General features: G+C 40.3%; 1 long non-coding RNA gene, 1 other non-coding gene and 1 pseudogene across 2 annotated transcripts; 1 reads left to right on the top strand and 2 right to left on the bottom strand.

Annotated features, from left to right (window-relative positions):
* Window positions 1-12,885: 12,885 nt before the first annotated feature.
* LOC134759399 (uncharacterized) lies at window positions 12,886-46,288 on the bottom strand. Its single transcript, XR_010137962.1, has 4 exons — window positions 45,352-46,288; window positions 31,885-31,985; window positions 16,371-16,968; window positions 12,886-14,370 (listed from the first exon to the last, which is right to left on the bottom strand). It is a non-coding gene; the product is annotated as an uncharacterized LOC134759399 (long non-coding RNA).
* LOC129054913 (glycine--tRNA ligase-like) lies at window positions 39,668-44,453 on the bottom strand (annotated as a pseudogene).
* Window positions 40,522-40,632, top strand: LOC112129743 (U6 spliceosomal RNA). Its single transcript, XR_002912101.3, has one exon. It is a non-coding gene; the product is annotated as a U6 spliceosomal RNA (small nuclear RNA).
* Window positions 46,289-72,089: the final 25,801 nt, after the last annotated feature.

Genomic DNA, 72,089 nt, shown 5'->3' with positions numbered 1-72,089 from the left:
GGACAGACCCTCCCTCAGAGGCTCCAGAAGTAAACAACCCTGCTGACACCTTGATTCCAGACTTTCAGTCTCCACAACTGTGAGAGAATAAATTCCATTATTTTAAGTCATTCATTTTGTGGCATTTTGGTATAGCACTCTCAGGAAACTAACATACTACCTATCTAATGTGTGGATAAAACCAGATGTGGCTTGGAGCAAACCATGAGGTATACCAAGCTCTTTTAGATCCTCTTCTATTTTATTTTGGTGCTTGCCCCTTATAGACTTGAACTTGGTTCCTGGCTTTTCTTCTCAGGTATGGCTCCATGAAGAAAACGCATGGGATGAAAGAAAATTACTGTATGTAAAATTTACTTCTATAAAAAATAAAGACCTTCAGTTTAAAATAGCACTTGGCTGGAAGCCCCTGATGTAGCCTTTTATATCTTCCCAGTAAAATTTCTCAGAAGACACAGAAAAAAATATAAAAACCTACAAAACAATGAAAAACAATGTAGCTGGGGATAATATTTTTAAGATGCTATGATGTTGGTTCTCCCTCTCATTCCCAAAACTTATTTGAACCAATTTCTCTTCTCCTTCATCATCCAAGATTTCTAAGGGTATTGACTCTCAGGAGAGATACAGCCTGGAAGAGTCAAATTCATCATTCTTGAGCTCCTTTGTAGAATTCTGTACAGTTATACCAAAGTCCATAGACTTTGAGCCAGGCATTGTGGGGAAAGCAAAGGCCACTTTTAGAATTACAAAATATTGGCTTTGTGTATCAAGAGACCAAAAGCGTAAAGTTTATATAACAGGCCAAAATGTAGGAAAGAGAAAGTGAGGAATGTGAACAGTCTTCCTTTTTTTTTTTTTTTTTTGAGACAGTCTCACTCTGTCACTCAGGCTGGAGTGCAATGGCACAATCTTGGCTCACTGCAACCTCTGCCTCCCGGGTTCAAGCAATTCTCCTGCCTCAGTCCCCTAAGTAGCTGGGATTACAGGCACCTGCCACCATGCCCGGCTCATTTTTTGTATTTTTAGCAGAGATGGGGTTTCACCATGTTGGCCAGGCTGGTCTCAAACTCCTGATCTCAGGTGATCCCTTGCCTCGGCCTCCTAAAGTGCTAGGATTATAGGCATGAGCCACTGCAACTGGCCAGCCTTCCTAGTCTTAAGGAAGATTTGAAAAAGGAATTCCAAGGGGAGGTGACAAGAGATTAGATGTTAGTGTATCCCTGAGAAGACGCTTCTCCCCAACACTCCCTATACCATCTCTTAGAAGAAAGACTATATAATCACCTAGATGGGTACTCCAAGGCAGAAAGCGTTCAGCTTTGATTACATAGTATATCCTTGGAAGACTGCCAGGTTCCTGGAGAAGTCTCATGCCCTATATAACACTGAGTGGCAATATGCTGGAATAGTAGAGAACAATGCCAGAGAAAGGTAGCTAACTAGACAAACCAGAGCTACCTTACTATTGAAGGTATACTAAGATGGTGCAAAGAAATTAATGGAGAGTTTCTAAGACTCTGAAATAGGATTGAGATGCAAAAGGTAAGAGATGGGCCTGGCATGGTGGCTTACACCTGTAATCCCAGCATTTTGGGAGGCCAAGGAGGGTGGATCATCTGAGGTCAGGAGTTCGAGACCAGCCTGGCCAACATGGTGAAACCCCATCTCTACTGAAAATACAAAAATTAGCCAGGCATGGTGGTGCATGCATGTAGTCCCAGCTGAGGGAGTCCCAGCTCGGGAGGCTGAGGCAGGAGAATCACTTGAACCTGGGAGGTGGAGGTTGCAGTGAGCCGAGATCGTGCCACTGCACTTTAGCCTGGGCGACAGAATGAGACTCTGTTACAACAACAACAACAACAACAACAACAACAACAACAAGAAGTTGAGAGATGCCTGATTGAAAAGACTCCATGGTTCTTATTACCAAGGTCACAGAAGTGAACAACTCGGGTATATGGAGGTATCATTTAGTGATGTGGATGACTGAGGGAAAGTAAATTTGGGAGGTGAATCAAGAGTTATCCTTAGGATTAAATTGGAGATGATGAGAAGACAGCTGGATATTTGAGTTCAGATCTTAGTGGAAAAGTCAGTGTTGCAAAGATAGATTTTAGAGTTATCAATATATAGGTAATATTTACAGTCATGGAACTGAATGTGATGACATTAAAAGAAGGTGTACATTAGGAAGAGAAGAGGGATAAGGACAGAGCCTAGAGTATCCCAACATCTAGATGTTAAACAGAGAAGAAGAAATCAACAAATAATAAAGAGGAGTGAACAGAGAGATAAGAGGAAAACCAGAAGAACTTAGCGTCATGGAAATCCAGGGAGAAGTGTCTTAGTCCATTTTGTGCTGCTATAACAGAATACTTGAGACTGGGTAACTTGGCTTACAGTTCTGGAAAATTGGAGGTCTAAGATTGAGGGGCCACCATCTGGTGAGGGCCTTGTTGCTGTGTCATCCCATGGTAGAAGGTAGAAGGACAAGAGAGAGCATGAGAGCAGAGCAGGACAGAGTGAAGAGGGCTGAATTTGTCATTTCATCAAGAGTCTACTGTCTTGATAACTAACCCACTCCCACAATAAAAGGATTAATCCATTCATGAAGACAGAACCCTCATGGCCAAAATGCCTTTTAAAGTTTCCACTTCTCAGCACTGTTGAATTTGGGATTAAGTTGCCAATACACGAACCTTGGGGAACACTATTCAAACTATAGCACTGGGTTCAACAAAGGCAGTGACCTACTAGGTTGAAAGCTGCTGAGTGATCGATCAAGTAACATGAGAATAGACAGTTGACTGTTAGTTTTGAGATTTTGCTAAAATCGGAAGGGGTTTTCATAGGGTGGGATGAGAAAGAAAACCCCTAAAAATAGGTGGAGAAAAGAAGGTAAAAAAAGTAGACTATGAGTAAAAATAATTTTGAGGAGTTTGGTTGTGAAATATTGAAGAGAAGTGGGAAATAGCTGGAAAGCAGAGTGTCAGTGAAACAAAGTTGTTTCGTTTTTGTTTTAGATGAGTGATATGAAAGCATCATGTGAGCCCATGGGTTGTGAGTTGTGAAAGGGCAATTGATAATATGAGAGAGAAAAGGAAAAGTTGTATGAGAGAGAAAAGGATAATATGAGAGACAAAAGGAAAAGTTCCTTGAACAGAGATGAAATCCAGAGGAAACATGGAACTAGAGGTAGGGACAACGCTTCCGTTTATCAAAAGAGAGGAAAAATAAGTAGGTTTAGAACAGCTTTGGTGGTGAGAATATGAGATTTGTTTCATCTGATATTTGAGGGTTTTTTTTTTCTCACCTAGGAATGAGTTAAGATCATTAGCAGAATTTGAGTGGAGGAAATGTACTGTGTATTTTAAAAGAGGAGAATTTTTGAAATAGTTTTTTTGACAAAAAGGTAGACAAATATCCTAGAGAAGTAGGGTAGGAGTGCTGGGCAGTGTTGAATTCCCCTTTGACATGGGTTGTCATGAATTTAAAGTGAGATATTAGTTCAAAGTAGGCAGATAGTTTGGTTAAGCAGATTGGACGTTAGTCAGTGAACAAAACAGAAGGTGGGGGCAAGAGGGTGTCAGGAAGGAAATAGTTCTGATAGTACACCAAAACCTGTACACTGGGTAAGGAGGGATATGAGGGCATGTGGTGTGTGGGTGGAATGTGGCAGGAAATTGTGATAAATGGTGGAGTGAGTGCAATGGTGGTCCCTGTGTGGTCAAAAGATAGTTGGAGCTGAGAAGAAGAGTTGGCACACTGGGAGGACTGGCAGTGGTGCTTCAGAGGGGTATGAGCAGAATTGAGACTGTGAAATTATTTGCAATGACAAGATGTAGGGAAGACCATTAGAGTGTATAGCAAAAGGGCATATCTTTGGAGTTGAGATAATAAAAAATCTGCAGGGGCAGAGAACTGCTGAAATTGTCTAGAAGGACAAAAGTGTAAGAGGGAAGAGAATGAGCTGAGCTAAGTGCTCAAGTCCTTGGTGAGACAATGGTGGTCAGGAGGTTGCCAGACAATTGTGAAAAGAAGAGGCATTTGGCGAGTAAGTCTGACAAAATGTCCTTCACTGATGTATGGATACCATGCCAGCTCAGGATTTTGATGGAGAAAGGTGGAAAAAATGTTTAGAAGCAGGTGTTCAGGGTTGTAAATCACCTACTTAAATTGTAGGTCCTGAAGTATGTGGGTATATAAGTTTTTTGTGGTTGCTCTAACAAATTTTGTGGCTTAAAATAACAGCAATTTATTCTTTCATGATTCTAGAGGCCAGGAGTCTGAAATCAGTTCTGCTGGGCCAATAACAAGGTGTTGGTGAGGCTGTACTCCCCTCAGGGGATCGAGAGGGAGAAGTTCTGTTCCTTGCTGTTTTCATCTTCTGATGGCTACTGGTATTGTGGTCGTATCACTCCAATCGTCAAAGCCAGCATCTTCAAATCTCTCTGCTCTGTCTTCACATTGTCTTCTCCTCTGTGTGTGTAAAATCTCCTTTTGTTTCCCTCTTATAAGGGTACACGTGATGGCATTTTGAGCCCACCCAGAAAATCTAGTAGAATCTCTTCATCTCAAGTATGTAGTAGGCACAAATTTCTTTTTTATCCTTCACAATTTCATGGATAGAAAATTCATTCTAACCACAAATCTTAGCAACCTCTAGCATAAATTTTTTTTCTTATTAAATAGAGAACTTTCACACTTCCATTTAAAGGAAGCAATTTATGGCTTCTGTTTGGCATATCCGAATTGCTGGCATCACTACTCTTGCACTTTGGGGCTAAGTAAAATAAGGGTTACTTGAACACAAGCACAGTGATAAAGCAACAGTTAGTCTGAAAACTGAGATGGTCACTGAGTGACTAATGGGCAGGTAGTATGTACAGCGTGGAAACAATGGACAAAGGGACAATTCAGGTCCCAGGTAGGACAGAGTGGGATGGCATGAGATTGCATCAGGATGCTCAGAACAGCACACAATTGAAAACTTATGAATAGTTTATTTCTGGAATTTTTCACTTAGTATTTTCAGATTATGGTTGGCAGAGGTTCGCTGAAGCTGTGGAAAGTGAAACTGTGGATAAGAGGGAAGCCACTGCAATAGTACTAATAATAACTTTTACTTAACAAAAATTATCTTGACCGGCAGGTGCTGTGGCTCACGCCTGTAATGCCAGCATTTTGGGAGGCCAAGGTGGGTGGATCACCTGAGGCCCGAGAACAACCTGGAGAATATGGTGAAACCCTGTCTCTACTAAAAATACAAAAATTAGCCAGGCATGGTGGTGCACGCCTGTGGTCTCAGCCACTGGGAGGCTGAGGCAGGAGAATCTCTTGAATCCAGGAGGTGGAGGCTGCAGTGAGCTGAGATTGTGCCACTGCACTCCAGCCTGACTGGAGTCTTGTGACAGAGCAAGACTCCATCTCAAAAAAAAAAAAAAAATCTTGACCTAACATCTCAGAATGCATGAAACAAAAGCAAGGAAGGAAAAGATGAGTAGAGCTAGGCTAATTTCTTTATCTTAAATAAGAAAAACAAAAATGACACCAATTCCTCTTAACTTCAGCAATTAGAGAGAAGAGTTTTGTAGCTTGCTTTTGAAAGTATTGACAAGAACCCTTACAAAAAATAATTGCACTATGCTAGCTACCCTGTTTTAGGGATAACAAATGTGATCACTTCCCTGGTCTGCTTTCCTTTCTGCTGCTCTTGTTCCCTTTTCTGGTTAGAAATGTTTCACACCCATGATGACATTCTGTATTTCCTTATCTGAATATCATACCATCTGGAGGCATTCTGCATTCCTTTTGGCTTTGGACTTTTTATAACCTGTGATTAGGGTATAGATGAATAAAGATGGCTACTTTATCTTTCTCTAGTTTGCTATGTAAGATTTATATAATGTTAGTGTTCATTTATTTGATGTGTAGATTGGACTTGGGAGGACATGCGTGGATTTTAGATGTATCCTTGCCTCCAAGATGTAGAGAATGCTCAGATGCAACTAAAACTTTGACAGTGTTAATTGTCAGGATGCTGAAAGCAATCCGGAGAGGGAGGTACAAGCACCATATGGAATAGCAGAAAATCCTGGGGGCTCTACATTTAAAATATATTGGGAATGCAAACTTCTCTTACCATCTTCACCGCTTTGACTTATTATTTTTTTTTTTGCCAACCCACTGTTACCTCCCAACTTGATTAATGCAACTAGCATACCTGCTTAGATTTCTCCACCGCCCCTCACCTAGTCTATTTTCAACACAATAACCTGAGTGAGCATTTTAACACATGTCAAACCATGTTGTTCCTTTGCTCAAAACCTTCTGATAACTCTGCATTTCACTCCATCAAAAGCCAGCATTCTTACAAGGGCAGTAAGGCGCTGCACAAGCTGGCTAACCTACCTCTGTCCTCTCATTTTCAAATACTTTCTCCCTCACCTGTTCTACTCTAGCCACTTCGGTGTTTTTTGGACACTCCAAGCCACTACCATTTCAGGATCATTGTACTTGCATAGTACCTGTTCTATCTACATGAGATGTTCTCTCTCCGATTATCTGCATAGCTGGTTCCCTGCTTCCTTCAGATCATTGCTCAACTATGACTTTTACGGCTTTCCATGACCATTCCTTATAAAAGAAAAACTTCTCCTGTATTAGTTTGTTCTCACATCGCTAATAAAAACACACCTGAGACTGGGTAACTTATAAACGAAAGAGGTTTAATGGACTCACAGTTCCACGTGGCTGGGGAGGCCTCACAATCATGGCAGAAGGCGAATGGGGAACAAATTCACATCTTACATATGGGCAGGCAAGAGAGTTTGTGTGGGGGAACTCCCATTTATAAAACCATCAGATCTCATGAGACTTAATCAGTACCATGAAAACAGTGTGGGGCAAACTGCGCCCGTGATTCAATTCCACCTGGCCCTGCACTTGACATGTGGGGATTATTACAATTTGAGGTGAGATTTGGGTGGGGACACAGCCAAATCTTATCACCTCCCTCCCTGGGCCACTCCTTTTCTCCTTTATTCTGCTTATTTTCTATGGCACTAGTCCCCATCTGACATGTTCTTAGTGTTGTCATGCATTTTGTTTGTGATATGACTCTCCCCACTAGAAAGTAAGTTCCATGAAGGCAGGAAGTTTGTTTTATTCATTGTATCCCTGTACACGGGCCCAGAGCATGGCAGGCACATTCTAAGCATTGAATATATCTTTGGGGAATGAATGGATGAATAAGCCATTCACAAACATATCTCTTCCAATATTAGGAAATAACGGTGATAAAAAAAGATCTTGGCAGGGGATTAGAGAAATATTATAATGAGGAAAGAGGTCCTAGTCTAATGCTGTGGGCTGAATTGTGTTCTCCAGAATTCATATATTGAATCCCTAACCTCAGAATGTGACTGTATTTGGAGATAGGGCCTTTAAAGAGGTGATTAAGTTACCATGAGGCCATTAAGGTGTCCTTTGAAGAAGAGGAAATTAGACCACACGGGGAGACAGCAGGGATGTGCATGCAGAGCAAAAACACCATGTGAGGGGCCGGGTGTGGTGGCTCACGCCTGTAACCCCAGTACTTTGGGAGGCTGAGGTGGGCAGATCACAATGTCAGGAGATTGAGACCTTCCTGGCCAACATGGTGAAACACTGTCTCTACTAAGAATACAAAAATTAGTTGGGCATGGTGGCATGCACCTGTAGTCCCAGCTGCTTGGGAGGCTGAGGCAGGAGAATTGCTTGAATCCGGGAGGCAGAGGTTGCAAGGAGCCGAGATTGTGCCATTGCACTCCAGCTTGGGCGACAGAGTGAGACTCCGTCTCAAAACAAAACAAAAAAAACGTGTGAGGACAAAGCAAGGAAGCAGCTATAGACAAGCCAAGGAGAGAAGCCTCAGAAGAAACCAGACCTGCAGACATCTTGATCTTGGACTTTCCAGAGCCTCCAGAACTGTGAGAAAATAGGTTTCTGCTGTTTAGGCCACCTAATATCTGATATTTTGTTATGGCAGTCTTGGCCGACTAATACATCCAGCCTCAGGGAAAAGTAATATTTTGAGTTGGGCTTTCAAAGTGCCTGGCTCTATTTATATGAAGCCGAATGGGAAACATAAGCTCATTAAAAGTTTCTTTTTTCAGAAAAATTGTTTCAAGTTTTGAGGATAACATATTAATATCTAACCTCCTAAGAAAGTTTTTCTTTTTCTTTTTTTTTTTAAACTTTTATTTTAGGTTCAGGGGTACATGTGCAGGTTTGTTACACAGGTAAACTCATGTTATGGGGGTTTGCTGTACAGATTATTCTGTCACCCAGGTACTAACCCTAGTACCTAATAGTTATTTTTTTCTGATCTTCTCCCTCCTCCCACTCTCCACCCTCAAGTAGGGCCCAGGGTCTGTTGTTCCCCTTTGCGTCCATAAATTCTCATCATTCAGCTTCCATTTATAAGTGAGAACATGCATTATTTGGTTTTCTGTTTCTGCTTTAGTTTGCTAAGGATAATGACCTCCAGCTCCATCCACGTTTCTGCAAAAGATATGATCTCATTCTTTTTTATGGCTATGCAGCATTTTGTTGTGTTTATGCACCACATTTTCTTTATGTAATCTGTCATTGGTGGACATTAGGGTGATTCCACGTCTTGGCTATTTTGAATAATGCTGCAGTGATCATACACAGCATGTGTCTTTATGGTAGAATGATTTCTATTCCTTTGGTTATATACCCAGTAATGAGATTGCTGGGTTGAATGGTATTTGTTTTTTAGCTCTTTGAGGAATCACCACCCTGCTTTCCACAATAGCTGAACTAATTTACACTCCAACCAACAGTGTATAAGCGTTTTCTTTTCTCTGCAACCTGGCCAGCATCTGTTATTTTTTGACTTTTTGGTAGTAACCATTCCAACTGGTATGAGATGGTATCTCATTGTGGTTTTGATTTGCATTTCTCTAGCTCACTAAAAGTTTCTAAGGGTCCAGTGGTTTCAGGAAGTCCATTATACTAAGAGAAAATGGTATTCTATTACTAGTAACAATTGTATAAAGCTAGCGAAAAAGGTGCCCTATTACTGGTAGCAATTGTTTAAAGCTAGGATTGACTTCAATCCTGGAATAGTGAAGGATCACCTAAGAGGCAGGCTACCATTACATGGTCATCATCATAATTCACATGGACTGAGAGCTTACTATGTGCTAAGTTCTCTTCTAACTGCTTTACATGCACTGAGCCATCCAATCCTCCCAGCAACTCTATGGAAGTTTATCCCTCCATTTTACAGATGAGAAAACTGAGGCACAGACAGGTGGAGAAAGTTGCCCAAGGTCATATGTTTTTATGTGGCAGAGCCAAGGCTTGAATCTAGGCAGTGGCAATGGAGCCTGCACTTGTAACTTCTATACTGTACCTCCTTTTATATATGTTCCCCTGTCTACAGAAGGCTTTTTTTCTGTAACATTGAGATGTGCTAGTTCTTGGCTTAGCCTTCTGTTAGCACCAACCTACTTTTCAGCTTTATTTTTCATTATTCACATATATTTGGAAAAACTGTGTCATCCCTTGTCTCTCCACTTTTCCTTAACTCTCCTTCCCATTACCTTGCCTTATTGATTAATTGATTGATTGATTGCTGTTCTAGTTTCTTATGCCTTCTTTGCTCATCCTTACCTAAAATCCATCTTTAATATCAAGTCCAAATCCTACCTCCCCCATAACATTTTCCATTACCCTTCTCCTCTAAAAATTTCATTGTATGAACAACTAATTTAGAATTAATAATGTACTTCCCTATTAAAATTCTTTTGATGACTGAATATTCTATACAAATCTTCCTAAGATTTAACTTTTCACCAGTTTTGTGTTGCGTCTTCAAAATAGATTTAATTCACTGAGGATAGGGACAAAATATCTACTATATATGATACTTTGTACATAATAAAAGTGTAATAGAAATTTATTGATTTTTTTTTTAAGACAGGATTTCACTCTGTCATCCAGGCTGGAGTGCAGTGGCACAATCTCGGCTCACTGCAACCTCTGCCTCCTGGGTTCAAGTGATTCTCTAGACTCAGCCTCCCGAGTAGATGGGATTACAGGCAGGCGCCACCATGCCTGGCTAATTTTTGTATTTTTAGTAGAGATGGGGTTTCTCCATGTTGGCCAGACTGGTCTCAAACTTCTGAGCTCAAGCGATCTGCCTGCGTCGACTTCCCAAAATGCTGGGATTACAGGCGTGAGCCACCACACCAATTACAGAGTTGCAATTGATTTGTTTTGATTTGGGAAAACAAAAAAAAACTGGAGATAGAGGAAGGAAATAAATGTGGCCAACAAGGCCGTTCTAATTTATAGCTAGCACCATTCTGAATGAGTTATATATGTTAGCTCCTTTAATCTTTACAACGTTTCTCTAAGAGAAATACTATTATTGTTATTATTAATTATGATTATTATTTGAGATGGAGTCTCACTCTGTCCTCCAGGATGGAGTGCAGTGGTGCGATCTTGGCTCACTGCAACCTCTGCCTCCCGGCTTCAAGCGATCCTCTCACCTCAGCCTCCCAAGTACCTGGGATTACAGGTGTGTGCCACCACATCTGGCTATTTTTTTTTTTTGTATTTTCAGTAGAGATGGTGTTTCACCATGTTGGTCAGACTGGTCTTGAACTCCTGAGCTCAGGTGATCCACCCGTCGGCCTCCCAAAGTGCTGGGATTACAAGTATGAACCACCGCGCCCGGCCGAGAAATACTATTATTATCCCCATGTTATAGATGAGGGAAATGAAGCCTAGAGGTACTATGCAGTTTGTCCACTATAACACAGTGCAGGCAGCTGCAGTCTGCCTCCTCGCCAGCAGAGGGCATTGAGAGACCACGACCATGAGTAAGTCTAAGATTTATGGTCCAATTTTCCTTCCCATTAGGATCAGGAAATGGACAATAATGGCTTTTGGATGATCATGGAGTTTTCTCATTTTCCACTTCTTTATATCACCAATGGCATTCTTTGGGCAACAACAGAAAAAATAAGCTAATTTTTTCCCACATGACCACACACGGTTTGCCTCTGGCTCATTTCTCTCCCCTCCCGACACTCTCAGTCTCTTTCCCCACTTCCAGGAACTGTTTTCCCCTATAATAATGCATTTGCTGGAATTATCTGTGGGGAATGTCCAAATCCCAAGATACCACCAAGCCTCAGGGCTCAACGGTGGCTCTACTCCCCTCAGCTGTTGGCCCTCAGCACTCTTAAGATCGTTTCATTATTGCAAGCCTGAAAAATGAAATCACTTCGGAAGAAGACACCCTCCCAATTCCGCAATGCACTCAAAAAGTGTCTTTGGATGATCTTTTGTTTGGCAGATTTGTAGTTTAAAATGGTGGTGGGGGTGTTTTGTAGGAACGGAATGTGATTCTGCTCTATGTCCTCATGTTATTGACCATCTTCAAAAAGGATTTTTACGGCTAGAATGTGAGGAAAAAGAGAAAGGAAAAGTTATTTGGACCAATTGTCTCTGGCTGCTAAGGAACATTCAGATATGAAAGCTGTCACAGCCAGAAACAATATTTCTCTCCTGGTGGGGGTTCTCTGGTTTCCTCAGAGTCCTTAACTTCTGAGAATATGGTTTAAGTAGCAAGAATTTTAAATGTAGCCAAGATCTAGTGAGCCATAGCTTCTAGAAGTCAGGGTACATCAGAGAAAGGAGGGACTAAGAACATTTGGCGCAATCCACTGATTTTATCATCAGGTCGCTAGGCCTGTGGGATCCAGTTTTTCTCAGTCTGTGGCTCTTTCCCTCACATCTACTCTTATTGTCAACTAAAGTGACCTGTCAGGGAAACTGTGTTTTCTTTATAGGTTTGCATGAGGGTGACACTACAGACAATTTGAAGCATCTTTTTCCTTCTTTTTATAGGTTTGCATACAGGGTGACACTATAGGCAATTTGAAGTATCTTTTTCCTTCTTGGAGAGAAACACTACATGTGCACGCTTACCAAGAGAGGGCACCCTCTGAGCAGGAATTTTCTCTTGTAGTCCATTTGACAGTCAGAAAAAATAGGCTGCCACTCTACATATCAGGGGAGAAGAGAACTATCAACTTAGGTTTGAACACCTTGTGTCTGTCCTCAGAAAGCATTAAACTTAGCAAGGGTGGCAGAAACCAGGGTCTGCCTACTTAGCCCCAGAAGACTAACACCTACCCCTTTTTCTGCACCTGCGTGCAGCTTCACGTGCGTGTTCATGCTGGCCTTTTCCTGAAATGCCTTTCCCTTTCTTCCTCTTCTGGAAAACTCCTAGTCACTGGTCAGAGTCTTAGGTTGCACCCTTCACTTTTCAGCCTTCTCTCCTCTATATTCCAGAACTTTTCACATGCCAGGATTAGAGCACATATTACCCATTATTTTAGTGTGTCTTACTGTTTGCACTATGAAGCCCTTAAAAATCTAGGTTGTGTTATCTCATTGTTCTCCAACTGCCTAGCCTCATGTGAGGCACAATAGTAAATGCCTGACAAACGCTTGTTGCCTATGTGAACACATAAATCAATACCATTGCTCACGATTATTTACTAACCACGATAACATCACAGGTGGGTGGGATTATTCAAGGAAGTTCTTTTTTTTTCAATTTTATATAATATATATTTTTAAAGATAGGGACTTGCTCTGTCACCCAGGCCTGAGTGCAGTGGTGCGATTATAGCTCACTGCAGCTTCAAGCTCCTGGTCTCCAGTGATCCTCCAGCCTCAGCCTCCCAAGTCACTTGGATTATAGGTGCGTACCACCAAGCACAAGCACAGCTATTCAAGGAAGTCTTTTTTTTTCTTTTCTTTTCTTTTCTTTTTTTTTGTTTTATTTTTGAGATGGAGTCTCGCTTTTGTCGTCTAGGCTGGAGTGCAGTGGCACGATCTCGGCTCACTGCAGTCTCTGCCTCCCAGGTTCAAGCAATACTGCCTCAGCCTCCTGAGTAGCTGGGGTTACAGATGCCTCCCACCACACCTGGCTAATTTTTGTATTTTTAGTAGAGACAGGAGTCTCACCATGTTGGCCACACTGGTCTCGAACCCCTAACCTCAGATGACCTGACCGTCTAGGCCTCCCAAAGTGCTGGAATTACAGGCGTGAGCCACTGCACCAGCCTCAAGGAAGTCTTAAACCTATAACGTAATTGTTTTTACTCTTTCTGCTAAGACAGTTGCAAGAAAATGCAATTTGCATATACAGAAAAGTAGCTAAAGAGCTTTGGATGAAGAACCAGGAAATCTGAGTAGAATTGAAGCTCTGCCACAAACTGCCTGTGTGACGTTGGATAAGTGACCTCATATTTTCAGGGGATTCCTTCAGATGTTTGTTCCGGGTCTGTCTAGCACCAACTATTTAAACTTGTGTAAAGAAGAACCCATAGATGTTGACATTTATTCTGAAGAAAAAATGGAGGTGACAGAACTATCCTTCTCAGGTTTCCTCTTACTGCAGTATACAAGAGATATTCATACAGAGACAATACAAAGCAGAATATGGTTTAAAAAAATGCTAGTTTGTTTTACAAATAAGCGGCTGAATTTTGCCCAACAACTCATAATTAATTTACCATTAAAAATATTTCATACTATATATCGAGGCTGGGAGCAGTGGCTCATGCCTGTAATCCCAACACTTTGGGAGGCTGAGATGTGCAGATCACTTGAGTCTAGGAGTTCAAGAACAGCTTGGGTGACATGGTGACATGCCTTCTATACAAAAAATACAAAACTATCCAGATGTGAGCCGGGTGCGGTGGCTCACGCCTGTAATCCTAGCACTTTGGGAGGCTGAGGTGGGCAGATCACAAGGTCAGGAGATCGAGACCATCCTGGCTAACACAGTGAAACCCCATCTCTACTAAAAATACACACACACACACACACACACACACACACACACACAGTATCCAGATGTGGTGGCACATGCTTGTAGTCCCATCTACCTGGCAGGCTGAGGAGGGAGAATCACTTGAGCCCAGAGGTCAAGGCTGTGGTGAGCTGCAATGGCACCACTGCACTCCAGCCTGGGTGATGGACCCAGACCCTGTCTGAAAAACAAACAAACAAACAAAACAAACACATTTTATGTAATACTGAAACCTAACTTTTCCTTCTCAATAAGTTAGCCGATGCAAATACAGCTCAGCTGTAGCAGATGAATCTTCATTGCTCATTTAGGTAAGTGCATCCTCAGCCATCTTGCTGATAAACTGAGACTGTTTCCATCGTCATTCGTAGAAGATGCAAATAAATCCCTTTGGGGATGATGTGTTTAACTAATATTCCATCATCAAACTGAAAGCTGAGTTCTCCTCCAAAGTCCTAGTGAGGAAAGAGAAATAAAAGAGAAAGTTTGATCTGAAAACAACAAAACTTTATAAATCCCCAGAAGGATCTCTAAACTCCATGGGGATTTGGCAAAAGGTCATTTGGAATGGATTGTATGTAGCCAGGATAGGAACCCAATCTGGCTTCCAGAGATTGACTGAGGTGGTAAAGGTCAAGGGTAGGAGAGAGGAGGATTACAAATCAATCCAGTCCAGGGATGTGAAAACAGTTGGTGCTACTCTAGGAACTCAGAATGATGTGGACTTTACCCTCCTCTCTGCCATTTACACACTATGCCCTACGGTCCTCCTCCTTTGGCAATTGAAATATTAGTGGCGGCAGAAGGTTTCCCTTTTAGTAACTGGGATGGGAATCTAAGAGATTGTAGAGCTAATTAATACTGACTGCCCCAGAGGCAGTTAAAAATGCAGGAAAGGCTGGGCGCGGTGGCTCACGCTTGTAATCCCAGCACTTTGGGAGGCCAAGGCGGACAGATCACAAGGTCAGGAGTTTGAGACCAACCTGGCCAGCACAGTGAAACCCCGTCACTACTAAAAATACAAAAATTAGCTAGGCCTGGTGGCAGGCACCTGTAATCCCAGCTACTCAGGAGGCTGAAGCAGGAGAATCATTTGAACCCAGGAGGCGGAGGGTGTAGTGAGCCGAGATCGTGCCACTGCACTCCAGCCTGGGTGACAGAGCTAGACTCCGCCTCAAAAAAAAAAAAAAAAAAATGCAGGAAAGCAGAAGGAATTGCTTGGATGTAGAAATTCTCATTTGGGAATTGTCTGGGGGGAAGGAGGAAGAAATAAGTGACAGGTTTTTTTTTTGACCCTCTTCCCTTAGGTAAGTTCAACTATTAGATTCAGACAGCCAGGCAAATAAATAAATAAATAAAATTTCCTATTTGAGCCTACCTAATAATAATGATTTAATTTCCCTTCTCCTCCCCACAGTCATGACAAAAGTTGTAGATTTTGTGGACTTTCAGATTCCATTTCTATCTCCTTCCAACCCATCCTTCTGAAGCAAGATATCTTCTTAATCACTCCTATCATTATCAACTTTTGGTGGCTCTCCATGGTTATTAAAGGCCAAACATCTCAAGCATGCAAACATCTCCACAACCCCAACGCTGCCTGCCTTTCCCTTTTCTTCCGCTGACCTCCCCACATGCCCAAGCTTCCCTCAGTAATGTGGCTGTTACTTGTAAGTTCGTGCCCTTGCCCTCCTGTTGGCTTGGTGAACCCTCATGGATTCTTCAAAACTGGCTCCAGTTGTCACCTTCTTTTGAAGTTTTTGTATCTTCCCATGCCTGAGGCTTTTGATAACCTCCTTATATTGTCTTAGCCTGGTGTATATACCGGCTTCCAGTTTTGTTTTCATTTCTCTTTCCCTAACTACATTATGAACATTTATTATTCCTACTGTGTCCCTACCCCCTGCTAGTGCCAGTCACAGGACAATAAATATTTGTGAAATCAATGAAGCTCTTGGTAGTTAACCTTTGGCCTTGATAAAGTGGACATGTTGTTATGTATTGGCTGATGTACTGAAAGAAATAAATGTCAAAGGGAAAAAGTCTTAAATTGTCTTTGTCCTTTGAGATCCAACTCTTTTTTACTTTGCATGGGCTACTTTTATTGTGACTAAACATCAATAGACAGTCACTGTTTTACATCAACATGGAGCTGTGGTAGACATAATTGTTTAAGAAGTGGAATGTAACCATAATAAATGAGGAGGACACAATAGCACGGAATAGGCCCCAAGTAGGAGCTAAACAAACCAGACAATGGTAAGATAAAGTGAAAGATAAGGAGATAACATTCACAGGGATATTTGCCATCACGTGGCAGAGGTATTTCTCCATTGTGTAGGACTACATATGTCACCCAAGTGTCAGTTGTGTGGGTGACCCCAAGTACCCTCACTTTCTGGTCTGAGCCTGAATTTTAAAATTGAAATAAGATATTGCTATTGAAAAGTCTCACCTGTGTAATTTTGTAGAGTTTACATGTCTTTATGCCCCGTTATGCTTCCTAAATATTGCTCCTCATTTCTGCTGTTAATTTTCTTTTTCTCTTTTCCTGAAGCTTTGCAGTAATGGAGGGATGATGGCATAGCATCATGCAGACAGCAACTTGAAACTGAACATTAGATAGCTTTGTGCAGAAATTCATCAGCCATTCTTCACCACAGGGAATATCTTGCTGGAGTGGCGGAGGGCTGACCTTCCTTCCTGTAACTCATACCTTCTCCTTATCTCCATTCTCTTCCTGGGTTAGTCAATGAGATTCAAAGTTCTTCTCACTTAATTGTGCAGTGTTTAACTTCTCTTTTAATTTTCCATGTCTTTCCAGACTATTCCCTGGAAAGGGTCACATAGGTGAGGTCCAACACAATGGATGTTACTTTTTCAGCGAACAGCATCTCCATGGATCTGATGCTACTCTGCAAATGTGCAGAAGAGACCACAGTTTGCTCTTGTTTCATGTAGCAGTTTTCTTCTTTGGGACACCCATAGAAACAGCTGCTTTCTAGACTTAGAATTTTCTGAAGCCAAAACCATGAAAATCCAGAATGTCTGACCTGAAAGCAACATTAGAACTCAAACAGATAGAATATGTATAGGTTTTTTGTTTTCTTTTTCTTTTGTGTATACATTTTCAGCAGTTTACCCTCATGATATGAAATCCAGAAGTGTAAAGGCAACATGGTAAGCTATTCTTGTAGCATAAAAATTGGCCATGATTCAAAAATGAATCAGATGTTATCGGCAGGCTTTCTTCAGACCCATTCTTCCTTACTCAATCATGCTTTATGTCACCCCAGTTTAGTGATTTACTTTTAGTGGAATTTAACTCGAATGTCTTAAAATACTATCATTACATATATTTAGCTTTGATTACAGTTATAAATTTGTTTAACAAGCTACATGAAATATATAGTTGGCAATGGTCAAAGTAAGTATACCAATGAAATGTTCATAACTAGTTAGCCTGTTTAAAAAAAAATCCCCAGGAATAATTAAAAAATTAAAAACCAATATAGCTGTCATTAATTGAGTATTCCTATGTGCTACTCTTCCAAGTACTTACTATATAATAACTACCCCACAACAACCCTATGAGGTAGGTACAAGTAACATTTCCCTTACACGGTTGAGGAAATGGGGGCATAAAATGTTTAACAACATGTTCAGTAAAAGAAGGACTTAGCATATGGTCTGTTGAGCTACTTTTGGCCTTTGGATCTCATGCTGAATTTTCTGTATTTCAAATGAGATGAAGAGGCTAAAATTCACAGAAGTGAAGATAGTTGCAAAGACTTGGGTTCACATCAGCGGACACCCATTTTGGTGCTCTTTGCATCGTAGCACCTGATCCTCCTTTTTTCTCTAAGGGGTTTGGAGTTTCAGTTTTTGCCAAAGAGGGTGTGTGTTTTGCAGCTATCTGGGAGTAATTAACAAATGGCAGCCATAATACTCCAGTAGCTGTTTGATTTGTCTGTTACTAGGAATGCTTTGCCATTGTTTCCAGAGAATAATTATTATGTATTAACCTGTGCCTGATTCAGGAATGCAGTTGTACATTACAATAAAAAGTTCCACTGCTGTGACCCTCCATTTAACCTCATAAATTCAGTGTATCATTCTCATTATACAGTAAAGCTTAAGCTTTATAGAACTGAGACTGGTGCAGAAAATAAGATAAAATGTCCTCAATATGAATCATATGAATCATGTTTTAGTTATCTGAAGTCTCTGGTGCCAAGCCACTTCTCTGTGTAGTAAAGCTACAAGTTAATGCAAAAACAAAAAGCAATTAAAAAGATATCCCCATTATAGTTTTCAATTCAGTTATAAAAAAAGCCTATTCAGTGAGTTTTTTTTATTGATAATAATAGAAATCAATTTTAATTAGTCTAAGCAGGAAGGGAGAATTTAAGATAATGAAAGAAGACATGAATATATTCTGGAAGCCAGCAGCAGAGATGGAGCTGTGATTCCAAAGGGAATAGAGATGGAGAGCCATGAGGAGCCCAGAAAACAGGCTTGCTTTATTTTGTCCTCTATTTCTCTCTTCAGATGTCTTTGCAAATCTCTCTCTATTACTCATCTCATCTACTCCTAAGACAATGGCTGAGCCCCAGTTCTCAAGTTAATATAGTGTCTGTATAAGTGAACTCTCACTGAGATTTTACTTTCAGTCACAACTGTAAATTCCTAAGAAGGGGCTCTGATTGGCTCAATTTGGTTCTGGTGCTCAGCCATTGTGCACTTAGCTGAGTTCTAGGCAATGGTGTTACGTGACTAAAACATGGCTTCTAGGGTCCCATTCCTGTCACCCAGGGGCTAGAATGGAGAGCTGTTCTTAGAGGAGAAGGAATTATGAGCTGGGCAGACACCACAGAGTTCTCTGCTATTGCCATGCGTATTAGTCCATTTTCATATTGCTATGAAGAAATACCCGAGACTGTGTAATTTATAAAGAAAAAGATATTTAATGGAGTCACAGTTCCACAGGGCTGGGGAGGATTCACAATCATGGCAGAAGGCAAAGGAGGAGCAATGGCCTTCCAAGTAGCTGAGACTGCAGGCGTCTTACAGGGCGGCAGGCAAGAGAGCTTGTGCAGGGGAACTCCTCTTTATAAAACCATCAGATATCGTGAGACTTATTCACTATCACGAGAACAGCACAGGAAAACCCACCCCCATGATTCAGTTACCTCCCACCAGGTCCCTTCCACAACACGTGGGGATTATGGGAGCTATAATTCAAGATGAGATTTGGGTGGGGACACAGCTAAACCATATGACCATGTAACTAGGTCTCAGTGTAAACCAGCCGTTAGAAATTCAAGGACTATGCCAAATTCAAGAATATTATCTCTTTTATCTAACTAGGCATATTTGGAGACTAGATGGTTTGAATATGTAATTAAGGCAACATATTTTAAAATCAGCCTGAATAAACCAAAATGTTAATTGGAATCTACGGCAAACCAGAAAATATAATGAATTCCAAAGCTAAGTGGAAGTGTTTTGGATTATTCTTGATACCACACCATTAATTTGTGGGGATAATTGGGATGCATCCAAGCTTTTAGTCTTGCTGACGATGTTTAAGAGTTAAATTAGATGACCACATTTCCTGCTGTAATTGTTGGTCAGATCCTTGGAAATGGTAGGGTTTTCACATGCTTCCATATAATTATAGAAATCAATATAGGGGATGCACAAAAAGAGAAAAAGGAATTTCTTGTTATGTTCTTAGTGTAAATTTTGTATTCTCCTATGACCTGAAAGAAACTTGATGGATCATCTGGTCTGATCCCCTCATTTTACAGATGGAAAATGAAGCAGAGAGAGGAGAAGTGACTAGCCTTGTTGTCAAATGACACATGAATAGCGGATCCAGGACTAAAATCCTAGATTCCAGTCTTTTATTATGTCCTACTATAAAAACTAGGATTCACAAAACATATGATAGTACTGCTAGGTAGTTATATTTTCACTAGTTTTGTTGTTGTTGTTGTTGTTTGAGACAGAGTCTCACTCTGTCACCCAGGCTGGAGTGCAGTGGCACCATCTCAGCTCACTGCAACCTCTGCCTTCTGGGTTCAAGTGATTCTCTGCCTCAGCCTCCCAAGTAGCTGGGACTACAGGCGTGCACCACCACGCCTGGCTGATTTTTGTATTTTTTGTAGAAAGGCAGTTTTGCCATGTTGGCCAGGCTGGTTTCGAATTCCTGGCCTCAAGTGATCCACCCTGTCTTGGCCTCCCAAAGTGCTGGGATGAGCCACTGTGCCCATGAGCCACTGCGCCCAGCCTATTTTCACTAGTTTTTAAATTGCTTTTTTTTCCAACATCTGGACTTTACTTATTCAGTATAATATTTTTTCAGGCCGAGTATAAATTCTTCGGATAATTTTCTGGCTAATTTAACTTACCTGTAGCAGTACTCAGCAGCATAGATGATTAGATAATAAAGAAAAAAATTTTCTAACTATTATTTTGGCAGAGGGCTAGGTTTAAATTTTCTTAATTACAGAAGAAAAAACAGCAAACAAATAGCATTTTAGTGTGGAGTAAATTTGTTCTTCACTACAAATTGTTCAGATACCTATAAAGACAAAATTCCATATTATAATTTTGTGTGTTGCAACTATAAAAATACTTTATCTTAAATGCTTTTTATCCTTGTTTTCCCCACTCCATGAAGAAAGACTCAAAGAACTGGGCTTTAGATTAGAAGTTAAAAACTGGCTCATAGATTTATATGTGCACAGTCCTCTTTCAATCTTTCTCTTTTCATTGTTCATAACGAACAGAGGAAATATGACTAAGGAGATTTTACTGATCCAAAGATGCTAAATTCCAATATGCATTCTGAATTCCAAATAATTTGGGAAAAGAAGCATGATGATAAACAGGAAAATGAAAAAAAAAAATGTAAGTGTAATGTGCCAACCTTCCTTGGCCAAATGGTCTGGGGTTAGAGTTCTGAATTCCTGGATTGTAATTTATCTGATTTTTAAATATATATAACATTAATTTGCTTTTTCAATTCTACAGAATAAATTATTTGATTCTCAAATGAATATTTTTAATTTCAAGAACAAGTTTCTAAACAATAAAAAAGAGCTTTTATTATAATTTTAAGTAAGATCCTTGGTGATTATAATTAAAAAATCAATTAAAATTATTATCAAAGAACAACAGAATCATATTGTAAAAAAAAAAAAAAAGAACTACAGGGGTCCTGCTCCCTAACATTGAGTCATGTTCCCTAGAAACATAAACTTTCAACTCTTAGCTGACTCTTCTGAATTTTAACCCCGTATTCCTAAATGTGCCAAAAATGTATTCATTTTTTTTTCAATCGTAGACATTATTTTATTGATTGACTTTCTGTACACAGTTTCCCAACTCCCTGAGCTACAGCTGTCACAGGATTTGCATAGTCATAATATTATGAATGATGAGTTTTTACTTATCCAAAAATTATAATATCAAGAAGATGGGGTTAGCAGAAGTATGTGTATGTGTGTATATAAGGGATTTTCTTTTTTTCTTTGAGACGGAGTCTCGCTCTGTCGCCCAGGCTGGAGTGCAGCGGTGCGATCTCGGCTCACTGCAAGCTCCGCCTCCTGGGTTCACGCCATTCTCCCGCCTCAGCCTTCCGAGTAGCTGGGACTACAGGCGCCCGCCATCACTCCAGGCTAATTTTGTTTTTGTATTTTTAGTAGAGACGGAGTTTCACCATGTTGGCCAGGATGGTCTGGATCTCCTGACCTGGTGATCCGCCCGCCTTGGCCTCCCAAAGTGCTGGGATTACAGGTGTGAGCCACTGCGCCCGGCCAAGTAAGGGACTTTAGTATACATGGATCTAAATTTTTGTTTTGTTTTGTTTTGTTTTTTGAGACAGAGCCTTACTCTCATTCCGGCTGGAGTGCAGTGGTGCAATCACAGCTCACTGCAGCCTCGAACTCCTGGGCTCAAGTGATCTTTCTGCTTCAGCCTCCCTAGCAGCTGGGACTACATGCGTGCACCACCATGCTCAGCTAAATCCCTTTTTTCCATCATCAACAGATGAAATAATATCTAAAATAAGAAAACAATGATCAAGTATTTAAAATAAAGAAAAGGAATGGAATCACTGGGCAGATTCTGCTCCTTGATGAATATATTTGTTTTTAATTAAAATGTATATTTTAAATCAAAGAAATACACAATTACGTTTCTCTTTTGAACAACTTTTTGTTTTTCCCGGCATTAATCCTTGCCTAAATTTTTGATTAGCCCTTTTTCCCATATTTCTGTCACTAATTCATTCTGTATTCCACTAGTTGAATATCTTTTTTCAGCACAATCAAACATTTCAGATAGTCTATCAGTTCTTTTTTTTTTTTTTTTTTTTTTATGGAGTTACCCCTGTTGGAACTTTCTATTCTTTTGTGCCAATCTTGACAGGTCTCTAGACTTGATGACCAGGGAACATCCTGCGACTTCCCTAACTTCATACTGGAATTTCTTCCACTTCCTGTGTGAGATCCTCTATTTCCTGGATCCTCTGTCTTGGGCTACTTTCTCATTTTGTAGAGTATATTTTCCAGGCACTTGTTAAGAGGGGTGCTTGACCATTAAATTTCTTGAGACAGTATTTCACATATCTGAAAACATTTTTATTCTACCCTCTTATGTGATTAATAGCATGTGTGTACATGCATATGTGCTTGTGTAGAGAATTATATGTGGAAACCGATTATTTCTCTGAATCTTGAAGACATTACTTCTTTGTCTTTAAGTTTTAAGATTTCCTGTAAAGAAGGTTAATATTAATATTATTCACAACATGGTGAAACCCCGTCTCTACTAAAATTACAAAAAATTAGCTGGGCGTGGTGGCAGGCGCCTGTAATCCCAGCTACTTGGGAGACTGAGGCAGGAAAATCACTTGAACCCAGGAGGCAGAGGTTGCAGTGAGCTGAGACTGTGACACTGCACACCAGCCTCGGCAACAGAGTGAGACTCCGTCTCAAAAACACAACAACAACAAAAACACAAACAATTAAAATAAAAAGATGTGAAGTAAACCTGCACGTATGAGAAAGCATATAATCTCACCAAATATAAAATATTGCACTGAGGTTCAAAATGCTGATTATAGAAGATAGGATGAAGACTCCTATCATAGTTAGCTGTTCACATGAAAACAAGTTGAGAGTTTAAAGGGTATATGTGACACACATTTTGCCAATGTTATTAAGAAAACAAATGTATTTATAGGTTGCAATGTGTAAGAATATAAGTTAAGTTTTAAAAGATCAGACCACACCTAGAATTTTGTGCTCATTCTCAATATAGTACTCTATTTTTAAAAGGGAGATTTTCAGCAGAAGTATATCCAAATAAAAGTGTTTAGGATGGTGACAATTTCTGGAAGCAAGTCCCATGGGGAATGATTAATTTTACCATAGACAGCCTGGAGAAGGGATAATATGATCTAAAATATTTGAAGGGCTATCAAGTGGGAGAGGGAGCAGATTAATTTAGTCTCATTCTAAGGGTCAAAAATAAGATGAATTTAATGATTCATATCTAACAGGAGCTCTCCTGTTAGATATGAATTCTTAGGAAGACAGACTCTTGAAAAGATTCCTCTTTGATGTGAGGTTTTGAACCAGACACTTGAATCATCTGTCAACATCCTTTTAATGAATAACTTGTTGGAAAAGTGCCTTTAAAAACATTTATGGCTTCCTGTGACTTGGCTTAATTTAGAAAACACGTGGTTACTTTGTCTTTAACAGATTCCTTGCAGTCACCTTGAATTCATGAATGATGTGATTGACTTTTGGTCTACAGCTTTCGACAGTGAGTCCCTCAGTGAAGACCTTCCCTATCACATTTTTTATTCTCACCCCTTTTCTCCCGTCTACTTTTCCTTTATGTTATTCTATTTAATTTAATTTTTATTTTTCATTTATTTTTAAATTTTAAATGTAATTTTATATATTTAAAAATATTGTTTGTAGTTATTATTTGTAATTATTATGGATACATAATAATTGTACATATTTATGGGGCTACATGTGCTATTTTGATACAAGCATACAATGTGTAATAATCAAGTCAGGGTAATTGGAATATCCATCACCTCAAGCATTTATTATTTCTTTGTGTTAGGAACACTTTGATTCTACCATTTTAGTTATTTTGAAATATACAATACATTATTGTTGACTATAATCACCCTATTCTGCTACCAAACACTAGATTATTTATTTGTTTTAAAATCTTTATTAATCTATAATTGACATATGATAAACCAAGAATATAAAGTGCACAATTTGACAAATTTAGACATGTATACATATGAAATTGTCTTTTGTTTTTCTAATTTGATGATCTCTTACCTTTAATTGAGATGTTTAGACTAATTACATTTAGTAATTGATGATTAATGATTGTTATACTTTAGTTTAAATATGCCATCTTGCTGTTTGTTTCGTATTTGTATCATCTATTTTTTATTCCTATTTTGTGCCTTCTTTTGGGTTATTACAACAGTATATTTCCATTCCTCCTTGCCTTATCTTTGTGCTATTTTTGCCACATATTTTACTTCTACCTAAGTTATACATCTCATACTGCATTCTTCTTATTTTGACTTAAACCAGTCTTCTGGTGATTAATCTTATATATACATATTTTTTTTTAAGAAGGAGTTTTGATCTTGTTGCCCAGGCAGGAGTGCAACGATGGGATCTCGGCTCACTGCAACCTCTGCCTCTTGGTTTCAAGCGATTCTCCTGCCTCAGCCTCCTGAGTAGCTGGGATTACAGGCACACACCACCATGCCCAGCTAACTTTTGTATTTTTTTGGTAAAGACCGGTTTCACCACGTTGGCCAGGCTAATCTGAAACTCCTGACCTCAGATGATCCAGCTGCCTCAGCCTCCCAAAGTGCTGGGATTACAGGTGTGAGCCACTGTGCCAGGCCTCTTTTGTAAGTCTGAGAAAGTCTTTATTATACATGTTTGTGAATGGTACTTTTTCGGGTTTAGAATTTTAAATTGTGAGGGTTTTCTTCTTTCAGTATTCTAAAGATGTTGTTCCACTATATTCTAGCTTGCATTGTTACTAAATAGGAGCCAGCTATTATTATTTATATTACTTTATATATAACATGTCTTTTTCTCTCTGGCTGCTTTTAAGATTTTTCTATCACTGCCGGGCGCGGTGGCTCATGCTTGTAATCCCAGCACTTTGGGAGACTGAGGCAGGCAGATCATGAGGTCAGGAGTTCGAGCCCAGCCTAGCCAACACAGTGAAACCCCGTCTCTAGTAAAATACAAAAATTAGCGGCAGGCACCTGTAATCCCAACTACTCAGGAGGCTGAGGCAGGAGAATCGCTTGAACCAGGGAGGCGGAGGTTGCAGGGAGCCGAGATCCCACCACTGCCCTCCAGCCTGGGCGACAAATCTAGACTGTCTCAAAAAAAAAAAAAGATTTTCTGTCACTGGTTTTAAGCCTCATGTTTATGATGTTTTATGGTTTAATTTTCTTGTGCTTTGGATTCATTGAGCTTCTTAAATCTGTGGGTTTATAGTGTTCATTACGTATGGAAAAAAACTGCACTTTTTCCCTTCAAAAATTTTTTCCTATTTATTCCTCTCTCTCTTCTCCTTCAGGGATTCCAATTACAACGTATTAGGCCTCTTGAAGTTGTCCCACAACTTGCTAATGCTCTGTTTATTTTTTTGTCTGCTGTGCATGCGCACGCATGTGTGTGTGTATTGTGTGTACTTCATTTTGGATAGTTGCTATTGTATCTTCAAGTTTACTAGCATTTTCTTTTGCAATGTGTAATCTGTTATTAATTCCATACAGTACATTTTTAATCTCAGAAATTGTCATTTTCATCTCTAGAAGATTAATTTGGGTCTTTTGGAAAATATTATTTATATATCTACAAAACATGATTAGTCTTACACCTACCATCTTGAACACATGAAATATCATTAACAACTATTTTTCTAATTTTTTAATACTAATTTTATTATCTTTGTCTTTGTGGATCTGTTTCTATTGATTAATTTTTTTCTTTTTTTAAATTATACTTAAAGCTCTGGGGTACATGTGCAGAACATGCAGTTTTGTTACATAGGTATACACGTGGCATGGTGGTTTGCTGCACCCATCAACCCATCACCTACGTTAGGTATTTCTCCTAATGTTATCCTTCCCCCAGCCCCCCACCCCCTGACAGGCCCCGGTGTGTGATGTTCCCCTCCCTATGTCCATGTGTTCTCATTGTTCAACTCCCACTTATGAGTGAGGACATGTGGTGTTTGGCTTTCTGTTCTTGTGACAGTTTGCTGAGAATGATGGTTTAATTTTTGTCCTTAGCATAGGTTATTTTTTCTTGCTTCTTTGCATGCCTAGTAATTTTTGATTGGATACCAGACATTGTGTAATTGTTGGGTGCTGGTTATCTTTATATTCTATATCTTATATCTTATATTTTTATATTCTAATAAATATTTTTACCTGGTTTTGGAACACAGTTATATTATCAGCAAGTCGTTTGATCTTTTTGAGGCTTGCTTTTAAGCATTTTAAGGTAGGACTAGAGTGGCCTTTGATCCTGAACTAAATTTTCCCTTTACTGAGGCAATACCTTTCTGAATGCTCCACCTAATGGACTATGAATTACAGGTGTTCTACTCTGCCTGGTGAGAACACAGACTATTCTTGTATTTGTGAGCCCTAGCAGTGGTTACTTGTGCTCTTTTTTGGATGTTCCTTCCATATTCTCATACAGTTTTCTCACATGCATGCATTGCTCGACACTCAGCTGAACATTTGAGGGGGACTTTTTGAATATTTCTGGAGCTCAATCTTTTTCTCTGCGTGTATAATTTCTCTCCAGGGACCTGTCTTGCAAATTCTAGCCACCTTTGCCTTCTCAGACACCCAGCTCTCTCCTCAATTCAGGGTGACAGCTGGGCTCTGCGTGGGTTCTACACCCCTGCAGTGTTTCCTGGACAGAAATATCTGTCCAGACAGTAAACTAGGGCAACAGTGATTACCTTGTTTGTTTCTCTGAGTTTCAAATATCTCTGTCCTATAGTGCCTGATGTCTACTGCTTGAAAACCACCATTACATGTTTTTATTTTTTATTTTTGGTTGTTTAGTGAAAGAGTAAATCCAATCACCTGTTACTCCATCTCTTGGTTATATGTAAAACTCCTGTTGTTCTATTTTTGTGATAAAACTTAAGTTCCAGGCCATGCATGGTGGCCCGGGCTCACACCTGTAATCCTAGGACTTTGGGAGGCCGAGACGGGTAGATGACTTTGAGGCCAGGAGTCTGAGACCAGACGGGCCAACATGGCAAAACCCCACCTCTACTAAAAATACAAAAATTAGCCAGGCATGGTGGTGTGTGCTTGTAAGCCCAGCTACTTGGGAGGCTGAAGCAGGAGAATTGCTTTAACCTGGGAGGCAGAGGTTGCAGTGAGCTGAGATTGTGCCACTACAGTCCAGCCTGGGCAACAGAGCGAGAGACTGTCTCAAAAACAAAACAAAATTTAAGTTCCTTGGCTCTGAACCACTGACTTCTACTTTGGAATGCTTACATAGGCTGCTTTAGGTGGCAGCATTAGGCATCGTGTCATCATTCCTAACTTTACAAAAGCTATTATGAGGATCCTTATTTCTAGCACGTGTAAAGTAGTCCTATTCCTACCTCAACAGATGTTTGATGAGTGCTAGATCCCTGATACTTGGGATGAAGTGGTGAAGAAGATAGATGAAACCCTTTCCTTTAAAAAGAAAAACTTAAATAAATAATATGGGCCAGGCACGGTGGCTCACGCCTGTAATCCCTGCACTTTGGGAGGCTGAGGTGGGCGCATCAAGGGGTCAGGAGTTCGAGACCAGCCTGACCAACATGGTGAAACCCCATATCTACTAAAAATACAAAAAATTAGCCAGGCATGGTGGCATGTGCTTATAGTCTCAGCTACTCAGGAGGCTGAGGCAGGAGAATCGCTTAAACATGGCAGGCGGAGGTTGTAGTGAGCTGAGATCATGCCACTGCACTCCAGCTTGGGTAACAGAGTGAGGCTCTGTCTCAAAATAATAATAATAATAATAATAATAATAATAAAAAATAATACAATAGCTCCCTATCAGTATTTTTTTACATTATTTGTTATTCTTTGCCACCTGATATACCATATGTCCATTGGTTTATTTTTTGGTTTTACTCCAGGGAAATCGTAAGCTCCATGAGAATAAGGACTTTATTTTCTTTCATTTCAAGTGGTTGTTTAACATACAGATTTTTGACCCCTTCCTCAGATTTATGGATACTGAATTTCTGAGGGTGAGGCCTGAAAATTAAAAATTTTAGCAATATTCACAGATAATTTGTGCTGACCCTGTGGTTGGTGAACTACTGGTTTAGGGTATAGTAAAGGTTGAAAGGAAGTTTAGTCATAAGCTGCATAAAGACATTTTGGCCAACGATCAACAGCGTATATGGTGGTCCCATAAGATTATGATATCGTATTTTTACTGTACCTTTCCTATGTTTAGATACACAAATCCCATTGTGTTATATTTGCCTACAGTATTTGGTACAGGTTTGTAACATAGGAGCAATAGACTATACAATATGCTCTAGGTGTGTAGGAGGCTATGCCATCTAGGTTTGTGTAAGTTTAGTCTATGCTGTTTGCACAACAGTGAAATCTCCTAATGATGCATTTCTCAGAATGTATCCCTGTTGTTAAGAGACACATGACTGTAGTTATTTAAATGAAACTGAATGATGTGTGTGTGTGTGAGTGCACACATGTGTGCATGTGGGTTTGGGTGTGGATTTAGAGCTGAAGGGTTAGTATTTCCAGGAGAGGGAGCAGCGTAAGCTCTAGGTAGTAAGAACTATTTTAGGAAGTATTTTTAGCTGGAGAGGGATATGGTTAGGTCTACATTTTTAAAAAGATCACTCTGGCTGTAGTGAGGTAGTTTTATTTGTCTAAAAACTTCTGCCTTGTAGCTGAGAGGTACCATATGCAGAGAAGAGATCATGTGCTCAGGATCAAACAGAGCAGACACAGATTCTCACTAGCTGTGTGACTGAGAAAAAGCACATAACTTCTCTGAGCCTTAGTTTCCACATGTGTAAAGTGGGGAGAGCAATACATTTCTTATTGGATTTTCTAAGGGATTGACTGGCTTACTTTAGTAAAACACCTTGTACATAAAAGACCTGGGAATAATGCTAGTTTCTGATGTTACTAATTCTCAAGGTGCTGTTGACCTTCAGAAGAAAACCAGAAAAACACAGCCAACACTGGTATCTCAGATCAGTGTTGGCAAGTTGTGAAACCAGCCACAGGTTGGAGAAGTCCTGCACAATGGGTAGGTGTGTGTGGGTGGTGAGACTGTGAGTAGGATGGATCTTCTAAAGGCAGTGTCAGAAAAAGGAGAAGAAAGTGGTATGACCAGTTCTTGCTGAAAAAAAGACACGAGGCCAGATGCGGTGGCTCACGCCTGTAATTCCAGCACTTTGGGAGGCTAAGGCAGGAGGATCGCTTGAGCCCAGGCATTTGAGACCAGCCTAGGAAACATAGTGAGATCCTGTCTCCACAAATAATTTAAAAAATTAACCAGGAGTGGTGGCATGCACCTATAGTCCCAGCTACTTGGGAGGCTGAGGTGGGAGAGTTGCCTGAGCCTGGGAGGTCAAGGCTTCACTGAGCCATGATAGCACTACTGCACTCCAGCTTGGGAAGCAGAGACAGGGCACCACCTTGTCTCCACAAAAAAAAAAAGAAGACATGAATAATTTATACACAGACAGTGTTTATCATCAGGGACTGCTGAGACTGGCAGCCAACTATTCAATAAGATCTTTCTCAAAGACCAGTACAGATCACTTTAGTTCCAGCAATAAAGTTTTCCAAGTATTTCATCAGATTTCCCTCTTCCCTGGTGATACATTGCTCTTGATTGAGAATAAAACCATTAAGAACATTCTGTGCTTTCTCTTCTCTTTTCTTCTTTTTCCATTCCTGTCCTGCCTTCTTTCTTTTTCTTCCTAACTTCTATCTTAAACAATTAGCCTCTAAGAGTTGGACCTGTTTTACATTTTCCTCTTACTGGAACTGAATGATGGTTTGAGCAGAGATCTATGTTCCCAAGTCAGCATCATGTTCTTCCCTCCCACACAACCCACTGCTGTGTGTAATCATCTCTCATTAAGTTTCATGTCATCTGAGTGCAACTCCTTTCCCCTTTCAGGTTGCCCTTAATGTTCATTGTACCCTGCTTTCAACTGGGTAGAATTTATGGGGAGATATCCAGGGTAAACCATGCTTTGCTGAAACATTATTTCATTCAATAAATACAAATGAACAACTGACCACACACAGTCATACACATATAATCTTGAGTACCTACTGTGTGCCTGGCAATGTTAATACCAAATACATATTAGTGAATAAAACAACCAGAATCCATGTATTTGTGGGAGAGGCAGACAAAACACACACATACATATATGTATATAATAAGAAATGGTGATAAGTTTCATAAAGGAAATAAACAGGGCACATTAACAGAGAATAACAAGGGGAGAGGGAAGAAGCTTATTTGGCTTGACCCTGGAGGCATCTGTGAAGATAGGAAATTGCAGAAGGAGGTGGGTCAACCATGCAGAAAGGAGGGATCAATGCACTTAAGACAGAAGGAACAGTATGAGTGAAGGTCCTGAGGCAGGAAAGAGCTTTGTGTGATGCACTGAAAGGAGACCAGTGTGGCTTGGGCATCAGGTGTAAAAGGCAAGAGTGGCCCAAGATGAAGCTATACAAGGATTAGATTATGCTGATCTTTGTAGACTCTGGGTAAGAATTATGAGTTCTGTTTTAAGTGCATTAGGCAGACTTTGAAAAGTCTTGTGAAAGGCATGTGATTATCTGATTGTTATTTTAGAAAGATTCCTCCAGCTTCTCTGTGGAAAATGAATCAGAGGAGCAAAGCAAAATACAGGAAGCCCAGTGCAGAGGCTATCACAGTTGTCCAGGAGAGAGATGGTAGTGGCGTGAACCAACATGGTAGAACTAGCAATAAGAAAATGGGCATATATCATGCTTATTTAGGAAGCAAAAATGAAGGCATATATTTGGGGTTGAAAGACAGTGATGAAGGATGACTTACAATTTCTAGCCATTTATTGAGTGGAGGAAAGGCCAAAGAGGGGTGGTTTGGTGGTGAAATCAATAGCTTCATTTTGAAAATGTTAAGTTTGAGATTCTGGGAGATATGCAAGAATACATATCAAGTAGGTAGTTAATTTATAAATCTGAAGTTTAGAGAGGAACTCAAGGTAGTGATTACAAATTATAGCTCCATCAGGTATTATATAGATGGTATGTCAGTGGGAGATCAATTAAGATTTTTAAAATGAGGCACCCAAATATAGTGGATCAAACAAGGCACAAGTTTCTTTCTCATTCATATCATAGTTCAGAGATAGGTGGGTGGTCTAGTTAGACAGCTCCACTTCACAAGGTCATTCAGGGATTCGTGGCACTTTTGTCATCCCTTGAATATTATTTTTCTCTGTATGGTGGAAATTGGTTCATTAGCACGAAGACCACATCCTATCATTAAGAAATAGGGAAAAAGGTGCACCTTCTTTTTAAGGAAACGACCCAGGAGTAACACATGTTACTTAGCTGCAAGAGAGGCTGTAACATAGTCTATAAGCTGGATGGCCATATGCTACCTGATGAAATGTCAATTCCATTACTAAAAAGAAGGGGAGAATGGATACCAGAAGACAAGACATACTGCCTGCCACAGACAGTAAAAAGGCAAAGCCTGGATGGGCAGGGTTTCTCAATGTACCAGCAGCACTTTGGAACAGATAATTCTTAGATGTGGGAGGCTGTGCTGTGCATTTTAGGATTGTATACTCACCATCAATGTTTAGCAGTATCTCCAGCTTCTGTCCTTTAGATGCCAGTGACATACTCCCAGTTGTCACGTAAAACATGTCTCTAGTCATTGGCAAATGTCCTCTAGGGGGCAAAATCACACCCTGTTGAGAATGACTGGGTTACATCAGGAGAACGAGTATAGAAAAAGAAGGAGTGCTACCACTGGGGTTTGAGAAGGGCTAACGTTTAAAGATTGGGTAGAAGAGGAGTAAAGGAGACAGGCAAGGAGTAGGCAATGGTATATAATGAAAACCAAGACTGAAGAGTGTCACAAAAGCCAATATAGGAAGGAGTTCCAAAATGGTAGGAGTGATTGACTATGTGGAGTGTTACTATGGAATCAACTGAAACGAGGGCAGAAATGTGCTCATAGGATTTGGTAACATGGAGGTTACAGGTGACGCAGACAAGAGTAATTGCTGTGTAGTAGTGGAGGTGAAACTCAGATTGTAGTGAGTAAAGAGTAAGTGGAAAATGAATAAGTGGACATTAATGTTTGTAGACAACCCTTAAACAAATGAAAAAGTACAGAGAAATGGAGCAGCATCCGGAGGGTTATGAGAGTTCAAAAGGGGTGTGCTTTTGTTTATTTATTTATTTATTTCTTATTATACTTTAGGTTTTAGGGTACATGTGCACAACGTGCAGGTTAGTTACATATGTATACATGTGCCATACTGGTGCGCTGCACCCACTAACTCGTCATCTACCATTAGGTATATCTCCCAATGCCATCCCTCCCCCCTCCCACCACCCCACAACAGTCCCCAGAGTGTGATGTTCCCCTTCCTGTGTCCATGTGTTCTCATTGTTCAATTCCCACCTATGAGTGAGAATATGCAGGGTTTGGTTTTTTGTTCTTGCAATAGTTTACTGAGAATGATGATTTCCAATTTCATCCATGTCCCTACAAAGGACGTGAACTCATCATTTTTTATGGCTGCATAGTATTCCATGGTGTATATGTGCCACATTTTCTTAATCCAGTCTATCATTGTTGGACATTTGGGTTGGTTCCAAGTCTTTGCTATTGTGAATAATGCTGCAATAAACATACGTGTGCATGTGTCTTTATAGCAGCATGATTTATAGTCCTTTGGGTATATACCCAGTAATGGGATGGCTGGGTCAAATGGCATTTCTAGTTCTAGATCCCTGAGGAATCGCCACACTGACTTCCACAAGGGTTGAACTAGTTTACAGTCCCACCAACAGTGTAAAAGTGTTCCTATTTCTCCACATCCTCTCCAGCACCTGTTGTTTCCTGACTTTTTAATGATTGCCATTCTAACTGGTGTGAGATGGTATCTCCTTGTGGTTTTGATTTGCATTTCTCTGATGGCCAGTGATGGTGAGCATTTTTTCATGTGTTTTTTGGCTGCATAAATGTCTTCTTTTGAGAAGTGTCTGTTCATGTCCTTTGCCCACTTTTTGATGGGGTTGTTTGTTTTTTTCTTGTAAATTTGTTGGAGTTCATTGTAGATTCTGGATATTAGCCCTTTGTCAGATGAGTAGGTTGTGAAAATTTTCTCCCATTTTGTAGGTTGCCTGTTCACTCTGAGGGTAGTTTCTTTTGCTGTGCAGAAGCTCTGTAGTTTAATTAGATCCTATTTGTCAATTTTGGCTTTTGTTGCCATTGCTTTTGGTGTTTTAAACATGAAGTCCTTGCCCATGCCTATGTCCTGAATGGTAATGCCTAGGTTTTCTTCTAGGGTTTTTATGGTTTTCGGTCTAACATTTAAGTCTTTAATCCATCTTGAATTGATTTTTATATAAGGTGTAAGGAAGGGATCCACTTTCAGCTTTCTACATATGGCTAGCCAGTTTTCCCAGCACCATTTATTAAATAGGGAATCCTTTCCCCATTGCTTGTTTTTCTCAGGTTTGTCAAAGATCAGATAGTTGTAGATATGCGGCGTTATTTCTGAGGGCTCTGTTCTGTTCCATTGATCTATATCTCTGTTTTGGTACCAGTACCATGCTGTTTTGGTACCAGTACCATGCTGTTTTGGTTACTGTAGCCTTGTAGTATAGTTTGAAGTTAGGTAGTGTGATGCCTCCAGCTTTGTTCTTTTGGCTTAGGATTGACTTGGCGATGTGGGCTCTTTTTTGCTTCCATATGAACTTTAAAGTAGTTTTTTCCAATTCTGTGAAGAAAGTCATTGGTAGCTTGATGGGGATGGCATTGAATCTGTAAATTACCTTGGGCAGTATGGCCATTTTCATGATATTGACTATTCCTACCCATGAGCATGGAATGTTCTTCCGTTTGTTTGTATCCTCTTTTATTTCCTTGAGCAGTGGTTTGTAGTTCTCCTTGAAGAGGTCCTTCACTTCCCTTGTAAGTTGGATTCCTAGGTATTTTATTCTCTTTGAAGCAATTGTGAATGGGAGTTCACTCATGATTTGGCTCTCTGTTTGTCTGTTATTGGTGAATAAGAATGCTTGTGATTTTTGTACATTGATTTTGTATCCTGAGACTTTGCTGAAGTTGCTTATCAGCTTAAGGAGATTTTGGGCTGAGACGATGGGGTTTTCTAGATATACAATCATGTCATCTGCAAACAGGGACAATTTGACTTCCTCTTTTCCTAATCGAATACCCTTTATTTCCTTCTCTTGCCTAATTGCCCTGGCCAGAACTTCCAACACTATGTTGAATAGAAGTGGTGAGAGAAGCCATCCCTGTCTTGTGCCAGTTTTCAAAGGGAATGCTTCCAGTTTTTGCCCATTCAGTATGATATTGGCTGTGGGTTTGTCATAGATAGCTCTTATTATTTTGAGATACGTCCCATCAATACCTAATTTATTGAGAGTTTTTAGCATGAAATGTTGTTGAATTTTGTCAAAGGCCTTTTCTGCATCTATTGAGATAATCATGCGGTTTTTGTCTTTGGTTCTGTTTATGTGCTGGATTACATTTTTTGATTTGCATATATTGAACCAGCCTTGCATCCCAGGGATGAAGCCCACTTGATCATGGTGGATAAGCTTTTTGATGTGCTGCTGGATTCTGTTTGCCAGTATTTTATTGAGGATTTTTGCATCAATGTTCATCAAGGATATTGGTCTAAAATTCTCTTTTTTGGTTGTGTCTCTGCCAGGCTTTGGTATCAGGATGATGCTGGCCTCATAAAATGAGTTAGGGAGGATTCCCTCTTTTTCTATTGATTGGAATAGTTTCAGAAGGAATGGTACCAGTTCCTCCTTGTACCTCTGGTAGAATTCGGCTGTGAATCCATCTGGTCCTGGACTTTTTTTGGTTGGTAAGCTATTGATTATTGCCACAATTTCAGTTCCTGTTATTGGTCTATTCAGAGATTCAGCTTCTTCCTGGTTTAGTCTTGGGAGAGTGTATGTGTCGAGGAATTTATCCATTTCTTCTAGATTTTCTAGTTTATTTGTGTAGAGGTGTTTGTAGTATTCTCTGATGGTAGTTTGTACTTCTGTGGGATCGGTGGTGATATCCCCTTTATCATTTTTTATTGCATCTATTTGATTCTTCTTTTTTTCTTTATTTATCTTGCTAGCGGTCTATCAATTTTGTTGATCCTTTCAAAAAACCAGCTCCTGGATTCATTAATTTTTTGAAGGGTTTTTTGTGTCTCTATTTCCTTCAGTTCTGCTCTGATTTTAGTTATTTCTTGCCTTCTGCTAGCTTTTGAATGTGTTTGCTCTTGCTTTTCTAGTTCTTTTAATTGTGATGTTAGGGTGTCAATTTTGGATCTTTCCTGCTTTCTCTTGTGGGCATTTAGTGCTATAAATTTCCCTCTACACACTGCTTTGAATGCATCCCAGAGATTCTGGTATGTTGTGTCTTGGTTCTCATTGGTTTCAAAGAACATCTTTATTTCTGCCTTCATTTCGTTATGTACCCAGTAGTCATTCAGGAGCAGGTTGTTCAGTTTCCATGTAGTTGAGTGGTTTTGAGTGAGATTCTTAATCCTGAGTTCTAGCTTGATTGCACTGTGATCTGAGAGATAATTTGTTATAATTTCTGTACTTTTACATTTACTGAGGAAAGCTTTACTTCCAAGTATGTGGTCAATTTTGGAATAGGTGTGGTGTGGTGCTGAAAAAAATGTATATTCTGTTGATTTGGGGTGGAGAGTTCTGTAGATGTCTATTAGGTCTGCTTGGTGCAGAGCTGAGTTCAGTTCCTGTGTATCCTTGTTGACTTTCTGTCTCGTTGATCTGTCTAATGTTGACAGTGAGGTGTTAAAGTCTCTCATTATTAATGTGTGGGAGTCTAAGTCTCTTTGTAGGTCACTCAGGACTTGCTTTATGAATCTGGGTGCTCTTGTATTGGGTGCATATATATTTAGGATAGTTAGCTCTTCTTGTTGAATTAATCCCTTTACCATTATGTAATGGCCTTCTTTGTCTCTTTTGAGCTTTGTTGGTTTAAAGTCTGTTTTATCAGAGACTAGGATTGCAACCCCTGCCTTTTTTTGTTTTCCATTTGCTTGGTAGATCTTCCTCCATCCTTTTATTTTGAGCCTATGTGTGTCTCTGCACGTGAGATAGGTTTCCTGAATACAGCACACTGATGGGTCTTGAGTCTTTATCCAATTTGCCAGTCTGTGTCTTTTAATTGTAGCATTTAGTCCATTTACATTTAAAGTTAATATTGTTATGTGTGAATTTGATCCTGTCATTATGATGTTAGCTGGTTATTTTGCTCATTAGTTGATGCAGTCTCTTCCTAGTCTCAATGGTCTTTACATTTTGGCATGATGTTGCAGCGGCTGGTACCGGTTGTGCCTTTCCATGTTTAGCGCTTCCTTCGGGAGCTCTTTTAAGGCAGGCCTGGTGGTGACAAAATCTCTCAGCATTTGCTTGTCTGTAAAGTATTTTATTTCTCCTTCACTTATGAAGCTTAGTTTGGCTGGATGTGAAATTCTGGGTTGAAAATTCTTTTCTTTAAGAATGTTGAATATTGGCCCCCACTCTCTTCTGGCTTGTAGGGTTTCTGCCGAGAGATCTGCTGTTAGTCTGATGGGCTTCCCTTTGAGGGTAACCCGACCTTTCTCTCTGGCTGCCCTTAACATTTTTTCCTTCATTTCAACTTTGGTGAATCTGACAATTATGTGTCTTGGAGTTGCTCTTCTCGAGGAGTATCTCTGTGGCGTTCTCTGTATTTCCTGAATCTGAATGTTAGCCTGCCTTGCTAGATTGGGGAAGTTCTCCTGGATAATATCCTGCACAGTGTTTTCCAACTTGGTTCCATTCTCCCTGTCACTTTCAGGTACACCAATCAGGCGTAGATTTGTTTTTTTCACATAGTCCCATATTTCTTGGAGGCTTTGCTCGTTTCTTTTTATTCTTTTTCCTCTAAACTTCCCTTCTCACTTCATTTCATTCATTTCATCTTCCAGGGCTGATACCCTTTCTTCCATTTGATCGCATCGGCTCCTGAGGCTTCTATATTCTTCACGTAGTTCTCGAGCCTTGGTTTTCAGCTCCATCAGCTCCTTTAAGCACTTCTCTGTATTGGTTATTCTAGTTATACATTCTTCTAAATTTTTTTCAAAGTTTTCAACTTCTTTGCCTTTGGTTTGAATATCCTCCCGTAGCTCGGAGTAATTTGATCATCTGAAGCCTTCTTCTCTCAGCTCGTCAAAGTCATTCTTCGTCCAGCTTTGTTCCGTTGCTGTTGAGGAACTGTGTTCCTTTGGAGGAGGAGAGGCACTCTGCTTTTTAGAGTTTCCAGTTTTTCTGCTCTGTTTTTTCCCCATCTTTGTGGTTTTATCTACTTTTGGTCTTTGATGATGGTGATATACAGATGGGTTTTTGGTGTGGATGTCCTTTCTGTTTGTTAGTTTTCCTTCTAACAGACAGGACCCTCAGCTGCAGGTCTGTTGGAGTACCTGGCTGGCTGTGTGAGGTGTCAGTCTGCCCCTGCTGTGCGGTGCCTCCCAGTTAGGCTGCTTGGGGGTCAGGGTTCAGGGACCCACTTGAGGAGGCAGTCTGCCCGTTCTCAGATCTCCAGCTGCGTGCTGGGAGAACCACTGCTCTCCTCAAAGCTGTCAGACAGGGACATTTAAGTCTGCAGAGGTTACTGCTGTCTTTTTGTTTGTCTGTGCCCTGCCCCCAGAGGTGGAGCCTACAGAGGCAGGCAGACCTCTTTGAGCTGTAGTGGGCTCCACCCAGTTCGAGCTTCCCAGCTGCTTTGTTTACCTAAGCGAGCCTGGGCAATGGCGGGCATCCCTCCCCCAGTCTCTCTGCCGCCTGGCTGTTTGATCTCAGGCTGCTGTGCTAGCAATCAGTGAGACTCCGTGGGCATAGGACCCTCTGAGCCAGGTGCGGGCTATAATCTCCTAGTGCACCGTTTCCCAAGCCCGTTGGAAAAGCACAGTATTCGGGTGGGAGTGGCCCGATTCTCCAGGTGCCCTCTGTCGTCCCTGGAAAGGGAACTCCCTGACCCCTTGTGCTTCCCGAGTGTGGCAATGCCTCGCCCCTGCTTCGGCTGGCGCAAGGTGCGCTGCACCTATTGTCCTGTGCCCACTGTCTGGCACTCCCTAGTGAGATGAACCCGGTACCTCAGATGGAAATGCAGAAATCACCTGTCTTCTGCGTCGCTCACGCTGGGAGCTATAGACCGGAGCTGTTCCTATTTGGCCATCTTGGTTCCTCCCCGCCCTTTTGTTTTTAATGAGAGATACTAGGTGTTTGTATGAGCTGAAGGAAATAATCCAGTATACAAGAGTGCCATGATCCAAACATGTAAAGTGCTTGGAACTGCATTTAACAAGTAAATTGTATATTAAATATTAATATTACTCTATCAATTAGAGATTAAGTGGGCAATTGTGTTTTTAGACCCTGTTATAGATAGAACATTTTTGTCCCCCTCCAAATTCATATGTTGAAATCTTAACCCCCAAGGTTAAGATTTTTTTTTTTTCAGAATTCCTTCAATTTTAACTGTGGGGATAAAATCAGACAGCCACTGAAGATAGAATACAGTTACCAGGAGTAATCACAATGCTGTTCTCTTTTATAAAGTGAATATGATAAGCGTCATTTATTCAATTAATGCACGTCACCAAAAATTGTTCTTATTCCTTGATTGTCTCTTTTTTTACCAGTCTCTTGTTGAAGTGGCCTCATTGTCTGGGATAATACTTGAGGTTTGTTGTCTCACAGCCACAGAGATAAAGGATGCAGACACACAATGAGTGAGGTTAAGAGCGGAAATTTAATTGGGAAAAGAAAGAGAATAGCTCTTTGCTACAGAGAGGTGTCCTGAAAAAATAGGTTGCTGGTCCACAGCAAAATGCAGGGGGTTTTATAGATGAGCTGGTGGGGAGGTGATGTCTGATTTACATAGGGTGCAAAAAACTGGTTAGAAACAGGTGTGCCATTTGCCTAGGGCATGAATCTCTGGCCGCCCCCACACTAATCTTCTATTATGCAAGTGGGTTCTCTGCCTGAGCTGTGCCATGTTGCCCATTTCTTTCTTACTGTACACGTGCCAACAAAAAAGGGAAGATGGAGCTTCCATGGTGCACATGCCTAGCCCCCAGGTAGCCCTTTCCTATTGGTACAGCTGCTGGCATTCCCCTGTGCAAGCTTCCAGCTTGCTTATGTATATTTGCAGCTTGATTTTTCAGGCTGCTCTTTGTTGGAAAAGAAATGATTTTTTGGGCTTCTTTTTGTTTGAAGGGAAGCTCTGCTGAGGACTCGTTTGCCCTTGCTATCTGCCTAAATAATTTCTTTCTACCTAAATCTGCCTAAATAACTTCTTTCTACCTCCTGTATCATTGCTCTTCAAAGAGAGGATACCTGGCCTCCACATTGGCCCATATGATGCTGCCACTGGTCAGATCTCTGACTACGCTAGGCAGCTCAGAGACCTCTGCTGTTATCTGCCACATTGCATCTCAGTCTCTCAGAGTTTCAGTGTGGGGGGTCTTGTTCATTGTGTTAAAGTCAATGGTGACACTGAAAGCCACACCAATCTCATCAGTCCTGGCATAGTGTCTTCCAATTGACCCAGAGGAATCATCTACTTTGTGAGACAACCTGTGCCTGGTCAGGGCTTCTGATAATTCCTTGATAAATGGCATGAATGGTTTTGGCTCAGTGAGAGGGCATAACATTTGAATAGAGTGACTATAGCAGAGAAACTGAGGAATGTTCTCTGTTCATCTCCTTCTCTTACATGGAATATATGTTCAAATACCATATACATGATCCTGCCCAGGCTGAAGGAGGGTTCAGTTACATTCAGAGCAACTTCTTCCACATAGAGTGTTTTCTGGAATCTCATCACGTTTGGCCACATCTTTTGTTAACCGAAATGTTTTCCTTTCGGGTTCAATTGTAAATTCCCCTTTCTCATTCAATAGCATCTCAATTTCTGTAATGTAACATTCATCACAAATGGCGAGATACTCCATCACCAGTTTTGCATCCTTCTTATACGCCTTACCAACTGCTCTGTTATTGGGTATTAGGTAGACAGCTTCATATTCCTTCCTTGTGAATTGAGACTCTGCACTCAAACAAACGTCATGGTTATTTACATATTTTGGATACTAACCTATTATTTGTCATACACATTGCAAACATCTTTTTCTGGTCTCTCACTCACGTGTTAACTTTATGTTTTGTGCTCACTTTTGCAGCACATACACTAAAATTGGTACAATACAGAGAAGATTAGCATGGCCCCTGTCTGTGCAAGGATGACATGTAAATTCGTGAAGTGTTAACTTTATGTTTTATTTTGTCATTCTAACATTTTCTTTTTGTCATGTAGTCAAATATATCAAATCTTTTCTTTATTTTAATATTTTTAGGCATATTCTATTCAAAAACTTTTTCTTTATGGGTTTTGATTTTTTATGTCTTCCTCTCCCAATGTCACAAAGATATTTCCCCTAATTTAGAATCTTTTCTAAATGTTTAAAAAGTTTGCTTTTCAGATTAATGTTTTAAATTCATATGGAATTCGCTTTTTTTTGCATATGGCTTGATACAAGGATGTATCCACTTTTATTAACTTCCAAATGGTTAGCCAAGTGTCCCACACCATTGACTGACTAGTCTTTCCTTTTCCCACTGATTTGTAACACTGCCAAATCTCCATATGTGTGTAGTTTGGATATTGGTTCTTTTGTCTATTGCCATGCCAATATGACAGTGTTTTAATTATTGTGATTTAAAATAAGTCTTGATACTTAGTCAGGCAAATCCTTCGCTTTGTTTATCTTCTTCCCAATATTCATGTTTCTTCTTGTTCCCTTATTCTTCTATGTGAATTTTAGAACTAGACTGTTAAAGCTGTGAAGAAAACCTTTGGACTAACATTTATGTGATATACATGTTTTAATCCCTTCATTTTAAATCTTTCTGTGCCCTTACTTTCAGGCTTGTCTTTTGTAAACAAAATCTATTGGGATAGAAAGCAGTACAGTCTAACAGTTTGTCTTTTCAGAAGAAAGTTATGTTTATTTACATTTATTGAGGCATATTTGTGCTGCTTTAAAAAATCATTTTACTTTGTGTTTTCTATTTCTTTGCCTTCTCCCCTCCTCTTTTTTTCTTCCTCGATTTCTGCCATCTGTATGATTAATCACATTTTACTTATTTCCTTTTTTGCTTCTCTGTAGAAGTTCTACATTCTATTTCTATTCTTTTAGTAGTTGCCTTTACACTTTAACATATATACATTCCAAAGTCTAAAATAAATCAATATCTTTCATCTCTTTTTAAACAATAAAAGATTCTTAGCTTCATTCCATCTATATTTCCAAGTTTTGGTTCCTTAGTTTGAACTGTTTAATCACCTCCACCAACACTGGTCAATATTATTTTTTAAATATCAATACTTTAACTTTACTCACATATTTGCCAATTTCTTTTCTTTTCCTTACTTCTTTAATCCACCTCTTTACATCTGGGTTTTGGGTTCTTTTAGCTGAACTATATTCTTTAGAAGCAGTTTAAGTGAGGACTTAGAAACTAAGTTTCTTTTTTTTTGCCTGAAGATATATTTACTTTGCCCTCATTTTTTTTTCCATGAGAATTTACTTGAGTGTAGGAATACAGATGGGCAAATATTTTTCCTTAGCTCTTTGCAGAAATCATTCCATTGTTTTCTGGCATCTATTACAACGAATGGGGAGACTTTTTGATGTAATGATCATTCTTTTGTGAGTAATCTCTTTTCTCTAGATGATATGGATATTTTCTCTTTGCATTTCATATTTTGTTACTTCCCTATAGTATATGTAGGAGAATTTTGTTGTTCTTTTCATTGCTAGGAATGATCTTTTAATGTGAGAATTTAAGTCATTCTTAAGTTCTGAAAAAGTTATCATTCGATTTCTATTTCAATATTGCTTTTCCCCTCACTTTCTGTGTTCTACAATTTTTTTTTAGATTAGACCCATGTGGGCCTGTCTCTCTCTCCACTTCAGTTCTCTTAACTCTTTTTTTCTGTTTTTTTTTTTCTTTTCTTTCTTTCTTTCTTTCTGTTTTTTAGACAAGGTCTTGCTCCATCATCCAGGTTGGAGTGTAGTGGCACGATCACAACTCACTGCAACCTTGGTATCTCAGGCTCAAGTAATCCTCCCACCTCAGCCTCCTGAGTAGCTGGGACTATAGGCACGTGTCATTATGCCCAGCTAAGTTTTAAAATTTTGTTGTAGAGATGGGATCTTGTTACATTGCTCAGGCTGGTCTCAACCTCCTGAACTCAAGCAATCCTCCTGCCTTGGCCTCCCAAAGTGATAGGATTACAGGCATGAGCCACCATGCCAGGCCTTAACATTTGTATTTTCCATTCTGTTGCCACATACGATGCATTCCAACATCTTCATCACCTCCATTTTCTAATTCATTAATTATTTCCTCAGCTATGAATAATCTGCTTTTGGCCCAACCATTAAATATGAAGGTTTGTATGTACTTATTTCAGTGACTATGTGGTCATTATCAAGATTTCTATTTGGTTAAAAAACGTTTTTAATTCTTAAAAAATTAAAACAATTATTTAAAATATTTTAATAATTCATTGTGTTTATGTTCCTTCTCTCTTTAAATATAAAAACATTTATTTAACATTTTTACACTATTTTATTTGCCATTTTCTATTGCAAATTCCTACTATTTATTGCATCTTCTGACTTTCTTTTATGTGGCTTATTAACTCATGTGGTTCAAAATTATTTTCTGCAGTAAACTCATTCTTAGTGAAAATTGAGTCTGCATGACTTGAGATATATCTTCTTTATAGGATGATCTGAGTTTGCTTCTTCTAAGGCTCAGTGGATTTTTACCAATTCTGGATCTGTTTTTGTGATAATTTCTTGGCTTCAAGCATCCCACCAGTTGGATTGCGTCAATTTAAGGCCAACGATTTCTTATGAGTCTAAACTTTTAGCCTTGACACCTGGTGGGTAGCTCTCTTACCATGTATCCAGGCCAATAGAGGAGTATTTCAAGTCCAATTTTATGGTCTGATGGCATTTTTCATCACTAGCTTTTAGTAGGGGTTCAAGTTCAGCACCTTGTCTTGCAGGAACCTGAAGTACAGGAATGCCTCTTGTCCCTATGGTTTCTGCCTGTTTCTGATCCTTCTGGGAGTTCTTTGGCTTTGTGTTCTGTTCCCTACCCTGCCTTTGATTTCCTGCTCTATTCCTGGGACCGGAGAATTTTGTTTTATTATTGTTATTATTATTATTTTTGAGACAAGGTCTCACTCTGTTGCCCAGGCTGGAGTGCAGTGGTGTGTTCGTGGCTCACTGCAACCTTGTCCTCCCACCTCTGCCTATAAAGTAGTTGGGGCTACACGCACATACCACCATACCTGGCTAATTTTTTTTTTTTTTTTTTTTTTTTTTGGTATTTTTTGTACAGATGGGGTCTGACCATTTTGAGCAGGCTGGTCTCAAAGCCATAGGTTCAAGCCATCTGCCTGCCTCAGCCTCCCAAAGTGCTAGGATTACAGATGTGAGCCACCGCATCTGGCTCCTTTTATTATTCATGAGTTTGGTTACATATTTAATTTTTTCTTTTTGTTATATTTTCTCCAGTGTTTCTATATTTATCATATGAAAGGACAGCCTTTCCGCATTAGCTAAGCTTACCAGATTATCAGAAGTCGCTCTTTTTTTTGTTTTGTTTTTCTGGCTTTAGAAGAGATTTTTATTCCCTGACTAGTTAAGAATTCTCAAGTTCCCAGTGACACAAAAGATGACAGAAAAATAGCTTAAAACCTTTTCTGCTCTTTTCCATCCATCTATTGCACCCACCCACACATGTTTCCTGACACCCACGGTGGGTCTGACACCGCGCAGATAAATGAGACGTGGTCCCCAAGAAGGTGCCTCCAGGCTCTCCAGGACAAGGACCACAAAACTGCATCACAGAGTGATCCTGCCCTGGAGAGGGAGCTCGAGGAGGAAAAAGTATTAGTCCATCTCTCTGGCTGCAGATGTCCCCAGGGGCTTCAGCCTGGGCACCGGCAATAGGGGGCGCCCTCCTCAAATCTGGCCAGGGATACCCTATGATGTGACACTTTCCCCAAACACCCATCTTCCCACCATCTTCATAGGGCGTGACCCCTCTCTCCTCACTCGGTCCCCTCAGGAACAGACGCCATCTCTCCTTCTTGCTATCTCAGTCCTCATCCTCACCCCCCTGCTCTAAGCTCTCAGGGGCCCACAGATTAGATGGCTTCCCCGTCGGGCACTGTCTCCTCTCTGTATGTCCTGTGGCCAGCCGCAGGTGGGCGTGCACGGCAGGTGCAGAGCATGAACACAGCAGGCACACACGCTGACCCGATGCCACTCAGCACCCTGCGGGTGGCTGCTCCGGGCTGAAAGCTTCCCAGCGCACTCGTGCGGGTGGTTGCTCCTGGCTGAAAGCTTCCTGGCGCACTCGGCTGTGGCCTCTGGCTTCTAGCTCGTCTCTCCAAGAGCCACCCTGGTCCACACAGAAGGCGGCAGCAAGGCCAATCCGGGGTCTTGGGATGGGGGTGGAGGGAAGGTCGAGCAGTTTGTAGATAGGGGTGAGATATCCCTAGAGCTCAGCTTCACGACATCCTGCTGCCAACAACAGCCAAGTGCAATGTATGGACTCTGTGTGGATCCTGACTCGAACCAACCAATGCTAAAAAGAGTTTAGGATCAACATGGACTAGATATGCAAGACATTAAGGAGTTATGGTTCATTTGTGATAATGGATGTGATATTGTCATGGTGGTTATGTAAAAGAAAAAAAAGTTCTCATCAACTGAAATATCTACTGAGGTATTTACAGGTACCATGACATGATATCTGGGATCTGGCTTTAAAATGCTCTAGCAAACAAAACTAACACAAAAACCTGATGGGGACTTCGGGTTCATTATACTTTCTATTATTTTGGATATTGAAATTTCCTTTCCAACTCATATTCTTTCATTCCCACTTTTACAGCCTTCATTATTACCTAACGGTGGGCCTCACTGGAGATTTTATTGGTGTAGCACAGAACCTCCAGCTCCACGTCCGTCTCCAACACTCGCCACTCAACGATCTCTAACTGAAGAATGGTGTTGTTGACTTTGAACTTGCTGATGCCCTCGAAGGAGGCCTCCCTGCAGACGCTGCTGCTGTCCGTGTTGACGCCACGCAAAGTGAGGAGGACAGAGGGCTTCTGTGACGCCAGGACACTGGCAATCTCATCTGTTTCCTGGACGTCGTCCACTGCATACTTCTTGAAGTGCTCCTTGGAATGGATCTTTCTCATCCAGGTGGCATGGCTGGCAGGAAGCCTGGGCACAAACAGGACCTACTTTCCAGTGTCAGCGTCGATGACGCCGTAGCAGCCTGGCTCGGTGACACCAAACGCCCAGTGAAAGAAGGACTCCTGGCGGAAGAGGACTCCGCTGTAGGTGCAGTAGCACTGAGTCTCCTCCCCGCCCTGCAGGACCACCACTGAGCCGGCATGCACAGCAGGGTTCTTCCGCAGCCGCTCACACCAGCGCTGCCGGTTCAAGGCAAACAGCGCCAGCGGCACCTTCAGGGTTTCCTTCCCCAGCCAAAACGAGGGTCCAGTGGCCGCTGCCATGTTCGCCCGGCACCGGCGTCACGTGAAGTCTGAAGTCACTCTTATCCAGTTACATTTGACAGATGAGAAAATTAAAGCTCAGAAAGGGTAAGTGCATTGTCCAACATTTCCAGCCAGTCAACGATGCAGCCGGGAGTGGAATCTGGTTCTGTTAAGCTCTAGAGCCCATCTTCAAGCACTACAGCACACTGTTAAATTTGAGTGGTAAAGGTGGATGGATGGCCTGTTACACAGCTCAGAGGTAGGAATGAGTGAGTTATGCATGGGAACCAGCAGTCAGGGGCGAAGAAATGAACCAATCGGTCACAAAAGAAATGATTCATAATGTAGATCCAGAAGGGAGATATTTGTGAATAGCCAAGATCAGGCTTCAGTTTTTGTATGTATTGTGACAGATAAGAGAACATCTCTATGTGTTCTTGAGTTTAAGAGCTTACACAATGGGTGAGATTAATGGTCATAGTGCTCATTGTGAAAAACATGAAAACACATGAATTCTGCAGTTGTTGCAATGGGGAGCTTGTGAGATGTCAGATTTGGCCCTGAGTGAAAGATGTAGGAGAGGTCTTTGTTATGCAAGTCTCTGGCATTTACTGGAACTGACTTGAACAACAAAATAAAAGATCTAAAAACACTTTGGGAATAGGTATGCATCATTCTGAAAGGGTATTACTGACGATAATGAAACTTCATGATAACAGTGACTAAACTAACAAATGCAGCAGAAGGCTATGATCTCCTGAATGTTCACTAGTTGCTCAAGTGTAAACCACAGGTCCTCAACTCTACCTGTGCAGCCGTGTGCCCATTTTGTAGAGGGGAGCATCAAGATTTGAAGAGGTTAAATATTTGCTTTACATTATGCAATTAGAAGTTATGATTGGCCAGGCGTGGTGGCTCACGCCTGTAATCCTAGCACTTTGGGACACCAAGGAGGGCAGATCACGAGGTCAGGAGTTTGAGACCAGCCTGACCAACATGGTGAAACCCTGTCTCTACTAAAGATACAAAAAATTAGCCTGACATGATGGTGCGTGCCTGTAATTACAGGTACTCTGGAGGCTGAGGCAGGAGAATCGCTTGAACCCGGGAGGCAGAAGTTGCAGTGAGCCGAGATCTTGCCATTGCATTCCAGCCTGGGCGACAGGGCGAGGCTCTGTCTCAAAAAAAAAAAAAAAAAAAGGAGCTATGATTGAGACTCAGGTCTGTCTGACTCCAGCTGTTAACCACTATGTTCTAAGCTCTACTATGGTCAAGAGATATCCCTTGAGCACATTTTTCAAGGTAATATGATAAACACCATGGGGAAGAGAAATCTTAATCAGACATAGTATATGTCCTTGCCAAATTCACAGTGTACTGGGAAAGTACTAATCTCCTATAATGCATGGTAGAAAGTGATAAGAAAACAATGAATTCAGGGATGGAGAATTCACCTTTCAGAAGACTGCCTGGAGGATGTGGCAGTTGAAGTAGGCTGTGAAAAAGGGGTAAGATGGGGCTATACTGCACCAAAAGGATAAGAATAGAGAGCAAAGAGGTGAGTGTTCCAGGTGAGAGGCAGGCCAGGAACAAAAATGAAGAGGTGGCAAACGCAAGGCAGTTTTTGGAAAAGTTAAATGGCCAGTTTGATGGGACAGAAAGAGTATATGTGGAAGTAGAGAAAATGCTGAAAAAAATACAATGCAGATTTAAATAGTATGAGTAATAATTATAGCTCATATTTGCCAGGCACCTAAAATGTGCCAGGCACTGTCCTTGGGGCTTTAAATTTATTATCTCACTGAAAAATTTCTAACTAGACTGTGAGATTGATATTATCCCCACCCTCATTTTACAGATAGATCTATCTGTAAAATGAGTTATCAGTTTATCTGTAAAATGGGGTTGGGAATAACACCACTCTCGCAGTCTAGTTAAACAAGTTATTTAGAGAAGTAACTTGTCTAGGGTCTTATGAAGATACTGGTGAAACTGAAACTCAAACACAAATTTATCTAATACTAAAGTTCTTATTCATGAAACCATATGGTCACCAAGTAAACATCACTGTTGATGCCAAATAAACTCTGCTTTAGAGCCACAGTTTTGATCCACTGGTCTTATTTTTTTCTCCTCTGATTTATACATGTCTGACATATGTTGTCATTTCTCTGCAAACTTTCAGAGGACTAGGAGGGAAGAGTAGGCTCTAATTTCATCCTAGTGGGAGAAAAAAAAAAGAAATGGAAAGTGAGTTTAATTACTCTCTGCGAAAAAGCTGTCTCTTCTCCCCAAACTTAACAATATTAAGATTAGGTCTTCACATGCTGCTGTAAGAGAATGGACTCATCCATCATTAGACATATCCTGGAAGAGGGACTGAGGGGATTATTTCCTGAGGCTCTGGATAGTATATCACTTGAGGCACCTTATAAGAAGGGATACTGTGCTTGGCTTTACACAGGATTGCTGATGTAGGGTGATCATACAACCTGGTTTGCCAAAAGGGGTCTTTATTTATGTCTATTAGCCTGGCATAATTATTAATGGCACCATCTTTACTCCCAAGTTGTAAGAGTTTAGAAGATAAATTATATGGTTTCCCTACTGAAGGTCAGAGTAATGAGAGGTTAGAGCAGCTGCCAGCACCATTGCCTTGGGCGAGGTTTCTGTCTCACAGGGAGTTGTAGCCAAGAATCTGAAGGATTCTGCTTCTTCACAGTCTGGATGAATAAACAATGCTGTAGGGATGTGAGCCCTACCCATTACTGAATGACTGCGGGTGTCCTTGACTGCTATCCAGAGATAGTAACATCAAGTAGTCTTCTTGGCATTTGAGGGGATGAACTCTGGGTAGGAGAAGAGGAGGGGCTGTACTCACCCATGAAGTCAACAGTTTGGGGAACAGGGGGATATGGGCTAAGAACTTCAGTCTCGGGGGATCTCATTGAATCAGGGTCATGTAAAGGGAGACACATTGCACCTTGGTGATAGAAGGCTCCTTAGTGAGGCATGTATAAAGCCCCGCTTAATCTCAGGAAGAATGTACCTACGTTGGAACAGTTATTCATAGTTATTGAAATTTCTTAGGCCAAAAATTAAAAAGTTTATAAATGACCACCTATCTTGGGTCACTTCTTAACTTGGCATGCTTTATTATGATTGATGATTTGGAGGCTATTTTGTAATGCAATTTATTCAGAAGGTATGTATTGGGTACCTACAAGATGCTGGGCCACTGGGCTCAAGGCTAAGATTGGAAGAAATAGAAACCAAAATAAGATAATGTTGTTCTTGCTCATAAAGCTCATTCTTAGCATCCACTACGATATACCATCTAAGCAAATATTAAAAAATACCCCAAACAATACTGTATGTTGTTTTTGGAAACATTCATATATAATGAAAGTACAATAATATGCATGAGAATAATGCAACAACTTTTGGATACTGGTTAATCCTAAAGGGAGTGGGAGGGAGGGAAAGGGATGGCTCCAGGCTTTAGCTATATGAAAAGCATTTTATTTTGGAGGAGGAGGGGTAGTGGGGATGGGGAAGAGAGAGAGACATGAAGCAAAAATAGCAACATTTTAGCATCCATTATATCTTATTTAAATGTGTTAAATCTTAAAATATACCAGTGCACTTTCCTAAATGCCTGAAATATTTTATAATTAAAAATTAAAGTAAAAAAGGCCAGGTACAGTGGCTCACGCCTGTAATCCCAGCACTTTGGGAGGCTGAGGTGGGCAGATTACCAGAGGTCAGGAGTTCGAGACCAGCATGGCCAACATGGTGAAACCCCATCTCTACTAAAAATACAAAATTAGCCATGCGTGGTGGCGCATGCCTGTAATCCCAGCTACTCGGGAGGCTGAGTCAGGAGAATCGCTTGAACCCGGGAGGTGGAGGTTGCAGTGAGCCGGGATCACACCACTGCACTCCAGCCTGGGTGACAGAGTGAGATTCTGTCTAAAAAAAAAGAAAAGAAAAAGAAAAAGTAAAATTGTCTCAAAAAAAAATTAAAGTAAAATTGTACCCAATAAATGTATACAACTATAATTTGTCAATTCACAATTAAAAAAATTAAAATTTACAACAGCCTTGTAGGGAAGATAGACCCATTAAAATGGATGGCCCTTTTGTCATTAAAAAGGCTTTTCCACAAAGCTGGTGAAGAAGAGAGATGGAAGGAGGAAGAGCGGGCAGAGAAGCGGGTGAGGCTAGGGCTTCTGGGGTCATGGAGTCTATGAAAAATCTGCAAGTGTGGTTGGACCATTTCACAAAAAGAGATATCTATATGCAATTGGAAGTTGTGTGAGATTCTCTAATGTGAACCTCTTCATCTACTCACATACAAGGGCCTGGTGAGAGTTGTTTTTTAAACTGAGGGAAGTGTCAGGTTCTTATCCTTGGTGATTCTGGCACAGAAAGAAATAGCACAGCAGGCACAGAATCAATAACCTACATGGTTGGTTGGCTAAATGGAAGCAGTAGTTGAGAGTCAGAGTAGACCAAAAGGATCTACCTCTTGAGGAATTCACAGACAACTTGAGGAAGACTTTGGATTTTCACAGGGCAGGGCATAAGCGTGAGTGGAATTGAGGCGATTTTCCCTAAAGCTGAAAAGCAGGGAGATCTCAGTGGACCCTGGGTGATGTGGGACTCAGTAAACCCTTCAATGACAGTCATGAGTGAAACTCTAGGAAAAGATAGGGAAGATATTTTCATTAAAAAAAATTTGTGAATATATAGTAGGTATATATATATTTATAGGGTACATGAGATGTTTTGATAGAGGCATGCAATGTGAAAAAAACACATCATGGAGAATGGGGTATCCATCCCCTCAAGCATTTATCCTTTGAGTTACAAACAATCCAATTAACTCTTTAAGTTATTTTAAAAAGCACAATTGTTGTTATTGACTATAGTCAATCCCTTCAAGCATTTATCCTTTGAGTTACAAACAATCCAGTTACACTCTTTAAGTTATTTTAAAAGGTACAATTGTTATTATTGACTATAGTCACCCTATTGTGCTATCAAATAGTAGGTCTTATTCATTCTTTCATTTTTTTTTGTACAAGATGGGGATGATAGAAGAAAGACAGGGGTAGATAAAATGTGAGGGAGACAGAAAGAAGGAAGTAAGAATAAAGGCAAATGCATGTCATAGGAACTTGGAGAGAGGCACTTGGGGCTCCCCGAGGTCTCACTGAGGGATGCTTGAGCAAGAAGCAGCCATCCAACTGGTCCTTGCTGGCTGAGAACATCCCCAGGTCCTTATGGAGCATGTGCAACAATAGAGGACTTCACTGTCCATACCCATTAGCGTCCTGAAGGAGATGGTGTTGGAGCATGGTGGCTGGACTTATCTACATGATTTGCTTTGTCCTGCCTTTCAGACTGTGGGCCACCAGGTGTTTTTTTACAAGGAGTCCTACCTGCAGACATACCAGGTACTTTCTCCAAGTTGCTGATTTATGACCACAAAATGGGCTGAGGTTCACAGTCCCTTTAACACTATAGGCAAGAAAGTAATAACCTAGAAACACAAAGGAAGAGGAGTTATATTTTGCCATCTGCTGCAGTCACTGACCAAGCTTTAACCTTTTTTATTTTCTAGGTCTAGTGTTAGTGGGGGGCAGAGAGTAGCTTAGTTCCTAGATGGGGAAGAAGTTGGTCACAAGCAGATGGAGTAAGGGGTGAGATGATGAGGGAGGGGTAGGGAAGAGGGAGGAGGCAAGAGCCTGGAGGACTTCAAGGGAGGAGAAGCAAAACAGGTTTCTTGGAATTGAAACTGCTTCCCCACAAGAACAGCCTGATGTGATAAGGGCAAAGTAATGAGAAACAGACAGCTCACATTTCCCTGGAAGTGCAGAGCCAAACAGCAACTGGATTTTGGCTGTTCCCAGATCATTGTTTTAACCTAAGTCCCTCTCCAGGCCTCGGGTGGGAAATGGGGTGGGGGAACCTGTCTTCAAAGGCTCCCCACTGACTCCATGGCAAAGAGCTCAAACAGCAAGCTCTCCTCTCTCCACCTCCCAATCAATATTCCTCTTACCAGCATTGCAAATGGGGGTGAATAGTCCTCCCTCAGCCCACTGCGTCCTTCTTCCAAATCTCCCCTCCTGTGTCCCCGACAGCTGCTTCACTAAATCATCCAGCTCAGAAAGAGCTGTCCACACGCTTGCCACTTATTCTCTTGCTATGTGGAGGGCTTGTCTAATTTTAAGAGGCAGAAGGTAAGTGGAGTCTCCAATTTCATACAGCTCGCTGGGAGAAGGCCTCATTTGATAGCCCTTGTTCAAGGGAGTCAGTGGTGGGATTTGACGTTGGATCAAATGAATTACCCCTCCCACCCCCTCCTAACCCAATGTTTTGGCCGAGCTCCCCCTAGGCAGGATCCCCAGAGCTTTCTGCCGCTTGTAGCAAAACAGTCTGACTTCTTGCACCATCAAATGACCATGGTTTCTGAAGCCTGGCAGGAGCAGCCTGCTTCTTTGCCAGCTGGAAAGGGGAAGGGGCAGGTCTGTAACAAGAAAGTGAGACCTTGACTTCAAGCTGAGAGATCCATGGACCTGAAAAAATAGGGCCAATGTTCTCACCCAGAGTCCTCATCAGAGCCTAAGAGCAAAACTAGGGGCAATTCCAAAGCAGAGACAGCTATGCAAAGGCAAAGATGGACATCTGTCACTTCAATGAGAGCCCTGCTGAGGAGGTTAAAAGAATAAGAAGGGGCTGGGGGTGGTGACACGCATGTGTAGTCCCAGCTACTTGGGAGGCTAAGGTCAGAGGATTGCCTGAACCTGGGAGGTTGAAGCTGTGGTAATCATGATTGCACCACTGCACTTAAGCCTGAGAGACAGACTGAGACCAGGTCTCAAAAAAAAAAAAAAAGAAGAAAAAAAAAAAAAGAATAAGAAGGGGTAGTAATGTAAATTTCCCATGTTTGCTGGAGACTGATTGCTCCGCAAGGTTCCCTCACTTGATCCAAATGGCCTCTAGATTTCCTGGTCCTAGATCCAACTTGGTGGAACATGAGCTCTCTTTTTCTTTTGTCATGGAGCGAGCCTGAACAGCATATTGTTTGAGTTCAGATTGCCTGTGAGTGCTGAGGGCGCTAAGTAGTGAGCTGGGTGCTGCTGGGGACTGTGAAAAGAATTGAAGTCTTGACCTGTGGGCTAACAGGAGAAGAAGGACACATGGATTGATTTACAAATGGCTTAGTTTAGAGTTACAAAGGTGTTCAGATGACTGCAAATTAAAAGGAAAAGCATGGGGTACAAAGAAATCTATGTATCTGACACTTAAGAAACAATTATACAAGAGTCTTATCCACTAGAATTAAAACTCTATTAGGTTAGGGGTTTTGATTTGTTTGATTTCTTGCTGCATCCCCGATGTCTAGTATTCTTCCTAGGCGTACTGAACATACTAGACACTCAATAAAATTAATTTGAATGAACACATCTGTTCCAGCACCAAATCTTCTTTCATAGTAATACTTGTTAGAAATATTTTCTAAGTTTTATTTATTTATTTACTTATTATTTTTTACAGATAGGATCTCTCTCTGTCACCCAGGCTGGAGTGCAGTGGTGTTATCATAGCTCACTGCAGCCTCCAAACTCCTGGACTCAAGCAATCCTCCCTCCTCAGCTTCCTGAACAAGCTGGTGCATACCATGCTGCTGGTGCATATCACCACATCTGGCTAATTTTTCAAACATTTTTTGTAGACACGGCGTCTTGCTTTGTTGCCTAGGCTGGTCTCCAACTCTTGGCTTCAAGCAATCCTACTGGTTCAATCTCCCAAAATGCTGGGATTACAGGCGTGAGCCACCGTGCCCGGCCTTCTAAATTTCTTGTAATTTTATAGCAGGTGGAACAGACTCAGACAATCGCCATCTTAAGTCACAACTGCAATATACCTCTTGCCATGCCAGACTTCAGTGTTGCTAGATACAGCCCAGCAAAGGAATATTAATGGCAATTAATTTTGCATTCAAGAAGAGACTGTAAATCTGTTCATTCAACTAATATTAATTGAGGTCTTACTTGAGCCAGGCACTCTACCCTGCTGGAGTAAGGACTTCATTGTTTCTTCCCTAATGGAGACTCCAGTCTGGTGGAAGTGAGAGGCATCATTACTTAGTCAAATGCATAAATATATCATTACAAATCATAATATAATGATGATGGTAGCTAACATTTACTGAATGCATAACTGCATGCTAGGGATTGTGCTAAGCATTTTGCATGTGTTATTTAATATTCTTAAAATTGAAGTAGCCGAATAGCCAGGTGTGGTGGCTCGTGCCTGTAATCCCAGCACTTTGGGAGGCTGAGGTGGGCGGATCACCTGAGGTCGGGAGTTCGAGACCAGCCTGACCAGCATGGAGAAACTCTGTCTCTACTAAAAATACAAAAACACTGAACTGAACGCTTGTTGGGATGACCTGCCTGCAGAGAGGAGCTACTGTCTCTGCTAGGAGCTGAACTCTTGTCAGGACATCCTGACTACAGAGAGGAGCTGCCCACTGTGGGTCTTCTCTGAGCTGTTCTATTGCTCAATAAAGCTTCTCTTCATCTTGCTCACCTTCCACATGTTTGCATACCTCATTCTTCCTGGTTGCAGGACAAGAACTCAGGACCCACCAAATGGCGAGGCTAAAAGAGCTGTAACACAAACATGGCTGAAACAGCCCCTTGCTCACCACATTGTGGGTAAAGAGAAGGAGAGAAAAGCTGCAGCCCTTCGGGGAACCCAGACCTGGGAGCTCCCTGAGTCAGGGCTGTGACTCCCTCTTTGGGGCCCTGCAGTTCCTGGCATCTCCAAGCTTCCAGGCGCCACTGCATTCCCCGGTGCCAGCTGGGGAAGCTGCTTCCGGTGTGCCTGGTCAGCCACAGCCTCACAGAGAGCCGGTGCCCATGCTGGCACCTGGAGCTGCCTGCCCTGTGGCAGCAGCAGGCGTGTCTGACTACACAATGACTGGACCCCACGCTCCCTCACACACCCCTCGCTCACTCACACACCCCTCGCTGCTCCATGCCTGACTCTCAGTCTCTCTTGGAGACATGGGATCCAGGCTGGTAGCATGAGCTGAGGGCAGCCTGCCAGGCCAAAACAGAGGAACAAGCCCAGCAGGCCTGAGTAAAACTCTGGCAAAGGCGTCACTGGCCACAGGTTTCTAGCCAGAAAAGTGACACCCCAAAGATCTCGTAACAGTAATTTACATTTCCACCAGCAGTGCATAAGCATTCCCTTTTCACCATATCCATGCCAAGATCTCTTGTTTTTTGACTTTTTAATAATGGCCATTCTGGCTAGGATAAGGTGGTGGTATCTTGTGGCTTTAATTTGCATTTCCCTGATGAGTGGTTTTTTTTCATGTTTCTTTGTCATTTGTATGTATCTTCTTTTGAGAAGTGTCTATTCGTGCCATTTGCCCACTTTTTGATGGGATTATTATTTTCTTTTCTGGCTGATTTGTTTGAGTTCCTTGTAGAAGCTGGATATTAGACCTTTGTCAGATACATAGCTTGTAAGTATTTTCTCCCTCTCCATGAGTTGTCTGTTTACTCTTTTGATTATTTCTTTTGCTGTGCAGAAGCTTTTTAGTTTAATTAGGGTCCATTTATTTACTTTTGATTTTGTTGCATTTGCTTTTGAGGTCTTAGTCATAAATGCTTTGCCTAGGCCAATGTCCAGAAGAGAAAAGCTAGTATATTTTTGAAACAGAAAGGCGGTGAATGATGTAATGATGATTAATCCTATGGCCCATTGTGCTCAAATGTAAGAGAACCAATGCCACAATTAAAATATAAAACCCAAAATTTATTTTTCCACTCTTAACTTTAAGATTAGTAGTTTACCCAGCACTTTGGGAGCCTTAGGCGGGTGGATCACAAGGTCAGGAGATCCAGACCATCCTGGCTAACATGGTGAAACCCCATCTCTACTGAAAATACAAAAAATTAGCCGGGCGTGGCGGCGTTCGCCTGTAGTCCCAGCTACTTGGGAAGCTGAGGCAGGAGGATGGCATGAACCCGGGAGGTGGAGCTTGCAATCAGCCAAGATCATGCCACTGCACTCCAGCCTGGGCGACAGAATGAGACTCTGTCTCAAAAAAAAAAAAAAAAAAATTAGTTTAATATCAGCAAAACAATATTATCCATCACATTAAACTAATGCCTCTGAATTGAACTTTATTAGATGAGTAGAGTTTGACATATTTATTTTATAAATTGGTGTACGTTATATTGTTGTGTAAGTATAAAGAGCTTATGCTTATTTTATATTTGTAGATATTTAAGTAACCTTATGATAAAAATAAAACACTGTAAATCAACACTAGTTTTTTACGCTAGTGATTTACACTAGTGTCTGTGAAACTTTTTTCCCCTCTTTATGGGAGACTATTTGTTACTGAATTTTGAGAAATGATGACAATATTATTTTAATTTTTCTATATCAAAATTACTCATCGGTGATATAATGACTGGCACTACATACCAATGACTGTCATTTGAACAATAATCACTTCGAAGCTCTCCCCTCCAAATGCACAGTGCATATGCATAACATGTATGAGTCTATCTACGCAATGCTTTTAGCTTTGAAATGCATATTCACTATAACTGCATTTATCAAAATTTTATCTAAAACATACTACATTTCTACTATGTTTCATATACATATGCAGATTACATCACGGAACTACAACAATAGCTCTATGAAGTGTACACTAATACTGGACCCATTTTATTGGTAAGCAAGGTGAGGCTGAAAGATAAAATGTGAATTGTTCAAGGTTATAGGGTTAGTGACACAGAGAAGGGATTCAACGGAAACAATATGACTCTCTATATGTTCTCTTAACCATCAATTTTTGATAGCTTGTCATTTAGTAATACCTATAATTTGTGTATAGATTGATTTTCTCCATTAGACATGAACTCCTGTAAAGCAAAAATAGTGTCTTAATTTTTTAACAACTTTAATTGAGGTATAATTCACATAACCTATAAATCGCTCATTTGTATAATTCAGTGGTTTTGTGCCTATAACATTATTACTTTTTATAAATTGTGATTATATATAATAAAATTTGTCATTTGTTCATTTTAGGTGTACAATTCCATGACATTAATTCCATTTACAGTGTTGTGCAACCACCCTCGCTATCTATTTCCAAACTTTTTCATGACCCCAAACAAAAACTCTGTGACCATTAAGCAATCATTCCCTATTCCCCTCTTCCCCAACACCCTGGTAATCTCTAATCTACTTTCTATCCCTATGAATTTGCCTAGAATGGTACATTATTGATCTTTATTCCCCATTACCTTGAACAGATGCCAAACATTTAGGAAGTGGTCAATCCGTATTTGTTGAACCAATGAAGAATAAAGACATGTTGTCCTTGCGTCTTTGCCTAGACTATAATTTTTTTAAATGCTCCTCATTCTTCTGCACCAACATTCCTTCTTATACCATCTTCATTTACAACCCAGTTTACTAACTCATCCTCTCTAGGCAACTATCCTTTTGTCTATGTCCTTATGCTGTATCATCCAGAAATATATGACATACTGCTTCAGCTGCACAGAGGTCAATGAGCTGATAAAACAGGCAAAGATTCTGAGATAAATGAAAAAGGCTCCCACAAAATCAAATGAATGACCATGACTAAGGGCATCTCACATGGGCATAGATGATTAAATAGCAAGTCCCTGAACCGCTATCACTAGAAGGTATAGAAAATGAATTTTTTGTAAGAGTTCACATCTTTAAGCAACGAGAGATGCATTTTCAAGCTGAACTCACCTGAATGTCACTCTTTCTCAACAAAAGCCATGGAGGTAACCAACAACCTCTTCTTTCTGCAGTACAGAACAGAGAAGTGCAAGAGGAGGAGCAGGCTTAGCAGAGAGGCAACACTAGGACACGTTGTTTCTGAAGTGATTTACGAATGACAAGTAGAAGTAGTGAATACAAAATGAAAATTAGAGGAGGTAGTTCTTCCAGTTGTTTAAAAAGAGAGAGAGAAACAAGCAACAGCCGCAGCTTGTGTTCTGCTATTTGAAGGTGAACTCTTCCTCTAGAATTTCAGACTTTTAGCAACAGCATAGTGGTTGAAACTACAAAAATGATGTTGATACACTTAAATTCAGTACTTTCAGCTGCTGCAAATAGATAAAGAATTTTCTGCATTTTGTATAAAGCCACTGATAGAATAAAGTAATAATGGCCGGGCGCAGTGGCTCACGCCTTTAATCCCAGCACTTTAGGAAGCTGAGGCGGGTGGATCACGAGGTCAGGAGTTCAAGACCAGCCTGACCAGGATGGTGTAATCCCATCTCTACTCAAAATACAAAAATTAGCCAGGTGTGGTGGTGGGCGCTTGTAATCCCAGCTACTCAGGAGGCTGAGGCAGAGAATTGGTTGAACCTGGGAGGCGGAGGTTGCAGTGAGCCGAGATCGTGCTCCGGCCTGGGTGACAGAGCGAGACTCAGTCTCATAAAAAGAAAAAAAAGTAATAGTAATATATGGATCCATATATTAAAACAATAAGTAATATATGGATCCATATATTTTAAGACAACAAGTAATATATAGATCAATAATTAAAACAAAGACTGGGATCAATGGACTATTCAAAACATGAACAAGGTGAGAGACATGAGAGGGAAAAGGAAAGAGGGGAGAAAGAAGAGACTCTAGGACAAACCAAGACACGGGTTTTGCCCTGAGCTACACCTGAATAAGAATTCACTAATTTCTTAATAACGAGGAAGTGAAATTTAATACTGGAACACTATATATTTCTTTTATATCATATGTATAGATTTATGCTTAGGTTAACAACTTAGTAAAGTGAACGTTGTTTCTTCCTTAAGTCATTCTTAACTAATAATTTTGTGGTCTTTAAGGAGTCCCAGATCAAATCCATACCTGGGTCACTTGTTTGCAATAGGTACTATAAAAAATTATATTGAAGATTCTGTTGCTAAGCTAAGCAGTGCCCCCTGAAGACTGTTGCCTTGACGAGGATAATCACTCTTGGATGAGTTAGACATTGCAGAGGTACTTGATGGATGACCTGCGTGGGCCCTTTCTCAGAGCCTTATTACCATGTATTTTTCCAAACACTTAGTAGAGATGAGAGTTGGTCTCATAAACCTTAGTTATATTCATTAGGTCCTAGGCCAGTTTATTCTTTCATTTAGTAAATATATATTGAGTATAGACTCTGCATCAGGGGCTTTACTGTGTAAAGTGCTGGGAGACCATGAGAATGCCTGTCAGTGTACAATTTTCAAAATGTTAAAAACATAATTCTCATGAAAAACATAGCACATGTCAAAGTTGTATTTGAGTCATTCATGAGGGATTCATCAAGATAATCAAGCCGATTCAAAGAAAGATATGGGATAAAAATAAATATATGCTATATATACATATATGAATACATATGTACATGTAGAAAAGGAGAGACAGATAGAAGAAGAGAGTCAGTTTAACCAAAAAAAGTGCTGGAATAAGATTTCTAAATTGGATTAAAAAAACAGTCAATTTCTACAGTATAGTAAAATCGTAACTTTGGGGGTAATAATTCTGTCTACTAGACAAAAATCACTTACATATTATCAGTTTCCTAAAAGTTCAACCTTAACTTTACAGAGTCTGGCCCTTTATTAAGGTAAAAAGTACGTCAAATGAAAACCAGTTGACCCATGGACAGGCTTATTACCCAATGCTCTATGACATGGACAGAACACACAGTCATCCTTTTTTCCTTATTTCTAAGTTTTGGGTGATCTTTCTTCACATGATGAACAAAAGCGGACAGAGTCTCTACCCTCAAGGATCTGTCACCTAGTCACATTATCATTGCATTACCGATTGCACAAATACATGCAGATTTCAACTGGGTTGAGAATTGTGAAGGAGGGTACAAGACGGTTATGAGTGTTTACAACAGGGATTTAGCTAAGCAGGGGATCAGGAAGGCACCGGTGAGGAAGGAGACACCAGACGGAAACAACGGGGAATGTTGAGCAGCAGTGAACCAGATGGGCCCTCTTTTCTTCCCTATCCACACATCTCTCCATGGCTTTGAGTACCATGTATGTGCCGATTTCTCTCACACATACACATTTAGTCCTTTCTCTCCTCAAAAATTCATACCTGAGAGTTCACTTGGATGGCACACAGAATTCTCAGTCCTGCTCACACCAAACATCAACTCTTCTCATAGCTTTTCTGTTTTAGTAAGTGGCACCACCATCCCTCCAATTGATCAAAACAAAAGTTTAGGAATTCTTTCCAATTTTTCTCTTTCCTTCACTCCCCCCACCCCAAAGCAGTTTGTCAGTTAACACTGCCTGCGCTTCCCTTATAGTATGCAAAATCCACCACTTTCTCACCACTACCCAGGGCCAAGACATCAACATCCCCTCTCTCTTGTGAACTATTTCAGTCTTTCCATCAAGACTTTATTCTCCACTTAGCAGCCAAAAGGTAAATCTCAGCTAAAAGGTAAATCCTATCCTGTCGCTCTTCTAAAATCCCTCCAGTGGTAATTGGAATAAAATCTAAACTCCTCCCACTGACTCACAGAGCCCTACGACACCCGACATTCATAACTACTGACTCAACTGTTACTATTTCCACTCCCACCCCGAGCCCCACCCCTAACTCCACTCTGGTCACACAATCCTTCTTTCAGTTCTTCAAACATTCCATGCTTATTCCCATCTTATGGCCTTTGAGCTTGTAGTTCTCTCTTTCTGACATATTTTTCCTTGTTACTTTTGTCTGTCTGTCTCCTTTTGTTATCCAGATCTCAAGCTTAAATATTACATCTTTAGAAAGGCCTTCCCTAACCACCCATCCAACCTACACTTAGTTTCTCTCCATCAGATCTTTTGACTTTAATTCTCTGCATGATGTCATCATGAGCTGCTATTTCTTCTTGTTTATTTTCTCTTTTTTTTCTGTCTGCCCTTCCCAACCCAACCCCTCCATACATGTCTTGAATTTTAGTTCTAACTCCAGTGCCTACAAAAGTGCCTAACACATAGCAGGGGCTAGAAAATAATTTTTGAATACATGAACAAGCAAAGAGGGAAAGGACAATCACTCAGACAAAAGGAGACAAAAGGAGCATAAAGGACTGAAAAAAAAAAATTCAGCGTAGTGAGAAGCTGGGAGCACAGAGTAGGAGGGAGCAGGGTGAAAAGGACAGCGGAGAGCCAGAAGCCTCCAGCCCACGCAGCACTCGGAGGGATTTTAAGGAGTTTCATCTTCATCCAAAGACTAATGAGAAGGCAGACACAGGGCTGAGAAAGAGATAATACGCTAGTGATCTTGAACTCAAACTGAAAGAGACTTAATAGGAAAAATAAGGCTACTGCTGAAGTGATGGGCCCCCGGGTACAGTCAGAGCAGAAATGCACTGACCCACATCAGTTCATTTCTCTCCCCATGGCACACACAGTCATCATCACTTCCAGCCTCGCCACCATAAAGTGAACAACAGCCCATGAAATGAACTTTCACTTCTTCAAGAGCATAATGCTGCTTTCCAACCCAGGCCCGCCCTGCATGCGGTTTCCTCTACACACAAAGCTCCTCCAACTTCCACATGCGTAGTTAACTCCCTTTTTCCTCTTCATTTCTCTGCTGAAACCTCATTTCCTCAGGAAAAGCCTTCTTGGACCCTCTCCCCGCACCATACTGTGTCAGGGCCCACTGTTATAGTTCCCTGAACTGTAACTCCAAGAAATTACCATTATTTCTTTCATAGCAGTAATCAGTATCACATGGGGTTGAAAATGAAAGCTGTTAGACTGCATAGCATCCCAGATTTTCTACGTGGTAGCTGTATAAACATAGGCAAATTATACAATCTCCTTGAAGACTTCAGTTTCATCATCTGTAAAATAGGAATAATAATAGTCCCTACTTCAAATTTTTTTTTTTTTTTTGAGACGGAGTTTCGCCTTTGTTGCCCAGGAGTGCAGGGGCGCGATCTCGGCTCACCGCAACCTCCGCTTCCGGGTTCAAGAGATTCTCCTCCTCTCAGGGGAGGCCTTGCCATGCCCCGACAGTGCACAGATGCCTGGCTGTGCAGCCTGGGTTGGGCGGCTGCAGCTCTTCCCGAGGGGGTGGGGCTCCTTCCTGCTCTGTGGAGTGGGAGGCCCGAGTCTGCAGCCACGACTTGGGCTGTTGTGGCTGCACCTGGGGAATTCCCTCCCCATCAGCTCAGAAGTGTTGTGATTCCCACTTGTTGCCAGCTCCACGGAGTGTGCAGCCCTGGCTGAGCTTCGCTGTTGCAGCCAGCGTAATGGCAGTGGCTGCTCCAGATGGGCTTCAGGCGCCATCATTAGCACAGCCCTCTATGAAAAACATTATGGCGATTTCTCAAATAACTAAAAGTAAATCTACCATTCAATCCAGCAGTCCTACTACTGGGTATCTACCCAAAGGAAAAGAAGTAGTGATATTGAAAAGACATCTGCATGTATATGTTTGTGGCAGCACAATTCACAATTGCAAAGATAACGGACCATCAATTGATAAGTGGATAATGAAAATGTGTTATATATACACCATGGAATACTACTCAGCCATAAAAAATGAACAAAATAATGTCTTTTGCAGCAACTTGGATGGAGTTAGAGGCTATCATTCTAAGTGAAGTAACTCAGAAATAGAAAACCAAATATCATATATTCTGACTTCTAAGTGGGAGCTAAGCTATGGGTACACAAAGGCTTACAGAGAGGTATAATGGACACTGGATACTCAGAAGTGGGGCGAGTGAGCGGGGGAGAGGGATAAAAAATCACATATTGGGTACAATGTACACTCCTTGGTGACCAGTGCACTAAAATCTGACCTCACCACTATACAATTCATCCATGTGACCAAAAACCACTTGTACCCCAAAAGCTGCTGAAATAACGAGATTGTATGTGTATGTAATTATATATATATAATTATATATGTGTGTGTGTGTGTGTTCCTGGTTTATTTTATATATATAATTTATATGTATACATAATTTATATATATACATTTATATATATATATAAAACCAGGAGAAACTTCTAACTGGGTTAAATATATAAATATATATTTATAATTTCTTTTTTGTTTGTTTGAGACAGAGTCTCACTCTATCACCCAGGCTGGAGTGCAGTGGCGCAATCTTGGCTCACCGTAACCTCTGCCTCCTGGGTTTAAGCGATTCTCATGCCTCAGCCTCTTAACGTAGCTGGGTTTACAGGCATGTGCCACCCTACCCTGCTAATTTTTGTAATTTTAGTAGAGACGGGGCTTTGCCATGTTGGCCAGGCTGCTATCAAACTCCTGACCTCAAGCAATTGGTCTGCCTTGACCTTCCAAAGTGTTGGGATTATAGGCGTGAGCCACTGCACCCAACCTATAATTGTTTTTAATAATTATTATAGGCATTTCAGCCCAAAAAACTGAATGACATTTCTTCATGTGAATCTATTACTCTTACTTATACTGAGAAGTGGATATCATAGCATCCACTCACAACTTAACAGACTACTGACAGACACAGCACAAGGAGTTTTGCATTTAAGATATCTATGTGATGTTCTTCTACGTGATGTTTCAGTTCTTTCAATTCCTTTCTCTGCACAACTGTAAACCTTCAATTAAAAAGTGCTCTGTGGGGTCATTTGGCCTTCACTTAGTGCTAATTCAATTAGCATCACAAAAGCAAGAGCCCTGAAATTGTATGGAAAAACTCTGTTACCCAGTGGTCATCTAGAACAGGCAGAATATTTTTAGATTAAGTTCAGTGATGTATTATCATTGAAGTGAAAACAGAATTTAAAATTCACATGGAACTTTCAGACCTCAGGGTGTACTTTTGCTGATACTCACATTTGTGCAGTTGACAGTTTGTTACAGTGCTACATATTATTGATGTTCCAATGCTCTTTTTGTATTTCCTCTCTTCCTAAGCTTCCTGGCTGACATAGCCTCTCTGTGCATAGTCTTCTACAATCATCATGTTACCATGAAAATGAAAAGTCTAGTTATATCTATATCTACATTTATCTGTCTTTTTTTTTTGAGACAGGGTCTTGCTCTGTTGCCCAGGCTGGAGTACAGTGGTGCGATCTCAGCTCACTGCAACCTCTGCCTCCAGGTTCAAGTGATTCTCCTGCCTCAGCCTCCCAAATAGCTGGGATTACAGGTGCACACCACCACCCCTGGCTAATTTTTGTATTTTTAGCAGAAATGGGATTTCACCATGTTGGCCAGGCTGTTCTTGAACACCTGTTCACGAACTCCTGGCCAGGCTGTTCGTGATCCACCTGCCTCGGCCTCCCAAAGCACTGGGATTACAGGTGTGAGCCACCGTGCCCAGCCTTTGTATCTTTATGTAAATTTAAGGTAAAAAGTAGCACCATTGGGTGCTGTTTCAAAATTGCTCTTTGTTGTATCTTGCATATTATTCCTCACTGATGAGAAATTCTGATAAGATAAATACCACTGAGCAACTATAATTCATAGGAAAACTTTCTTTAAGGTTCATGCCTAAATTTCTGTATCACAGATTCCCAAATCTGAAATTATCTGAAATTATAGCCCATATCCAAATATGTAGCCGCTAAACTCAAGTTGGAACTGTGATTCTTTCTTAGCTGCGTCTTTATTTTCTGTAAATGTGAGAGGATTGCATAACATAATCACTGGCACTATGGTTAGGCCAAGTATTCTTTGATTCTCGGGTTTCTCGTCTGATTTAATTAATCTTTTTCATGGACTACAGTAATGTCCCCACTGGACAAGAAGATTCATGAGGATTGGAACTTCATCTATTTTCTTTATGCTTTATTCCTCAGCATGAAGTTTTGCACATATTAGGCACTCAATAAATAAGTATAGAGTTAGCATTTATTGAATCTCAATAATATAACCCCAGACATCAGATTTGTCTCTATTCACCAGCCACACAGATTTGATCATGATATTTTTCCACTTCACAATCTCTTAATGGACTCACATTGCCTACTTAGAAAGTGAAATCTAAATCCCTTCCAAGGGCATCTAAGGGCATTCACAATCCAGTTCACCCTACATGATGATGTAGTAAGATGTCAGCCCGGAAACTTAGGAAGAGAGGAAAAACAGAAAGTATTAGTTCCATTTCCTCCACTCTGCCCTCTGTACAACAGCCACGTTAAACTATTTATTGTGACGTATTATTATGACTATGAAACTGTCATTTCATTGCTCCACCCACCAATTTTGAAAGTTCTGACGGCAAATTAGTGATACCTTTTTACAAATTTGATTTGCATCTCCAGTAAATGTAGAGAGCTGAGATTTCCCCCACATATTTTAAGTAAATGACTTTGTTTTTGTCATTTATGCTATGGGTATATGGGTATTTCATTTTTTCCCTTATTAATATGGGCATTTTACTGATTTGGAGCTTGTGTTTAATTCTTAATATATGACTACTACTAATTTTTATGATAAATCCTTTACATAATCTTAACACTCCATTCATTTGTTCTTTTAATATTGTTTCATAATTTTTTCTTTATTTTAAAATATTTTAGTTTGTGTAATCCAAACTTTTTCTGGAAGTCTGAAAATAATTTATCTTCTCTAAACAATGAAAAAATATATGCTATTGGTTATATGTGTTTTACATTAATTATTAATATTCCTCTATTCAAAATGTCTGTTCAATTTCTCCTATTAGTTTACTAAATTTATACCTATGATGTCTGTATGCATTTAGCAAAATTGAACTTTGAAATAATTAAAAATGGTATAATTTAGCATTTCCAACTTCTTCCTCTTGCTCTTATTTTTATTTGATCTGTTGCTAACTATATTTCCTTTGGCTTATAGTTGAATGTTTGAAAGTTCATGTTTTTCTTTTTTATTTCCACTTGGACTTTATCTTGTCATTTCTAAGCTAAAGAAGTTAATTGCTGAATTTTTGATTCCTCAAAAAAACTTACTGAAAGTTTATGGGAAACTGAAAAGATGTGGAGATTTCTAGGCAACTGAAAGTTTAAAAATTTTTTTTACTTACTGTAAAATTTCCTTCCTTCCTTCCTTCCTTCCTTCCTTCCTTCCTTCCTTCCTTCCTTCCTTCCTTCCTCCCTTCCTCCCTTTCTCACTTTCTCTCTTTCTTTCTTTCTCAGAATCTTGCTCTGTCACCCAGGCTGGAGTGCAGTGGCATGATCTCGGCTCACTGCAATCTCTGCCTCCTGGGTTCAAGCGATTCTGCTGCCTCAGCCTCGTGAGTAGATGGGACTACAGGCATGTGCCACCATGCCCAGCTAATTTATTTTATTTTTTGTATTTTTAGTAGAGATGGGGTTTCACTATGTTGGCCAGGGTGGTCTTGAACTCCTAACCTCAGGTGATCCACCTGCCTCAGCCTCCCAAAGGCTGGGATTACAGGTGTGAACCACCGCGCCCGGCCTGTAAAAGTAGTTTCTATACTTTCTTTTAACTGGACAATCCAAATAATAATTTCATTTTCATTCATGTCAATTGAGAAGTGCAGTATCACATTCCCTGACATCAGGGAACTCTCCATCTAGTTAGGAGGGCAGAAGAGGAACAGATAATGAACAATACTGCAATTCATTAACGGCCCTGCTAGCTGTATGAGTAACGTGCTACAGGAGTGTAGAGGTAAGAAATTATAGCACTTAACCTTTCTGAAGTAGAGAATTCTATGATGACTTCATTAAGAAAATCACCTTCCCAGAATTTTAAGACTGAGTAGATCACAGCCAGTAAGAAAAGGATATTTTACCTAGGTCATACTCATTGTATTATGGCTTGGAAGAATGTTTCCTTTCTAAGTATTTTACTTTTAGAGAGGTAATAGTGCCTTTGATTTTTCTCAATGCTTTTGTCCCTTGGCTATGCTACTGAGTGTGAACAAATTTCCTATTGTCTAAGGGATTGGTCATGAGATATAGGATACCACTGTTATAAAACTGTTTCTTTCTAGGGTTTTGTTTTATTTACTAATGGGATTCATCCAGCATTTTCCAGTGTTTTCCACATACATCATTAGGCCTGAAGGATGTGCTAAGGAAACAAAAGTTCAAATATTTGCAAATAGCCACATGTGATTCCTTTCTTGGAGATTAACAATGCATAGCTCTAAAAGTGAGGTTAAAAAATCATACTGGCAGGCACCAGATTTCGTCTTTAAAAAAGTATTGTATTTCTTTCATAAAATACCTTTATAAGCTGCTAGGAGAAGAAGGTGTGGTGCTGAGGACTTGGGTTAGCAAGATACAAAATCACACAAAAGACAACTAACTCACTGTGCATTGGAAATGCAAAGGAATTTGAGGGTGGAAGAAGAGTAGAGAAAAGAGTGGGAGCAAGAGAAAGGAGAAATGAGTATGACTCGGTGATGTGGTGGATTTTAGTTATTTGCATTGCGGCCATGTCTGTTTATTACAGTCTGTTGCACACACCAAGAACTTGTACAAGAAGAATGTAACTGATTTTTGCATGTAGGTCAACACCAGACTGGAATTAGAGTAAGGCACAGTAAAGAACCAAGATTCAGAGAAAGCCAGAAGACAGAGCCATTGGTGATTACAGGCATGTAAGCCTTGTAGTATTTCATTGAAATCACGGGGAAGATCATGGATTTTACCTCAAGGCAAAGAGAAGGGGTTCATACAATCTTTTTTTAATCTTAAAATACAGGAGACCACAGCTGGCACGGGGATTGTATGCATGCAGTAAATGTGTTATTTTTACAATCAGATTAATTAAAGATTCTGTTTTTATTTCTAAAAACAATTCTCAAATTTTGTTTTGCTCTGATAGGCTTTTGGTAGGTATTTGGCAGCAGAGTACTCCACAAGACTATCTTCTCCAACATTACAAACCCCACAAAGTGTCTGGAATGTAGCTATTTAAGGTTGCCTATTACAAATACACATGTCTTAATAGATAGTCGAGCTGAGGTAAAGGTTGACATTTTTAAATGCAAATTGTTAAGTCTGAGAAGCACAAGTGATGAACACAAGGATATCTCACCACTTCTGCTAGGTGGCCTAAAGGAGTGTCCTCAGTTCAGCATCTCACAGCAATCAATATATTGGTTTAGGCTTAAAACATTCTTTAACTTATTCCTGATTTTCTCTTGCTTGGGAGAACCAGGGAGCTGGAACCTCGCCTAATTGCAACTTTTAAGGTCATTATCTATTCTTGAAAATGTATTCATACTGTTTATGTTTCATTTTCAACCATCTTGATCCCTGGAAATACACTGTTTGGTCCCTAGGTCCACCTATCACCTTTAGGTCATGACCACAGGTCTACAGATTTAACCTCCATGCCATGGATTGGCCTTGGACCTAGAGTTTTCTTAGATCTGGTATACCACAGCTTCCTAGAACTTCTCCTGGTGCTTTGCTTCTACCCACATGGCTACTTTCCTCCAATCTCTGCCTCAAGAGTCCAGGTAGCACAGGGGTTAAGAGTGTGGAATTGGGTGCCAAATGGTTGACTTCTAATCTTGGCTTGGCTGTTTAGTAACAGTGATTGTGTAAGTGATTTGACCTCTCTAACTCTCAGTGACTCATCTATAATGTGGGAATAAAAATACTTCCTTCCTCAGAGATTGTTGTGAAGATTAATTAGATAATGCACGAAAAATCCTAGTACACTCTCTATCATATCATAAGTTTTCAGTAAACAAAAGCTATAACTTTATGTATTATTTCAATTTCTATTTTCCTGCTACCTTCTTTGGTGCTTTTGTTGGGCTGACGACAGAGCCTGCCGAACCTCCATCAGTTCCCACACTTTCCCTTCTTGTCAGCAGGATGCAGTAGAAAGAGCATGGACTTGGAAATGTGACAGGCCTAGTTTAGAACTGTGCTTACACAACTTTTGTGAACTCATGGCTTTGTATTGTATAATATTTAATGTCCTGAAGCCTTAGTTTCCTCACCTATAAAGTGGAGATAATAAAACAAACTTATAGAGCTTGTTGAAAATTAATAGATATCCTCACCCTTCCCACTCCAGTGAGCAAGGTGCCTTGCCCATAGTCAATTGTTAATGTAAACAAGCACCCCACTTTTTCCTTGTATCTAAATTTCTTTCAGATTCCACCCAGGTCATCCAAATTCTGATCTGGGATCAACACTGCTCTCCTCCTATTCCTACCTTACCAGAAAGGCCATATCTTTAGGTCTCATGCAAGGTTACACTAGTAGAATGGTGAAAACCTGGATTTGATTCCTACTTTTCCCCATGTTTGTGCTCAGTAACTTCAGGTAAGTTTCTAAATTTCTGACATTTAATTTTCTTCTTCTTAAAATAGAGAGAATGAAACTCATTTCAAAAGGTTGTTGTGGAGATCAACTTAAATTTGCTTACACAGTAAATTTTTAACACCTGCTATGTGCCAGCCATAGTGCAAGGTACTGGGATTTCAATAGTGAGCCACCTAGAGAGTGTAAGTGTATGGTGCTTAGCACAGTGCCTGGTATACAGGAAGCATGAACATGTAATGTATGTCATCATCATCATCATCTCTACGTTATGCTACATAAGCACAGAATAATTCAATAAATTAATTACAAATAAAATAAATACATTTTCCATAAAATATATTTATATAAAATATAAATAAAATAATTACATTTTAAATTCTCTAATCCAAATCAAAATAAATAAATCCTTGAATTATTTTAGGAATTCTTGGGAGATATGTCTTCTCACAGAGGTTTCCGTGATCCCCATGAGTATCTAGCTACAGTTAAAAGCCACAAGTAATATAAAAATGTATTCAAGTGATGCCAACATATAACTGAGCTTGTAAACCACTGGTGTAGAGTCTACTGTAGTGTAGTTAGTACCTGATTGAAGGAGATGAGTAGCCCAGGTTGTCCTAAAGGACTAATAATATTTTCAAAATTAAGTGATTGAACAGTGGAATGGATAAATTATGGTATATCCATATAATGGAATACTACACAGCAATGAAAGAGAGTCTTGTTAAATGTAACAAAGTGGAAATCTCACAAATATTATATTGGCCAAAAGAAGCCAGATGGCAAAAAGAGTACATACTGTATGATTCAATGTATATGATGACAAAGACAGACAAAACTAATCTATGATGACAGAAGTCAGCATAGTGGTTCCCTCCAGGGTTGGATATTGATTGAGAAGGTTATGAAGGAAACTTTATAGTTAGATAGACAGATAGATAAACAGCTTTGTTTAATTCATACACACATACACACGCATGTGCACATGCACGGAAATTTACCAAGGTGTTTATTGAAGATACGTGTACATTATCAAATGTAACATTTACATCAATAAAATATAAATTAAAAATTAGGTAATAAATATCTGCATTAGTCTGTTTCCATACTTCTATAAAGATACTACCTGAAACTGGGTAGTTTATAAAGGAAAGAGGTTTAATTGACTCAGTTCCACATGGCTGGGAAGGCCTCAGGAAACTTACAATCATGGTGGAAGGTGAAGGGGAAGTAAGGACCTTTATCATATGGCAGCAGGAGAGAAGAGCCAGCCAGAGCAGGGAAAACTGCCTTATAAAACCATCAGATCTCATGAGAACTCACTCACTATCATGCGAACAGCATGGGGGAAACTGCTCCCATTATCCAATCACCTCCCATCAGGCCCCTCCTTTGACATGTGGGGAATATGGGGACTACAATTCAGTATGAGATTTGGGTGGGATACAGCCAAACCATATCGGCATCTATATAGAGCTCTCACTCTCTCTCATACATAGTGTGTGTGTGTATATATAAATATACATATATATAGTGTGTATATATACATATATAGTGTGTGTATATGTATGTGTGTATATGTATGTGTATATATACATGTGTGTATATGTATGTGTATATATACACACTATATATGTATATTGTATATATGAATGTATATTGTATATATGTAGAAATATGTATAATAATATATACATATTTCTCTCTCTCTCTTTCTTATTTGCCTTTCAGTTCTTGCTTGGTTGATGCCGGCATCATTGAAGTTTTATCATTAAATTTTGTTTGTGTTTTCCAAGTGTTTTTACTCTTCTCTACCTTTCTCAGGCTTCCCAGGAGCACTTAGTGAGAAGGAGGCTGATCAATGGGTGGTGGCGAAAGTAGGTGAGCAAACATAAAGTTAGACTTGAACTTAAACTGCACCGTCAATCATCAGTCATTCTTAAAGTGGGTCATCTGTACATAGATAATCACTTGTTATAAGGGGATGTTAACAATTTTTTCCCCTGGAGTTGGCAGTGGAGCACTGGGGTGTCTCACACTGGCCCAGAATTGCATAGAATAATGGTAGTTACAAGATGCAGGTTTTTAGTTCTCCAAGTTATTATTTGAGTATGTGATAATGGCCTTGGGTGTGTTGGGAATAGGATAGAGGTAAGAATAGGGAGGAAAAATACGGGCTGAGAACACTTTCCTACATACAGATTTTGGCATCTGCTATCCTTTTCTTCAGATTTGGTTGATACCAGAGAGGGTAAGAGATGGTGCTGGCTCAATTTCCTGTCTCATTATGACTTGGCAGTGGAGAGTGGCCATGCTGGTGCCTGTGTAGAGTATGGCTTGCTCCCAGAAGTTTGAAAAAGAAAGTAATCGATAGTCAGACACTCACTATGTTATATGTGACTATGTGCTCTGAAAATTCGCTTCCTTGCTGGGCCTGCAGCCATGGAGAGGAGAAGAGTGGAGGCAATCACCAAGGTCTATAATGGATTTTTTTTTTTTTTTTTTTAAGAGCAGATGAGAAGGAGAAAGAGAGAAATAGGGCTGGAACAAAAGAGAAAATAGAAACTGAGTGGTGCTGGGAAGGTAGAAAAGACAGAAACCAATTACTAAAGGATAGCTGCTTGACAACCTCCAAATCATAATTAGGAGAGACTTCCTGGCCTCACATTTTCCACATAAACACTCAGGCACTGGGCAAAGTTAATGGGTCCCTGACTGCTGCACAAGAGAGAGCCTCTGTCCAAACCCAGCAGTGATTGACGTCACAGACAGAGTGTCTCAGAGTAA

The sequence above is a fragment of the Pongo abelii genome, chromosome 19 (assembly GCF_028885655.2).
Source record: "Pongo abelii isolate AG06213 chromosome 19, NHGRI_mPonAbe1-v2.0_pri, whole genome shotgun sequence".
NCBI lineage: Eukaryota > Metazoa > Chordata > Mammalia > Primates > Hominidae > Pongo > Pongo abelii.
Note: the sequence above shows the minus strand (reverse complement) of the source record. Positions and strands in the feature narration are given on the sequence as shown.